Source organism: Hyla sarda, unplaced genomic scaffold, assembly GCF_029499605.1.
Source record: "Hyla sarda isolate aHylSar1 unplaced genomic scaffold, aHylSar1.hap1 scaffold_1784, whole genome shotgun sequence".
In the NCBI taxonomy this organism is placed as follows: Eukaryota; Metazoa; Chordata; class Amphibia; order Anura; family Hylidae; genus Hyla; species Hyla sarda.
Window position 1 is genome coordinate 1 of NW_026608429.1, and position 69,514 is coordinate 69,514.

A 69,514-nucleotide genomic window follows, 5' to 3' on the forward strand; every position below is an offset into this window, starting at 1 on the left:
TCTATACATTATCTGTACTCAGAGAGTTATCACTGTTATCTGTGGTGTTACATAGGACTGCAGGTCACATCTATACATTATCTGTACTCAGAGAGTTATCACTGTTATCTGTGGTGTTACATAGGACTGCAGGTCACATCTATACATTATCTGTACTCAGAGAGATATCACTGTGTTATCTGTGGTGTTACATAGGACTGCAGGTCACATCTATACATTATCTGTACTCAGAGAGTTATCACTGTGTTATCTGTGGTGTTACATAGGACTGCAGGTCACATCTATACATTATCTGTACTCAGAGAGTTATCACTGTTATCTGTGGTGTTACATAGGACTGCAGGTCACATCTATACATTATCTGTACTCAGAGAGTTATCACTGTGTTATCTGTGGTGTTACATAGGACTGCAGGTCACATCTATACATTATCTGTACTCAGAGAGTTATCACTGTTATCTGTGGTGTTACATAGGACTGCAGGTCACATCTATACATTATCTGTACTCAGAGAGATATCACTGTTATCTGTGGTGTTACATAGGACTGCAGGTCACATCTATACATTATCTGTACTCAGAGAGTTATCACTGTGTTATCTGTGGTGTTACATAGGACTGCAGGTCACATCTATACATTATCTGTACTCAGAGAGTTATCACTGTTATCTGTGGTGTTACATAGGACTGCAGGTCACATCTATACATTATCTGTACTCATAGAGTTATCACTGTTATCTGTGGTGTTACATAGGACTGCAGGTCACATCTATACATTATCTGTACTCAGAGAGTTATCACTGTTATCTGTGGTGTTACATAGGACTGCAGGTCACATCTACTACATTATCTGTACTCAGAGAGTTATCACTGTTATCTGTGGTGTTACATAGGACTGCAGGTCACATCTATACATTATCTGTACTCAGAGAGTTATCACTGTTATCTGTGGTGTTACATAGGACTGCAGGTCACATCTATACATTATCTGTACTCAGAGAGTTATCACTGTTATCTGTGGTGTTACATAGGACTGCAGGTCACATCTATACATTATCTGTACTCAGAGAGTTATCACTGTTATCTGTGGTGTTACATAGGACTGCAGGTCACATCTACTACATTATCTGTACTCAGAGAGTAATCACTGTTATCTGTGGTGTTACATAGGACTGCAGGTCACATCTATACATTATCTGTACTCAGAGAGTTATCACTGTGTTATCTGTGGTGTTACATAGGACTGCAGGTCACATCTATACATTATCTGTACTCAGAGAGTTATCACTGTTATCTGTGGTGTTACATAGGACTGCAGGTCACATCTATACATTATCTGTACTCAGAGAGTTATCACTGTGTTATCTGTGGTGTTACATAGGACTGCAGGTCACATCTATACATTATCTGTACTCAGAGAGTTATCACTGTGTTATCTGTGGTGTTACATAGGACTGCAGGTCACATCTATACATTATCTGTACTCAGAGAGTTATCACTGTTATCTGTGGTGTTACATAGGACTGCAGGTCACATCTATACATTATCTGTACTCAGAGAGTTATCACTGTGTTATCTGTGGTGTTACATAGGACTGCAGGTCACATCTATACATTATCTGTACTCAGAGAGTTATCACTGTTATCTGTGGTGTTACATAGGACTGCAGGTCACATCTATACATTATCTGTACTCAGAGAGATATCACTGTTATCTGTGGTGTTACATAGGACTGCAGGTCACATCTATACATTATCTGTACTCAGAGAGTTATCACTGTGTTATCTGTGGTGTTACATAGGACTGCAGGTCACATCTATACATTATCTGTACTCAGAGAGATATCACTGTTATCTGTGGTGTTACATAGGACTGCAGGTCACATCTATACATTATCTGTACTCAGAGAGTTATCACTGTGTTATCTGTGGTGTTACATAGGACTGCAGGTCACATCTATACATTATCTGTACTCAGAGAGTTATCACTGTGTTATCTGTGGTGTTACATAGGACTGAAGGTCACATCTATACATTATCTGTACTCAGAGAGTTATCGCTGTGTTATCTGTGGTGTTACATAGGACTGCAGGTCACATCTATACATTATCTGTACTCAGAGAGTTATCACTGTTATCTGTGGTGTTACATAGGACTGCAGGTCACATCTACTACATTCTCTGTACTCAGAGAGTTATCACTGTTATCTGTGGTGTTACATAGGACTGCAGGTCACATCTATACATTATCTGTACTCAGAGAGTTATCACTGTTATCTGTAGTGTTACATAGGACTGCAGGTCACATCTATACATTATCTGTACTCAGAGAGTTATCACTGTTATCTGTGGTGTTACATAGGACTGCAGGTCACATCTATACATTATCTGTACTCAGAGAGTTATCACTGTGTTATCTGTGGTGTTACATAGGACTGCAGGTCACTTCTATACATTATCTGTACTCAGAGAGTTATCACTGTGTTATCTGTGGTGTTACATAGGACTGCAGGTCACATCTATACATTATCTGTACTCGGAGAGTTATCACTGTTATCTGTGGTGTTACATAGGACTGCAGGTCACATCTACTACATTATCTGTACTCAGAGAGTTATCACTGTGTTATCTGTGGTGTTACATAGGACTGCAGGTCACATCTATACATTATCTGTACTCAGAGAGTTATCACTGTGTTATCTGTGGTGTTACATAGGACTGCAGGTCACATCTATACATTATCTGTACTCAGAGAGTTATCACTGTTATCTGTGGTGTTACATAGGACTGCAGGTCACATCTACTACATTATCTGTACTCAGAGAGTTATCACTGTGTTATCTGTGGTGTTACATAGGACTGCAGGTCACATCTATACATTATCTGTACTCAGAGAGTTATCACTGTGTTATCTGTGGTGTTACATAGGACTGCAGGTCACATCTATACATTATCTGTACTCAGAGAGTTATCACTGTGTTATCTGTGGTGTTACATAGGACTGCAGGTCACATCTATACATTATCTGTACTCAGAGAGTTATCACTGTGTTATCTGTGGTGTTACATAGGACTGCAGGTCACATCTAATGCATTATCTGTACTCAGAGAGTTCTCACTGTTATCTGTGGTGTTACATAGGACTGCAGGTCACATCTATACATTATCTGTACTCAGAGAGTTATCACTGTGTTATCTGTGGTGTTACATAGGACTGCAGGTGACATCTATACATTATCTGTACTCAGAGTTATCACTGTTATCTGTGGTGTTACATAGGACTGCAGGTCACATCTATACATTATCTGTACTCAGAGAGTTATCACTGTTATCTGTGGTGTTACATAGGACTGCAGGTCACATCTACTACATTATCTATACTCAGAGAGTTATCACTGTGTTATCTGTGATGTTACATAGGACTGCAGGTCACATCTATACATTATCTGTACTCAGAGAGTTATCACTGTGTTATCTGTGGTGTTACATAGGACTGCAGGTCACATCTACTACATTATCTGTACTCAGAGAGTTATCACTGTTATCTGTGGTGTTACATAGGACTGCAGGTCACATCTATACATTATCTGTACTCAGAGAGTTATAACTGTTATCTGTGGTGTTACATAGGACTGCAGGTCACATCTATACATTATCTGTACTCAGAGAGTTATCACTGTTATCTGTGGTGTTACATAGGACTGCAGGTCACATCTATACATTATCTGTACTCAGAGAGTTATCACTGTTATCTGTGGTGTTACATAGGACTGCTGGTCACATCTACTACATTATCTGTACTCAGAGAGTTATCACTGTTATCTGTGGTGTTACATAGGACTGCAGGTCACATCTATACATTATCTGTACTCAGAGAGTTATCACTGTGTTATCTGTGGTGTTACATAGGACTGCAGGTCACATCTATACATTATCTGTACTCAGAGAGTTATCACTGTGTTATCTGTGGTGTTACATAGGACTGCAGGTCACGTCTATACATTATCTGTACTCAGGGAGTTATCACTGTTATCTGTGGTGTTACATAGGACTGCAGGTCACATCTATATATTATCTGTACTCAGAGAGTTATCACTGTTATCTGTGGTGTTACATAGGACTGCAGGTCACATCTATACATTATCTGTACTCAGAGAGTTATCACTGTTATCTGTGGTGTTACATAGGACTGCAGGTCACATCTATACATTATCTGTACTCAGAGAGATATCACTGTGTTATCTGTGGTGTTACATAGGACTGCAGGTCACATCTATACATTATCTGTACTCAGAGAGTTATCACTGTGTTATCTGTGGTGTTACATAGGACTGCAGGTCACATCTATACATTATCTGTACTCAGAGAGTTATCACTGTTATCTGTGGTGTTACATAGGACTGCAGGTCACATCTATACATTATCTGTACTCAGAGAGTTATCACTGTGTTATCTGTGGTGTTACATAGGACTGCAGGTCACATCTATACATTATCTGTACTCAGAGAGTTATCACTGTTATCTGTGGTGTTACATAGGACTGCAGGTCACATCTATACATTATCTGTACTCAGAGAGATATCACTGTTATCTGTGGTGTTACATAGGACTGCAGGTCACATCTATACATTATCTGTACTCAGAGAGTTATCACTGTGTTATCTGTGGTGTTACATAGGACTGCAGGTCACATCTATACATTATCTGTACTCAGAGAGATATCACTGTTATCTGTGGTGTTACATAGGACTGCAGGTCACATCTATACATTATCTGTACTCAGAGAGTTATCACTGTTATCTGTAGTGTTACATAGGACTGCAGGTCACATCTATACATTATCTGTACTCAGAGAGTTATCACTGTTATCTGTGGTGTTACATAGGACTGCAGGTCACATCTATACATTATCTGTACTCAGAGAGTTATCACTGTGTATCTGTGGTGTTACATAGGACTGCAGGTCACTTCTATACATTATCTGTACTCAGAGAGTTATCACTGTGTTATCTGTGGTGTTACATAGGACTGCAGGTCACATCTATACATTATCTGTACTCGGAGAGTTATCACTGTTATCTGTGGTGTTACATAGGACTGCAGGTCACATCTACTACATTATCTGTACTCAGAGAGTTATCACTGTTATCTGTGGTGTTACATAGGACTGCAGGTCACATCTATACATTATCTGTACTCAGAGAGTTATCACTGTGTTATCTGTGGTGTTACATAGGACTGCAGGTCACATCTATACATTATCTGTACTCAAAGAGTTATCACTGTGTTATCTGTGGTGTTACATAGGACTGCAGGTCACATCTATACATTATCTGTACTCAGAGAGTTATCACTGTTATCTGTGGTGTTACATAGGACTGCAGGTCACATCTACTACATTATCTGTACTCAGAGAGTTATCACTGTGTTATCTGTGGTGTTACATAGGACTGCAGGTCACATCTATACATTATCTGTACTCAGAGAGTTATCACTGTTATCTGTGGTGTTACATAGGACTGCAGGTCACATCTATACATTATCTGTACCCAGAGAGTTATCACTGTTATCTGTGGTGTTACATAGGACTGCAGGTCACATCTATACATTATCTGTACTCAGAGAGTTATCACTGTTATCTGTGGTGTTACATAGGACTGCAGGTCACATCTATACATTATCTGTACTCAGAGAGTTATCACTGCGTTACCTGTGGCGTTACATAGGACTGCAGGTCACATCACTACATTATCTGTACTCAGAGAGTTATCACTGTTATCTGTGGTGTTACATAGGACTGCAGATCTCATCTATACATTATCTGTACTCAGAGAGATATCACTGTTATCTGTGGTGTTACATAGGACTGCAGGTCACATCTATACATTATCTGTACTCAGAGAGTTATCACTGTGTTATCTGTGGTGTTACATAGGACTGCAGGTCACATCTATACATTATCTGTACTCAGAGAGTTATCACTTTGTTATCTGTGGTGTTACATAGGACTGCAGGTCACATCTATACATTATCTGTACTCAGAGAGTTATCACTGTGTTATCTGTGGTGTTACATAGGACTGCAGGTCACATCTATACATTATCTGTACTCAGAGAGTTATCACTGTGTTATCTGTGGTGTTACATAGGACTGCAGGTCACATCTATACATTATCTGTACTCAGAGAGTTATCACTGTTATCTGTGGTGTTACATAGGACTGCAGGTCACATCTATACATTATCTGTACTCAGAGAGTTATCACTGTGTTATCTGTGGTGTTACATAGGACTGCAGGTCACATCTATACATTATCTGTACTCAGAGAGTTATCACTGTTATCTGTGGTGTTACATAGGACTGCAGGTCACATCTATACATTATCTGTACTCAGAGAGTTATCACTGTTATCTGTGGTGTTACATAGGACTGCAGGTCACATCTATACATTATCTGTACTCAGAGAGTTATCACTGTTATCTGTGGTGTTACATAGGACTGCAGGTCACATCTATACATTATCTGTACTCAGAGAGTTATCACTGTGTTATCTGTGGTGTTACATAGGACTGCAGGTCACATCTATACATTATCTGTACCCAGAGAGTTATCACCGTGTTATCTGTGGTGTTACATAGGACTGCAGGTGACATCTATACATTATCTCTACTCAGAGAGTTATCATTGTGTTATCTGTGGTGTTACATAGGACTGCAGGTCACATCTATACATTATCTGTACTCAGAGAGTTATCACTGTTATCTGTGGTGTTACATAGGACTGCAGGTCACATCTACTACATTATCTGTACTCAGAGAGTTATCACTGTTATCTGTGGTGTTACATAGGACTGCAGGTCACATCTATACATTATCTGTACACAGAGAGTTATCACTGTTATCTGTGGTGTTACATAGGACTGCAGGTCACATCTATACATTATCTGTACACAGAGAGTTATCACTGTTATCTGTGGTGTTACATAGGACTGCAGCTCACATATATACATTATCTGTACTCAGAGAGTTATCACTGTTATCTGTGGTGTTACATAGGACTGCAGGTCACATCTATACATTATCTGTACTCAGAGAGATATCACTGTTATCTGTGGTGTTACATAGGACTGCAGGTCACATCTATACATTATCTGTACTCAGAGAGTTATCGCTGTGTTATCTGTGGTGTTACATAGGACTGCAGGTCATACCTATACATTATCTGTACACAGAGAGTTATCACTGTGTTATCTGTGGTGTTACATAGGACTGCAGGTCACATCTATACATTATCTGTACTCAGAGAGTTATCACTGTTATCTGTGGTGTTACATAGGACTGCAGGTCACATCTATACATTATCTGTACTCAGAGAGTTATCACTGTGTTATCTGTGGTGTTACATAGGACTGCAGGTCACATCTATACATTATCTGTACTCAGAGAGTTATCACTGTTATCTGTGGTGTTACATAGGACTGCAGGTCACATCTATACATTATCTGTACTCAGAGAGTTATCACTGTTATCTGTGGTGTTACATAGGACTGCAGGTCACATCTATACATTATCTGTACTCAGAGAGTTATCACTGTTATCTGTGGTGTTACATAGGACTGCAGGTCACATCTATACATTATCTGTACTCAGAGAGTTATCACTGTGTTATCTGTGGTGTTACATAGGACTGCAGGTGACATCTATACATTATCTCTACTCAGAGAGTTATCATTGTGTTATCTGTGGTGTTACATAGGACTGCAGGTCACATCTATACATTATCTGTACTCAGAGAGTTATCACTGTTATCTGTGGTGTTACATAGGACTGCAGGTCACATCTACTACATTATCTGTACACAGAGAGTTATCGCTGTTATCTGTGGTGTTACATAGGACTGCAGCTCACATATATACATTATCTGTACTCAGAGAGTTATCACTGTTATCTGTGGTGTTACATAGGACTGCAGGTCACATCTATACATTATCTGTACTCAGAGAGATATCACTGTTATCTGTGGTGTTACATAGGACTGCAGGTCACATCTATACATTATCTGTACTCAGAGAGTTATCACTGTTATCTGTGGTGTTACATAGGACTGCAGGTCACATCTATACATTATGTGTACTCAGAGAGTTATCACTGTGTTATCTGTGGTGTTACATAGGACTGCAGGTCACATCTATACATTATCTGTACTCAGAGAGTTATCGCTGTGTTATCTGTGGTGTTACATAGGACTGCAGGTCATATCTATACATTATCTGTACACAGAGAGTTATCACTGTGTTATCTGTGGTGTTACATAGGACTGCAGGTCACATCTATACATTATCTGTACTCAGAGAGTTATCACTGTTATCTGTGGTGTTACATAGGACTGCAGGTCACATCTACTACATTCTCTGTACTCAGAGAGTTATCACTGTTATCTGTGGTGTTACTTAGGACTGCAGGTCACATCTATACATTATCTGTACTCAGAGAGTTATCACTGTGTTATCTGTGGTGTTACATAGGACTGCAGGTCACATCTATACATTATCTGTACTCAGAGAGTTATCACTGTTATCTGTAGTGTTACATAGGACTGCAGGTCACATCTATACATTATCTGTACTCAGAGAGTTATCACTGTTATCTGTGGTGTTACATAGGACTGCAGGTCACATCTATACATTATCTGTACTCAGAGAGTTATCACTGTGTTATCTGTGGTGTTACATAGGACTGCAGGTCACTTCTATACATTATCTGTACTCAGAGAGTTATCACTGTGTTATCTGTGGTGTTACATAGGACTGCAGGTCACATCTATACATTATCTGTACTCGGAGAGTTATCACTGTTATCTGTGGTGTTACATAGGACTGCAGGTCACATCTACTACATTATCTGTACTCAGAGAGTTATCACTGTGTTATCTGTGGTGTTACATAGGACTGCAGGTCACATCTATACATTATCTGTTCTCAGAGAGTTATCACTGTGTTATCTGTGGTGTTACATAGGACTGCAGGTCACATCTACTACATTATCTGTACTCAGAGAGTTATCACTGTTATCTGTGGTGTTACATAGGACTGCAGGTCACATCTATACATTATCTGTACTCAGAGAGTTATCACTGTGTTATCTGTGGTGTTACATAGGACTGCAGGTCACATCTATACATTATCTGTACTCAGAGAGTTATCACTGTGTTATCTGTGGTGTTACATAGGACTGCAGGTCACATCTATACATTATCTGTACTCAGAGAGTTATCACTGTTATCTGTGGTGTTACATAGGACTGCAGGTCACATCTACTACATTATCTGTACTCAGAGAGTTATCACTGTGTTATCTGTGGTGTTACATAGGACTGCAGGTCACATCTATACATTATCTGTACTCAGAGAGTTATCACTGTGTTATCTGTGGTGTTACATAGGACTGCAGGTCACATCTATACATTATCTGTACTCAGAGAGTTATCACTGTGTTATCTGTGGTGTTACATAGGACTGCAGGTCACATCTAATGCATTATCTGTACTCAGAGAGTTATCACTGTTATCTGTGGTGTTACATAGGACTGCAGGTCACATCTATACATTATCTGTACTCAGAGAGTTATCACTGTGTTATCTGTGGTGTTACATAGGACTGCAGGTCACATCTATACATTATCTGTACTCAGAGAGTTATCACTGTTATCTGTGGTGTTACATAGGACTGCAGGTCACATCTATACATTATCTGTACCCAGAGAGTTATCACTGTTATCTGTGGTGTTACATAGGACTGCAGGTCACATCTATACATTATCTGTACTCAGAGAGTTATCACTGTTATCTGTGGTGTTACATAGGACTGCAGGTCACATCTATACATTATCTGTACTCAGAGAGTTATCACTGCGTTACCTGTGGCGTTACATAGGACTGCAGGTCACATCACTACATTATCTGTACTCAGAGAGTTATCACTGTTATCTGTGGTGTTACATAGGACTGCAGATCTCATCTATACATTATCTGTACTCAGAGAGATATCACTGTTATCTGTGGTGTTACATAGGACTGCAGGTCACATCTATACATTATCTGTACTCAGAGAGTTATCACTGTGTTATCTGTGGTGTTACATAGGACTGCAGGTCACATCTATACATTATCTGTACTCAGAGAGTTATCACTTTGTTATCTGTGGTGTTACATAGGACTGCAGGTCACATCTATACATTATCTGTACTCAGAGAGTTATCACTGTTATCTGTGGTGTTACATAGGACTGCAGATCTCATCTATACATTATCTGTACTCAGAGAGATATCACTGTTATCTGTGGTGTTACATAGGACTGCAGGTCACATCTATACATTATCTGTACTCAGAGAGTTATCACTGTGTTATCTGTGGTGTTACATAGGACTGCAGGTCACATCTATACATTATCTGTACTCAGAGAGTTATCACTGTTATCTGTGGTGTTACATAGGACTGCAGGTCACATCTATATATTATCTGTACTCAGAGAGTTATCACTGTGTTATCTGTGGTGTTACATAGGACTGCAGGTCACATCTCTACATTATCTGTACTCAGAGTTATCACTGTGTTATCTGTGGTGTTACATAGGACTGCCGGTCACATCTATACATTATCTGTACTCAGAGAGTTATCACTGTTATCTGTGGTGTTACATAGGACTGCAGGTCACATCTATACATTATCTGTACTCAGAGAGTTATCAATGTTATCTGTGGTGTTACATAGGACTGCAGGTCACATATATACATTATCTGTACTCAGAGAGTTATCACTGTGTTATCTGTGGTGTTACATAGGACTGCAGGTCACATCTACTACATTATCTGTACTCAGAGAGTTATCACTGTTATCTGTGGTGTTACATAGGACTGCAGGTCACATCTATACATTATCTGTACTCAGAGAGTTATCACTGTTATCTGTGGTGTTACATAGGACTGCAGGTCACATCTATACATTATCTATAGTCAGAGAGTTATCACTGTGTTATCTGTGGTGTTACATAGGACTGCAGGTCACATCTATACATTATCTGTAATCAGAGAGTTATCACTGTGTTATCTGTGGTGTTACATAGGACTGCAGGTCACATTTATACATTATCTGTACTCAGAGAGTTATCACTGTGTTATCTGTGGTGTTACATAGGACTGCAGGTCACATCTATACATTATCTGTACTCAGAGAGTTATCACTGTGTTATCTGTGGTGTTACATAGGACTGCAGGTCACATCTATACATTATCTGTACTCAGAGAGTTATCACTGTGTTATCTGTGGTGTTACATAGGACTGCAGGTCACATCTATACATTATCTGTACTCAGAGAGTTATCACTGTTATCTGTGGTGTTACATAGGACTGCAGGTCACATCTATACATTATCTGTACTCAGAGAGTTATCACTGTGTTATCTGTGGTGTTACATAGGACTGCAGGTAACATCTATACATTATCTGTACTCAGAGAGTTATCACTGTTATCTGTGGTGTTACATAGGACTGCAGGTCACATCTATACATTATCTGTACTCAGAGAGTTATCACTGTGTTATCTGTGGTGTTACATAGGACTGCAGGCCACATCTATACATTATCTGTACTCAGAGAGTTATCACTGTTATCTGTGGTGTTACATAGGACTGCAGGTCACATCTATACATTATCTGTACTCAGAGAGTGATCACTGTGTTATCTGTGGTGTTACATAGGACTGCAGGTCACATCTATACATTATCTGTACTCAGAGAGTGATCACTGTGTTATCTGTGGTGTTACATAGGACTGCAGGTCACATCTATACATTATCTGTACTCAGAGAGTTATCACTGTTATCTGTGGTGTTACATAGGACTGCAGGTCACATCTATACATTATCTGTACTCAGAGAGTTATCACTGTGTTATCTGTGGTGTTACATAGGACTGCAGGTCACATCTATACATTATCTGTACTCAGAGAGTTATCACTGTGTTATCTGTGGTGTTACATAGGACTGCAGGTCACATCTATACATTATCTGTACTCAGAGAGTTATCACTGTTATCTGTGGTGTTACATAGGACTGCAGGTCACATCTACTACATTCTCTGTACTCAGAGAGTTATCACTGTTATCTGTGGTGTTACATAGGACTGCAGGTCACATCTATACATTATCTGTACTCAGAGAGTTATCACTGTTATCTGTAGTGTTACATAGGACTGCAGGTCACATCTATACATTATCTGTACTCAGAGAGTTATCACTGTTATCTGTGGTGTTACATAGGACTGCAGGTCACATCTATACATTATCTGTACTCAGAGAGTTATCACTGTGTTATCTGTGGTGTTACATAGGACTGCAGGTCACATCTATACATTATCTGTACTCAGAGAGTTATCACTGTGTTATCTGTGGTGTTACATAGGACTGCAGGTCACATCTACTACATTATCTGTACTCAGAAATTTATCACTGTTATCTGTGGTGTTACATAGGACTGCAGGTCACATCTATACATTATCTGTACTCAGAGAGTTATCACTGTTATCTGTGGTGTTACATAGGACTGCAGGTCACATCTACTACATTATCTGTACTCAGAGAGTTATCACTGTGCTATCTGTGGTGTTACATAGGACTGCAGGTCACATCTATACATTATCTGTACTCAGAGAGTTATCACTGTTATCTGTGGTGTTACATAGGACTGCAGGTCACATCTATACATTATCTGTACTCAGAGAGTTATCACTGTTATCTGTGGTGTTACATAGGACTGCAGGTCACATCTATACATTATCTGTACTCAGAGAGTTATCACTGTTATCTGTGGTGTTACATAGGACTGCAGGTCACATCTATACATTATCTGTACTCAGAGAGTTATCACTGTGTTATCTGTGGTGTTACATAGGACTGCAGGTGACATCTATACATTATCTCTACTCAGAGAGTTATCATTGTGTTATCTGTGGTGTTACATAGGACTGCAGGTCACATCTATACATTATCTGTACTCAGAGAGTTATCACTGTGTTATCTGTGGTGTTACATAGGACTGCAGGTCACATCTACTACATTATCTGTACACAGAGAGTTATCGCTGTTATCTGTGGTGTTACATAGGACTGCAGCTCACATATATACATTATCTGTACTCAGAGAGTTATCACTGTTATCTGTGGTGTTACATAGGACTGCAGGTCACATCTATACATTATCTGTACTCAGAGAGTTATCACTGTGTTATCTGTGGTGTTACATAGGACTGCAGGTCACATCTATACATTATCTGTACTCAGAGAGTTATCACTGTTATCTGTGGTGTTACATAGGACTGCAGGTCACATCTATACATTATCTGTACTCAGAGAGTTATCACTGTGTTATCTGTGGTGTTACATAGGACTGCAGGTCACATCTATACATTATCTGTACTCAGAGAGTTATCACTGTTATCTGTGGTGTTACATAGGACTGCAGGTCACATCTATACATTATCTGTACTCAGAGAGTTATCACTGTGTTATCTGTGGTGTTACATAGGACTGCAGGTCACATCTACTACATTATCTGTACACAGAGAGTTATCGCTGTTATCTGTGGTGTTACATAGGACTGCAGCTCACATATATACATTATCTGTACTCAGAGAGTTATCACTGTTATCTGTGGTGTTACATAGGACTGCAGGTCACATCTATACATTATCTGTACTCAGAGAGTTATCACTGTGTTATCTGTGGTGTTACATAGGACTGCAGGTCACATCTATACATTATCTGTACTCAGAGAGTTATCACTGTTATCTGTGGTGTTACATAGGACTGCAGGTCACATCTATACATTATCTGTACTCAGAGAGTTATCACTGTTATCTGTGGTGTTACATAGGACTGCAGGTCACATCTACATTATCTGTACTCAGAGAGTTATCACTGTGTTATCTGTGGTGTTACATAGGACTGCAGGTCACATCTACTACATTATCTGTACTCAGAGAGTTATCACTGTTATCTGTGGTGTTACATAGGACTGCAGGTCACATCTATACATTATCTGTACTCAGAGAGTTATCACTGTTATCTGTTGTGTTACATAGGACTGCAGGTCACATCTACTACATTATCTGTACTCAGAGAGTTATCACTGTGTTATCTGTGGTGTTACATAGGACTGCAGGTCACATCTACTACATTATTTGTACTCAGAGAGTTATCACTGTGTTATCTGTGGTGTTACATAGGACTGCAGGTCACATCTATACATTATCTGTACTCAGAGAGTTATCACTGTTATCTGTTGTGTTACATAGGACTGCAGGTCACATCTACTACATTATCTGTACTCAGAGAGTTATCACTGTGTTATCTGTGGTGTTACATAGGACTGCAGGTCACATCTACTACATTATTTGTACTCAGAGAGTTATCACTGTGTTATCTGTGGTGTTACATAGGACTGCAGGTCACATCTATACATTATCTGTACTCAGAGAGTTATCACTGTGTTATCTGTGGTGTTACATAGGACTGCAGGTCACATCTATACATTATCTGTACTCAGAGAGTTATCACTGTGTTATCTGTGGTGTTACATAGGACTGCAGGTCACATCTATACATTATCTGTACTCAGAGAGTTATCACTGTGTTATCTGTGGTGTTACATAGGACTGCAGGTCACATCTATACATTATCTGTACTCAGAGAGATATCACTGTGTTATCTGTGGTGTTACATAGGACTGCAGGTCACATCTATACATTATCTGTACTCAGAGAGATATCACTGTTATCTGTGGTGTTACATAGGACTGCAGGTCACATCTATACATTATCTGTACTCAGAAAGTTATCACTGTGTTATCTGTGGTGTTACATAGGACTGCAGGTCACATCTATACATTATCTGTACTCAGAGAGTTATCACTGTTATCTGTGGTGTTACATAGGACTGCAGGTCACGTCTATACATTATCTGTACTCAGAGAGTTATCACTGTGTTATCTGTGGTGTTACATAGGACTGCAGGTCACATCTATACATTATCTGTACTCAGAGAGTTATCACTATGTTATCTGTGTTGTTACATAGGACTGCAGGTCACATCTATACATTATCTGTACTCAGAGAGTTATCACTGTGTTATCTGTGGTGTTACATAGGACTGCAGGTCACATCTATACATTATCTGTACTCAGAGAGTTATCACTGTTATCTGTGGTGTTACATAGGACTGCAGGTCACATCTATACATTATCTGTACTCAGAGAGAAATCACTGTGTTATCTGTGGTGTTACATAGGACTGCAGGTCACATCTATACACTATCTGTACTCAGAGAGTTATCACTGTTATCTGTGGTGTTACATAGGACTGCAGGTCACATCTATACATTATCTGTACTCAGAGAGTTATCACTGTGTTATCTGTGGTGTTACATAGGACTGCAGGTCACATCTATACATTATCTGTACTCAGAGAGTTATCACTGTGTTATCTGTGGTGTTACATAGGACTGCAGGTCACATCTATACATTATCTGTACTCAGAGAGTTATCACTGTTATCTGTGGTGTTACATAGGACTGCAGGTCACATCTATACATTATCTGTACTCAGAGAGTTATCACTGTTATCTGTAGTGTTACATAGGACTGCAGGTCACATCTATACATTATCTGTACTCAGAGAGTTATCACTGTGTTATCTGTGGTGTTACATAGGACTTCAGGTCACATCTATACATTATCTGTACTCAGAGAGTTATCACTGTGTTATCTGTGGTGTTACATAGGACTGCAGGTCACATCTACATTATCTGTACTCAGAGAGTTATCACTGTGTTATCTGTGGTGTTACATAGGACTGCAGGTCACATCTACTACATTATCTGTACTCAGAGAGTTATCACTGTTATCTGTGGTGTTACATAGGACTGCAGGTCACATCTATACATTATCTGTACTCAGGGAGTTATCACTGTTATCTGTGGTGTTACATAGGACTGCAGGTCACATCTATACATTATCTGTACCCAGAGAGTTATCACTGTTATCTGTGGTGTTACATAGGACTGCAGGTCACATCTATACATTATCTGTACTCAGAGAGTTATCACTGTTATCTGTGGTGTTACATAGGACTGCAGGTCACATCTACTACATTATCTGTACTCAGAGAGTTATCACTGTGTTATCTGTGGTGTTACATAGGACTGCAGGTCACATCTATACATTATCTGTACTCAGAGAGTTATCACTGTGTTATCTGTGGTGTTACATAGGACTGCAGGTCACATTTATACATTATCTGTACTCAGAGAGTTATCACTGTTATCTGTGGTGTTACATAGGACTGCAGGTCACATCTATACATTATCTGTACTCAGAGAGTTATCACTGTTATCTGTGGTGTTACATAGGACTGCAGGTCACATCTATACATTATCTATACTCAGAGAGTTATCACTGTTATCTGTGGTGTTACATAGGACTGCAAGTCACATCTATACATTATCTGTACTCAGAGAGTTATCACTGTGTTATCTGTGGTGTTACATAGGACTGCAGGTCACATCTATACATTATCTGTACTCAGAGAGTTATCACTGTGTTATCTGTGGTGTTACATAGGACTGCAGGTCACATCTATACATTATCTGTACTCAGAGAGTTATCACTGTGTTATCTGTGGTGTTACATAGGACTGCAGGTCACATCTATACATTATCTGTACTCAGAGAGTTATCACTGTGTTATCTGTGGTGTTACATAGGACTGCAGGTCACATCTATACATTATCTGTACTCAGAGAGTTATCACTGTTATCTGTGGTGTTACATAGGACTGCAGGTCACATCTATACATTATCATTACTCAGAGAGTTATCACTGTGTTATCTGTGGTGTTACATAGGACTGCAGGTCACATCTATACATTATCTGTACTCAGAGAGTTATCACTGTGTTATCTGTGGTGTTACATAGGACTGCAGGTCACATCTATACATTATCTGTACTCAGAGAGTTATCACTGTTATCTGTGGTGTTACATAGGACTGCAGGTCACATCTATACATTATCTGTACTCAGAGAGTTATCACTGTGTTATCTGTGGTGTTACATAGGACTGCAGGTCACATCTATACATTATCTGTACTCAGAGAGTTATCACTGTTATCTGTGGTGTTACATAGGACTGCAGGTCACATCTATACATTATCTGTACTCAGAGAGTTATCACTGTTATCTGTGGTGTTACATAGGACTGCAGGTGACATCTATACATTATCTGTACCCAGAGAGTTATCACTGTTATCTGTGGTGTTACATAGGACTGCAGGTCACATCTATACATTATCTGTACTCAGAGAGTTATCACTGTGTTATCTGTGGTGTTACATAGGACTGCAGGTCACATCTATACATTATCTGTACTCAGAGAGTTATCACTGTATTATCGGTGGTGTTACATAGGACTGCAGGTCACATCTACTACATTATCTGTACTCAGAAAGTTATCACTGTGCTATCTGTGGTGTTACATAGGACTGCAGGTCACATCTATACATTATCTGTACTCAGAGAGTTATCACTGTTATCTGTGGTGTTACATAGGACTGCAGGTCACATCTATACATTATCTGTACTCAGAGAGTTATCACTGTGTTATCTGTGGTGTTACATAGGACTGCAGGTCACATCTATACATTATCTGTACTCAGAGAGTTATCACTGTGTTATCTGTGGTGTTACATAGGACTGCAGGTCACATCTATACATTATCTGTACTCAGAGAGTTATCACTGTTATCTGTGGTGTTACATAGGACTGCAGGTCACATCTATACATTATCTGTACTCACAGAGTTATCACTGTGTTATCTGTGGTGTTACATAGGACTGCAGGTCACATCTATACATTATCTGTACTCAGAGAGTTATCACTGTATTATCGGTGGTGTTACATAGGACTGCAGGTCACATCTATACATTATCTGTACTCAGAGAGTTATCACTGTTATCTGTGGTGTTACATAGGACTGCAGGTCACATCTACTACATTATCTGTACTCAGAGAGTTATCACTGTTATCTGTGGTGTTACATAGGACTGCAGGTCACATCTACTACATTATCTGTACTCAGAGAGTTATCACTGTTATCTGTGGTGTTACATAGGACTGCAGGTCACATCTATACATTATCTGTACTCAGAGAGTTATCACTGTTATATGTGGTGTTACATAGGACTGCAGGTCACATCTACTACATTATCTGTACTCATAGAGTTATCACTGTTATCTGTGGTGTTACATAGGACTGCAGGGGACATCTATGCATTATCTGTACTCAGAGAGTTATCACTGTTATATGTGGTGTTACATAGGACTGCAGGTCACATCTATACATTATCTGTACTCAGAGAGTTATCACTGTTATCTGTGGTGTTACATAGGACTGCAGGTCACATCTATACATTATCTGTACTCAGAGAGATATCACTGTTATCTGTGGTGTTACATAGGACTGCAGGTCACATCTATACATTATCTGTACTCAGAGAGTTATCACTGTGTTATCTGTGGTGTTACATAGGACTGCAGGTCACATCTACTACATTATCTGTACTCAGAGAGTTATCACTGTTATCTGTGGTGTTACATAGGACTGCAGGTCACATCTATACATTATCTGTACTCAGAGAGTTATCACTGTGTTATCTGTGGTGTTACATAGGACTGCGGGTCACATCTATACATTATCTGTACTCAGAGAGTTATCACTGTGTTATCTGTGGTGTTACATAGGACTGCAGGTCACATCTACTACATTATCTGTACTCAGAGAGTTATCACTGTTATCTGTGGTGTTACATAGGACTGCAGGTCACATCTATACATTATCTGTACTCAGAGAGTTATCACTGTGTTATCTGTGGTGTTACATAGGACTGCGGGTCACATCTATACATTATCTGTACTCAGAGAGTTATCACTGTTATCTGTGGTGTTACATAGGACTGCAGGTCACATCTATACATTATCTGTACTCAGAGAGTTATCACTGTTATCTGTGGTGTTACATAGGACTGCAGGTCACATCTATACATTATCTGTACTCAGAGAGTTATCACTGTTATCTGTGGTGTTACATAGGACTGCAGGTGACATCTATACATTATCTGTACTCAGAGAGTTATCACTGTGTTATCTGTGGTGTTACATAGGACTGCAGGTCACATCTATACATTATCTGTACTCAGAGAGTTATCACTGTGTTATCTGTGGTGTTACATAGGACTGTAGGTCACATCTATACATTATCTGTACTCAGAGAGTTATCACTCTGTTATCTGTGGTGTTACATAGGACTGCAGGTCACATCTACTACATTATCTGTACTCAGAGAGTTATCACTGTGTTATCTGTGGTGTTACATAGGACTGCAGGTCACATCTATACATTATCTGTACTCAGAGAGTTATCACTGTTATCTGTGGTGTTACATAGGACTGCAGGTCACATCTATACATTATCTGTACTCAGAGAGTTATCACTGTGTTATCTGTGGTGTTACATAGGACTGCAGGTCACATCTATACATTATCTGTACTCAGAGAGTTATCACTGTTATCTGTTGTGTTACATAGGACTGCAGGTCACATCTACTACATTATCTGTACTCAGAGAGTTATCACTGTGTTATCTGTGGTGTTACATAGGACTGCAGGTCACATCTACTACATTATTTGTACTCAGAGAGTTATCACTGTGTTATCTGTGGTGTTACATAGGACTGCAGGTCACATCTATACATTATCTGTACTCAGAGAGTTATCACTGTGTTATCTGTGGTGTTACATAGGACTGCAGGTCACATCTATACATTATCTGTACTCAGAGAGTTATCACTGTGTTATCTGTGGTGTTACATAGGACTGCAGGTCACATCTATACATTATCTGTACTCAGAGAGTTATCACTGTGTTATCTGTGGTGTTACATAGGACTGCAGGTCACATCTATACATTATCTGTACTCAGAGAGATATCACTGTGTTATCTGTGGTGTTACATAGGACTGCAGGTCACATCTATACATTATCTGTACTCAGAGAGATATCACTGTTATCTGTGGTGTTACATAGGACTGCAGGTCACATCTATACATTATCTGTACTCAGAGAGTTATCACTGTTATCTGTGGTGTTACATAGGACTGCAGGTCACGTCTATACATTATCTGTACTCAGAGAGTTATCACTGTGTTATCTGTGGTGTTACATAGGACTGCAGGTCACATCTATACATTATCTGTACTCAGAGAGTTATCACTATGTTATCTGTGTTGTTACATAGGACTGCAGGTCACATCTATACATTATCTGTACTCAGAGAGTTATCACTGTGTTATCTGTGGTGTTACATAGGACTGCAGGTCACATCTATACATTATCTGTACTCAGAGAGTTATCACTGTTATCTGTGGTGTTACATAGGACTGCAGGTCACATCTATACATTATCTGTACTCAGAGAGAAATCACTGTGTTATCTGTGGTGTTACATAGGACTGCAGGTCACATCTATACATTATCTATACTCAGAGAGTTATCACTGTTATCTGTGGTGTTACATAGGACTGCAGGTCACATCTATACACTATCTGTACTCAGAGAGTTATCACTGTTATCTGTGGTGTTACATAGGACTGCAGGTCACATCTATACATTATCTGTACTCAGAGAGTTATCACTGTGTTATCTGTGGTGTTACATAGGACTGCAGGTCACATCTATACATTATCTGTACTCAGAGAGTTATCACTGTGTTATCTGTGGTGTTACATAGGACTGCAGGTCACATCTATACATTATCTGTACTCAGAGAGTTATCACTGTTATCTGTGGTGTTACATAGGACTGCAGGTCACATCTATACATTATCTGTACTCAGAGAGTTATCACTGTTATCTGTAGTGTTACATAGGACTGCAGGTCACATCTATACATTATCTGTACTCAGAGAGTTATCACTGTGTTATCTGTGGTGTTACATAGGACTTCAGGTCACATCTATACATTATCTGTACTCAGAGAGTTATCACTGTGTTATCTGTGGTGTTACATAGGACTGCAGGTCACATCTACATTATCTGTACTCAGAGAGTTATCACTGTGTTATCTGTGGTGTTACATAGGACTGCAGGTCACATCTACTACATTATCTGTACTCAGAGAGTTATCACTGTTATCTGTGGTGTTACATAGGACTGCAGGTCACATCTATACATTATCTGTACTCAGGGAGTTATCACTGTTATCTGTGGTGTTACATAGGACTGCAGGTCACATCTATACATTATCTGTACCCAGAGAGTTATCACTGTTATCTGTGGTGTTACATAGGACTGCAGGTCACATCTATACATTATCTGTACTCAGAGAGTTATCACTGTTATCTGTGGTGTTACATAGGACTGCAGGTCACATCTACTACATTATCTGTACTCAGAGAGTTATCACTGTGTTATCTGTGGTGTTACATAGGACTGCAGGTCACATCTATACATTATCTGTACTCAGAGAGTTATCACTGTGTTATCTGTGGTGTTACATAGGACTGCAGGTCACATTTATACATTATCTGTACTCAGAGAGTTATCACTGTTATCTGTGGTGTTACATAGGACTGCAGGTCACATCTATACATTATCTGTACTCAGAGAGTTATCACTGTTATCTGTGGTGTTACATAGGACTGCAGGTCACATCTATACATTATCTATACTCAGAGAGTTATCACTGTTATCTGTGGTGTTACATAGGACTGCAAGTCACATCTATACATTATCTGTACTCAGAGAGTTATCACTGTGTTATCTGTGGTGTTACATAGGACTGCAGGTCACATCTATACATTATCTGTACTCAGAGAGTTATCACTGTGTTATCTGTGGTGTTACATAGGACTGCAGGTCACATCTATACATTATCTGTACTCAGAGAGTTATCACTGTGTTATCTGTGGTGTTACATAGGACTGCAGGTCACATCTATACATTATCTGTACTCAGAGAGTTATCACTGTGTTATCTGTGGTGTTACATAGGACTGCAGGTCACATCTATACATTATCTGTACTCAGAGAGTTATCACTGTGTTATCTGTGGTGTTACATAGGACTGCAGGTCACATCTATACATTATCTGTACTCAGAGAGTTATCACTGTTATCTGTGGTGTTACATAGGACTGCAGGTCACATCTATACATTATCTGTACTCACAGAGTTATCACTGTGTTATCTGTGGTGTTACATAGGACTGCAGGTCACATCTATACATTATCTGTACTCAGAGAGTTATCACTGTATTATCGGTGGTGTTACATAGGACTGCAGGTCACATCTATACATTATCTGTACTCAGAGAGTTATCACTGTTATCTGTGGTGTTACATAGGACTGCAGGTCACATCTACTACATTATCTGTACTCAGAGAGTTATCACTGTTATCTGTGGTGTTACATAGGACTGCAGGTCACATCTACTACATTATCTGTACTCAGAGAGTTATCACTGTTATCTGTGGTGTTACATAGGACTGCAGGTCACATCTATACATTATCTGTACTCAGAGAGTTATCACTGTTATATGTGGTGTTACATAGGACTGCAGGTCACATCTACTACATTATCTGTACTCATAGAGTTATCACTGTTATCTGTGGTGTTACATAGGACTGCAGGGGACATCTATGCATTATCTGTACTCAGAGAGTTATCACTGTTATATGTGGTGTTACATAGGACTGCAGGTCACATCTATACATTATCTGTACTCAGAGAGTTATCACTGTTATCTGTGGTGTTACATAGGACTGCAGGTCACATCTATACATTATCTGTACTCAGAGAGATATCACTGTTATCTGTGGTGTTACATAGGACTGCAGGTCACATCTATACATTATCTGTACTCAGAGAGTTATCACTGTGTTATCTGTGGTGTTACATAGGACTGCAGGTCACATCTACTACATTATCTGTACTCAGAGAGTTATCACTGTTATCTGTGGTGTTACATAGGACTGCAGGTCACATCTATACATTATCTGTACTCAGAGAGTTATCACTGTGTTATCTGTGGTGTTACATAGGACTGCGGGTCACATCTATACATTATCTGTACTCAGAGAGTTATCACTGTGTTATCTGTGGTGTTACACAGGACTGCAGGTCACATCTACTACATTATCTGTACTCAGAGAGTTATCACTGTTATCTGTGGTGTTACATAGGACTGCAGGTCACATCTATACATTATCTGTACTCAGAGAGTTATCACTGTGTTACCTGTGGTGTTACATAGGACTGCAGGTCACATTTATACATTATCTGTACCCAGAGAGTTATCACTGTGTTATCTGTGGTGTTACATAGGACTGCAGGTCACATCTATACATTATCTGTACTCAGAGAGTTATCACTGTGTTATCTGTGGTGTTACATAGGACTGCGGGTCACATCTATACATTATCTGTACTCAGAGAGTTATCACTGTTATCTGTGGTGTTACATAGGACTGCAGGTCACATCTATACATTATCTGTACTCAGAGAGTTATCACTGTTATCTGTGGTGTTACATAGGACTGCAGGTCACATCTATACATTATCTGTACTCAGAGAGTTATCACTGTTATCTGTGGTGTTACATAGGACTGCAGGTGACATCTATACATTATCTGTACTCAGAGAGTTATCACTGTGTTATCTGTGGTGTTACATAGGACTGCAGGTCACATCTATACATTATCTGTACTCAGAGAGTTATCACTGTGTTATCTGTGGTGTTACATAGGACTGTAGGTCACATCTATACATTATCTGTACTCAGAGAGTTATCACTCTGTTATCTGTGGTGTTACATAGGACTGCAGGTCACATCTACTACATTATCTGTACTCAGAGAGTTATCACTGTGTTATCTGTGGTGTTACATAGGACTGCAGGTCACATCTATACATCATCTGTACTCAGAGAGTTATCACTGTGTTATCTGTGGTGTTACATAGGACTGCAGGTCACATCTATACATTATCTGTACTCAGAGAGTTATCACTGTGTTATCTGTGGTGTTACATAGGACTGCAGGTCACATCTATACATTATCTGTACTCAGAGAGTTATCACTGTTATCTGTGGTGTTACATAGGACTGCAGGTCACATCTATACATTATCTGTACTCAGAGAGTTATCACTGTTATCTGTGGTGTTACATAGGACTGCAGGTCACATCTATACATTATCTGTACTCAGAGAGTTATCACTGTTATCTGTGGTGTTACATAGGACTGCAGGTCACATCTATACATTATCTGTACTCAGAGAGTTATCACTGTTATCTGTGGTGTTACATAGGACTGCAGGTCACATCTATACATTATCTGTAATCAGAGAGTTATCACTGTGTTATCTGTGGTGTTACATAGGACTGCAGGTCACATCTATACATTATCTGTACTCAGAGAGTTATCACTGTGTTATCTGTGGTGTTACATAGGACTGCAGGTCACATCTATACATTATCTGTACTCAGAGAGTTATCACTGTTATCTGTGGTGTTACATAGGACTGCAGGTCACATCTATACATTATCTGTACTCAGAGAGTTATCACTGTTATCTGTGGTGTTACATAGGACTGCAGGTCACATCTATACATTATCTGTACTCAGAGAGATATCACTGTTATCTGTAGTGTTACATAGGACTGCAGGTCACATCTATACATTATCTGTACTCAGAGAGTTATCACTGTGTTATCTGTGGTGTTACATAGGACTGCAGGTCACATCTATACATTATCTGTACTCAGAGAGTTATCACTGTGTTATCTGTGGTGTTACATAGGACTGCAGGTCACATCTATACACTATCTGTACTCAGTTATCACTGTTATCTGTGGTGTTACATAGGACTGCAGGTCACATCTATACATTATCTGTACTCAGAGAGTTATCACTGTGTTATCTGTGGTGTTACATAGGACTGCAGGTCACATCTATACATTATCTGTACTCAGAGAGTTATCACTGTGTTATCTGTGGTGTTACATAGGACTGCAGGTCACATCTATACATTATCTGTACTCAGAGAGTTATCACTGTTATCTGTGGTGTTACATAGGACTGCAGGTCACATCTATACATTATCTGTACTCAGAGAGTTATCACTGTTATCTGTGGTGTTACATAGGACTGCAGGTCACATCTATACATTATCTGTACTCAGAGAGATATCACTGTTATCTGTGGTGTTACATAGGACTGCAGGTCACATCTATACATTATCTGTACTCAGAGAGTTATCACTGTTATCTGTGGTGTTACATAGGACTGCAGGTCACATCTATACATTATCTGTACTCAGAGAGTTATCACTGTTATCTGTGGTGTTACATAGGACTGCAGGTCACATCTATACATTATCTGTACTCAGAGAGTTATCACTGTTATCTGTGGTGTTACATAGGACTGCAGGTCACATCTATACACTATCTGTACTCAGTTATCACTGTTATCTGTGGTGTTACATAGGACTGCAGGTCACATCTATACATTATCTGTACTCAGAGAGTTATCACTGTGTTATCTGTGGTGTTACATAGGACTGCAGGTCACATCTATACATTATCTGTACTCAGAGAGTTATCACTGTGTTATCTGTGGTGTTACATAGGACTGCAGGTCACATCTATACACTATCTGTACTCAGTTATCACTGTTATCTGTGGTGTTACATAGGACTGCAGGTCACATCTATACATTATCTGTACTCAGAGAGTTATCACTGTGTTATCTGTGGTGTTACATAGGACTGCAGGTCACATCTATACATTATCTGTACTCAGAGAGTTATCACTGTGTTATCTGTGGTGTTACATAGGACTGCAGGTCACATCTATACACTATCTGTACTCAGTTATCACTGTGTTATCTGTGGTGTTACATAGGACTGCAGGTCACATATATACATTATCTGTACTCAGAGAGTTATCACTGTGTTATCTGTGGTGTTACATAGGACTGCAGGTCACATCTATACATTATCTGTACTCAGAGAGTTATCACTGTTATCTTTGGTGTTACATAGGACTGCAGGTCACATCTTGTGAGTTCTCTCTATAAATCCCAGTTAACAATAGGGTTTCCTGTCGCACCCAGCTTTGCTATGCCCCTAATAATAAATGCCTTTCTCTCTTTTCTGCTCTCCAGATGGGGCTGAGTGTTAAGGATCTGTTCAGACTGGTAGAAGATTTCATAGACGCCATTGGATTCCGGATGAAGGATTTTAAGGATTCGTACCAAGTGACGGACAATCTGGGTAGGTGTGTGATGTTGTGCAGAGTGCGCCTCCCCTCAGACACCACTAGGCGGCGCTGGTCGCTCACCGGCAGCTGCTTATGTATTCAGCGCATTCTCTGCTCTGCAGTTCAGCTGCAGCAGACACCACTGCATTCAGAGAGCGCGTGCTGCGGGGATAGGCTCAGGGTGTGTGGTCAGACATGTGCAGTGTGAACAGCGTCATCCGTGTCAGCAACAATAAGTGCCGCATCCTGTATCCTACATTGTGATTACCCTCTACAGCTCTGGTCTATAACCTAGTGTTTCCCAACCAGGGTGCCTCCAGCTGTTGCAAAGCTACAACTCCCAGCATGCCCGGACAGCCAATGGCTGTCCGGACATGCTGGGAGCTGTAGTTTTGCAACAGCTGGAGGGACACAGTTTGGAGACCACTAGTCTAATGCAACTTACAGTTCTCCAGCTGTTGCAAAACTACAACTCCCAGCATGCCCGGACAGCCGTTAGCTGTCCGGGCATGCTGGGAGTTGTGGTTTTGCAACAGCTGGAGGCACTCTGGTTGGGAAACACTGCAAAACTACAGCTCCTGACATTCATCAGAAACCAATGCTGGGAGTTGTAGCTTTGCAATAGCAGGAGGGCCACAGTTCGGAGACCACTAATCTGATGCAACCTACAGTTCTCCAGCTGTTGCAAAACTACAACTCCCAGCATGCATGGACAGCCGTTTTCTGTCCGGGCATGCTGGGAGTTGTAGTTTTGCAAAAGCTGGAGATACACAGTTTGGAGACCACTAGTCTAATGCAACTTACAGTTCTCCAGCTGTTGCAGAACTACAACTCCCAGCATGCCCGGACAACAGTTTAGTTTTGCAACAGCTGGAGGCACCCTGATTGGGAATCACTGCAAAACTACAGCTCCTGACATTCATCAGAAACCAATGCTGGGAGTTGTAGTTTTGCAATAGCAGGAGGGCCACAGTTTGGAGACCACTAGTCTAATGCAACCGACAGTTCTCCAGCTGTTGCAAAACTACAACTCCCAGCATGCATGGACAGCCGTTTTCTGTCCGGGCATGCTGGGAGTTGTAGTTTTGCAAGAGCTGGAGATACACAGTTTGGAGACCACTAGTCTAATGCAACTTACAGTTCTCCAGCTGTTGCAGAACTACAACTCCCAGCATGCCCGGACAACAGTTTAGTTTTGCAACAGCTGGAGGCACCCTGATTGGGAATCACTGCAAAACTACAGCTCCTGACATTCATCAGAAACCAATGCTGGGAGTTGTAGTTTTGCAATAGCAGGAGGGCCACAGTTTGGAGACCACTAGTCTAATGCAACCTACAGTTCTCCAGCTGTTGCAAAACTACAACTCCCAGCATGTGTGGACAGACGTTTTCTGTCTGGGCATGCTGGGAGTTGTAGTTTTGCAATAGCAGGAGGGCCACAGTTTGGAGACCACTAGCCTACAGTTCTCCAGCTGTTGCCAAACTACAACTCCAAGCATACACGGACAGCCGTTTTCTGTCCGGGCATGCTGGCAGGTGTAGTTTTGCAAGAGCTGGAGATACACAGTTTGGAGACCACTAGTCTAATGCAACTTACAGTTCTCCAGCTGTTGCAAAACTACAACTCCCAGCATGCCCGGACAACAGTTCAGTTTTGCAACAGCTGGAGATACACAGTTTGGAGACCACTAGTCTAATGCAACTTACAGTTCTCCAGCTGTTGCAAAACTACAACTCCCAGCATGCCCGGACAGCCAACGGCTGTCCGGGCATGCTGGGAGTTGTAGTTTTGCAACAGCTGGAGGCACCCTGGTTGGGAAATACTTCAAAACTACCGCTCCTGACATGCATGGGCAACCAATGATGGTAGCTGTAGTTTTGCACCTGCAGGAGCACAACTTAGGGTATATTTGGGCCCCCAAAGCAGTGTGTTCCAACCCTGTCGCTGGCACGCCCCATTTAGGTAGGACCTGCATGTAGGTAGGTTTCCTTCTGTAGGTCGCTTGCCCCCTATAGGTTGCCTGCCTCCTTGTAAGTAGGACCCCCTGTAGGTATGTCGCCCTGTAGGTAGGACTGCAATGCGTTACACTGCACAGGCGCAGTGGAGGAGGCAGAATGACGTGTATGGTCACATGATCCCCCTATAGGTCGCCATGAGGAGAAAGAAATGATCAAACTATCATTTTTTTTTTTTTTTTTTTGAACAGTGAGAGACAGAATGACAAAATAAATCCTGAACAACACGTCACATAGGTTATGATTACATTTGTATTTTGCGCAGTGAAATCAGTATTTGGAATCCGATTGATTGATTCTGTGGACAGGTGCCTTTTATACAGGTAACAAGCTGAGATTAGGAGCACTCTCTTAAAGGTGTACTCAACTGGTGCAAGAAAGATAAACAGATTTGAAAATTACTTCTGTTTAAAAATCTTTATCCTTCCAGTACTTATTAGCTGCTTTATACTACAGAGGAAGTTCTTTTCTTTTTGGGTTTCTTTTATTTGTCTGACCACAGTGCTCTCCGCTGACGCCTCTGTCCATGTCAGGAACTGTCCAGAGCAGGAGAGGTTTGCTATGGAGATAAGCTTCTAATCTGGACAGTTCTTAAAATGGACAGAAGTGTCAGCAGAGAGCACTGTGGACGGGAAAAAAAAGGAATCCAAAAAGAAAGGAACTTTGTCTGTAGTATAAAGCAGCTAATAAGTACCGGAAGGATAAAGATTTTTAAATAGAAATAGTTTACAAATCTGTTTAACTTTCTAGCACCAGTTGATTAAAAAAAAAAATATATATATATATATATATATATATATATATATATATAAAATTACAGACCGATCATTTCTTTGTCAGCGCAAATGTACAAAATTATCAGTTGATCGGATACTTTTTCCCTTCGCCATAGTGTTTAGGGAGGGTGTTACAGGTAGGTTACCCATGTAAATGGACCTTCACAGGACACTTCTCCCATTAAAATTGTACAACTCCCGATGATGGACAAGTAATTAAAGGGGTATTCCAGGCAAAAACTTTTTTTTATATATATGAACTGGCTCCGGAAAGTTAAACAGATTTGTAAATTGCTTCTATAAAAAAATCTTAATCCTTCCAGAACTTTTTAGCTGCTGAATACTACATAGCAAATTATTTTCTTTTTGGAACACAGAGCTCTCTGCTGACATCATGACCACAGTGCTCTCTGCTGACATCTTTGTCCATTTTAGTAACTGTCCAGATCAGCATATGTTTTCTATGGGGATTTTCTCCTACTCTGGACAGTTCTTAAAATGGACAGAGACGTCAGCAGAGAGCACTGTGGTCATGATGTCAGCAGAGAGCTCTGTGTTCCAAAAAGAAAAGAATTTCCTCTGTAGTATTCAGCAGCTAATAAGTACTGGAAGGATTAAGATTTTTTTAATAGAAGTAATTTACAAATCTGTTTAACTTTCTGGCACCAGTTGATTAAAAAAATAAATAAATAAAGTTTTCCAAGGGAGTACCCCTTTAAGTTACAGCTTGTTTGTTAGCTTTCGGTAGGGGCGGGGGAGCAGTGTATCCCAGGATGGTCCAGGTCTGGCGCTCTGCAGTTGTTGATTGGGCGTTTTAAATTAAAAAAAATCTATAATAATAATAATAATAATAATAATAATAATAATAAAATGTGTCTGTTATGTTTAAGTTTATGGGAAAAAAGGGGGGTATAGGGGTTGAGCTTTTGTTTACAGCAGGGTGCTTTCTACCATCAGCATTTTGTGTTTGCATAATTTATAAAAAAAAAATAATAATAATATTAAAATAAAATTATATATATATATATTTGGTAGTTATTTTAGGTTTCGGTTTCGTGCGGGTTTGCAGCGGGTCGTAAGTTGTTTTGCTAATATGTTTTATCACAGTTATTTGTCAGGCGTTTGCTATATTCACTCCGTTAGCGAACGTTTACAGCTTGTTCTTGGCTCAGGTGGGTCAGGTTGTGGTTTCGAGCTACCCCCCCCCCCCCCCATCTTACTTCCATGTTATCACTCACGTATGGGGTACACCTGTTCTGGGGGTGTCGGCTTACCTGGCACGGGTTGCAGATGTCCCAATTCCTCACTTGCATGTTTTTCTCCGTTTCACTTTCACTTAGTGGGGCACACTGACATTCACTTCCTATTTCAGCAATACCTAGTTTCGGGCCTGCCTCGCCAGGTTTCAGGTGTTGGGCACGTTTGTTTTTATATTTCGTTCGTTTTCATATTTTGACTGTGTATTTCTGTATTGCCAGTCACGTTTTCAGGTTGTGGGTACACTGTGTTGCTGTTACTGACACGTCATCAGAGCAACACACATAGGTAGTTTATACCTCTCTTAATCTGTCACGGTCAGGATTTGAGGATATACTATGTTCTATTGTTCCTCTCCCGTTTCTCAAGACAATAGTTTATTAGCACATAGGACGGCGTATACCTGTTTTGTCAGTCACGTCTACAGGCTTGGGGTACACAGTCGCTTATTGTTCCTGACTCATCTTCAGAGCAGCATGTTGCATACCCGTTATATCTGTCTCGTCTTTCAGCTGGGATGCAATGCAGTTGTTGTTTCTGACACGCCTTTCAGTTACAATGACAATCAGTTAGTTGGGTGGCGGTGTGTTTCTGGTTGAAAGCTTTGTCTGGTTTGGGGGAGATGCTCGAGTGCTTGACTCACAGTTAGGTTCCGGTTCTCCCTCCACGCATGTTTCCATCTGGCCTGTCCTTTGGGGCCTTCCGTTAAAGGGGTACTCCGTTGCTCAGGGTTTGGAACATACTTTTCCGAATGCTGGAGCTGGCGCCGGGAGCTTGTGACTTCATAGCCCAGCCCCCTCACAACGTCACACCCCGCCCCCTCAATGCAAGCCTAAGGGAGGGAACGTGATAGCTGTCATGCCCCCTCCCATAGACATGCATTGAGGGGGCGGTGTGATATCATAAGGGGGCGGGGCTTTGACGTCACAAGCTCCCGCCGGCTCCAGCAGGCTCCAGAACAGTTTGTTCCAAACGCTGAGCAGCGGAGTACCCATTTAATCGCAGCCTGTTTCTGTTTAGGTCGAGCTTGTGGTGGATTCGCTTTGCTTTCCATTTCTGCAGTTACTGGTCAGGTCAGTATTTCTGCTGGTTCGTATTTGTCACGTTTCTGTCATTGGGTCGCTCATGGCCTCCAGTTTTAATTCTTACAGGTCTGCTTCTATATTACTATGTCACACGGGTCGGGCATTGAAAAAGCTCTTTCCATCCCTGAGACTCACTCCAGGGTTTCTGGGGATGCGTCTTCTTACCGCTTCTGGACTATCTCGTGACTAATGGAGGAGCTTCACGACCGAGGGACTCCCTTTCCTGCTACTGCCAAAAAGGCGGAACTTTACAGGTTATTGATGGCTTAGCCCGAAGCATGGAGAAGAATGGTCCCCAGGGGTCGGCTGTACCTATTGTCGTACCTGTAATTCCTTCCCAAGTGTCTGGGGCAGGTAGGGTTCCGGGTTCCCAAGATGTTGCCCCAGCTTACTATGTCTTCTATCTGTAAGGATATCTTAGATGGGAAGGATGTAAATTTAGCGTCACTTCTGATCGCTTCTCATGATGTTACTGACTCCAAGACAGTTACATGCGGAGAAGTCTCGGTAGTCTTCAAAAGAAAAGACACCAGGCTCAATCGTAACCTCACCAGTCAGGAATTTGTCCTTAGTATGTACAGGGATGGGGTTTGCTCTGTTAATCCGGAGAGAATGGAGGAGATGGATTTATACTTGTTCAAGGTGTCGGAGTTGGCATATAAGTACGGTGGGACGGCTTTTTACGACTACCACAAATCGTTCTCGGCCATGGAGGCTGCCGCACTTACTCAGTTTAACCTAGTTACTAATTGGGCGATTCTTGACACGAGCTGTTTTGTCGCCATTTTGCAGGCTTGAAAGCACCTACCTGTACAACCTGCCGGTCTATCTCCCATACAGCTCTTTGGTGCAATTACGGGGGTTTTCATGGTGATACTTCCGGTAAGAGCGGTGGCAGTAAAGTGCCAGCTACAGTGGATAGGTTAGGGCGCCCTGTCCATTATTTAGGTAAAAGCCAGTTGGGTAACAACTACAACCGAGCCTCATGTTATTACAGCCAGTGCCGGCTCCTCCATGTCTGCTTGGGATGTTTCCGAGCTCACCCCCGCACGGCTTGTCCACAGAAATCCACGGCCACGTGACTAGACCCATTTAATGTCCAATTGTTGGCCATAGTACTGTCTCTCTCTATATTAGACGTCTCTGCTCACCTGTCTCTCTCTCTCTCTATATTAAAAATGTTTTTGCCCGGAATACCCCTTTAAGTTACTGCTGGTTAAAAAAGATCTGTGGAAGTTGTATGGGGTCAAATGGCTGTGACAGTATTATTTTGCTAATAAGTTAACGTTCGGGTCCAAGAGCAGCCCGCGGTTGTTTGACCAGCCTGCCAGCGCTCTGCACCGGGCTTTGCAGCATGAGTCGGGTTGTTATTTTTTTCTTCATTATTTAGATGATTTTTTACTCTTAGAACCTCCTCATGTAGTCCCTTCAAATCTAGTTGCCTTGTAGAAACTGTTTGCTCAGTTAGGGGTTCCTGTGTCACTGCCGTCACGCCCCCTCGCATAGACTTGCATGGAGGAGGCGGGGTGTGACATCATGAGGGGGTGGGGCAATGACGTCACAAGCTCCCGATGCCAGCTCCAGTGTTCGGAACAGTTAGCAGCGGAGTACCCCTTTAAGTGGCAGCGCAACCATTTTCTTTAATCCAATACGAAAAGACAGGGGTTCCATCTCCACCAAAAAATTGTTAAAAATAGGTAACTTTAATTCATATCATACTAAAAAAATGATGAAAGGAAAACACACATAACAAAAAAGTGCTCTAGTGAATTAAAAACCCATGTCCACAGACGCGTTTCGAACAAATATGTTCTTAATCATGGCATATGCCATGATTAAGAACATATTTGTTCAAAACGCGTCGGTGGAAGTGGGTTTTTAACTCACTAGAGCACTTTTTTGTTATGTGTGTTTTCCTTTCATCATTTTTTTAATATGATATGAATTAAAGTTACCTATTTTTAACTATTTTTTGGTGGAGCTGGAACCCCTGTCTTTTTGTATTGGATTGTATGAACCAAGGATATGGCTTGGCTCTTGTTTCCTGTTCTCCCTGCAAATGGACATCTTCTCCTTTTTATATTCTGGCAAATGGTGAGCTGAAAGTACGAACCTTTTTTTTTCTTTTTCGTAACATTTTATTTAATGTTTAACGTCCACTAAAACTTCCAAGTCAGGTGCCGAGATGAAGTGATGCCCGGTCACCGTTCTGAATTCTTTACTGCAATTTATTGGTAATTCAACCGTTGATAGCCTGTTGCTGCCTTTCCCTGTGGCTACATTGACTACTAGTTATTTTGTTAAATGGGTACTCCGATGGAAAACTTTTTTTTTAAATAAACTGGTGCCAGAAAGTTAAACAGATTTGTAAATTACTTCTGTTAAAAAATCTTAATCCTTCCAGCACTTATTAGCTGCTGAATACTATAGAGGAAATTATTTTCTTTTTGGAACACAGAGCTCTCTGCTGACATCATAAGCAGAGTGCTCTCTGCTGACACCTCTGCTTCCTTTCCAATGATGAGTGGCAGCGGCCATATTCGAATTCGCGATATTTCGCAAATATATTGGCAATTATTTGTCCTATGTTCACGAAATTCGCATATTCTCTATGTTCGTTCACTTTTTTTTTTGCATAAAAATTTGCATGTGAAAAAAACCTGAATATTCGTCATTATGAATATACAGCACTATATTCTAAATATTCACAAAATCGTAAAGTGCCGATATTCGCGATATAAAATTTTCATTACAAATATTCGTGCTCAACACTATGCTTTCCTACTGTGGTGTATTTGATGCCGTCTACAGGTGTGCTCCCATGCACGGCTTATGGCACACATCAAGCCACTGGTTTGTATGGTGTTTTGTTGTTGTTTACCGGTATGTATCCATTATGATAGCCATGACCACAAACCGCTATTTTTAATCTAACATCTCCGACGTGTTTTGAATCTGACTTGACTTCTTCAGGGATTCATAATGATCATGCAGTATTTTTACACTGGACATAAGGATTGTAAAAATAAAAGAGTTTAACCCAGAATCGCCATCTCATCTGTGCCCAGGGTCTGGAGTACCTAGAATTTTCTATTTTCTCCCTTGGTGGAATAAATCTCCCAGAAATGTATTTATTCAAGCGATCTCACGTCTGACGCTAAAAATGAATACAAATAGTTTACTTATCTGCTTAATGCTTTATTCCAGAAGCTGCATAATGCAGTAAGTTGGTTTGGCCAAAGTTCACTTAGCTGAATGGGGAAACAGGGATAAGCCACTGCCAGACACCTCTGGGGGCAGCTTATCCTTCTGAGGATAGAAATATAAAATGTTGACCAAACTGTGCACCGAACTGCGGACCTCCAGCTGTTGCAACGCTACAACTACCAGCATGCCCAGAGAGGAGTCGGGGAAGAGTTAGGAGGACCCTATATATATTAGACCAGTGGTCTTCAAACTGTGGACCTCCAGCTGTTGCAAAACCACAACTCCCAGCATCCCAGGATAGCCAACTCTGATGACCTGATGCATACTTTTGCTTTTCCCTTTCTTTCTTTGTATTGGTAGGTGCGGGAAGTGTTGATCATGGTTGTCCAAAAGCCTTTCCCTATAACAGTGTTTTCCTATTGGTGTGTAATGTAATTCAAATTTGTGATATTTTGCGAATATATGGATGAATATTCGTAATATGTTCGTGAAATTCGCATATTCGCTATGTTCGTTCCCTTTTATTTTCATGCAAAAATTTGTAATGAAATTATATATTTCATATAAAAGAAGGGAGGGATCAGTGTCCCCTGGAAGTGACAATTTTTGTTTATATTTGCATATTCGCATATACAAAATATTCGTGCTCCACACCATCATTACGTAGATATATCGGTATATTCAAATTTTTCGCGAAATCGCAAAGTGCCAATATTTGCGGTAAAAATTTCCATTTTGAATATTCAACACTATTGTTGTGCATCCAGCTGTTGCAAAACTACAACACCCAGCATGCCCGGACAGCTAAAGAATATTTGTGGTAAAAATTAGCATTTCAAATATTTGCGCTCAACACTATTGATATGCATCCAACTGTTGCAAAACTAAAACACCCAGTATGCCCGGACAGCCAAAGGCTGTCCGGGCATGCTGAGAGTTGTAGTTTTGCAACAGCTGGAGACACATTGGTTGAGAAACACTGTTCTATATGAATGATGACCTCTTGACTCTCTGTTGACTTTGGATGTCAGAGGAGAGACAGGTTGGGCAAGTGTCCCTCTGCAGAATACATGTACGAGTATATGCTGATATGCTGTCCGGGCATGCTGGGAATTGTATTTTTGCAACAACTGGAGGCACATTGGTTGGGAAACACTGCTCTATATGAATGATGACCTCTCAACTCTTTGTTGAACATGGATGTCAGAGGAGAGAAAGGTTGGGCAAGTGTCCCTCTGCGGAATACATGTACGAGAATATGCTGATATGCTGTCCGGGCATGCTGGGAATTGTATTTTTGCAACAACTGGAGGCACATTGGTTGGGAAACACTGGTCTATATGTATGATGGCCTCTCAACTCTTTGTTGAACGTCGATGTCAGAGGAGAGAAAGGTTGGGCAAGTGTCCCTCTGCAGAATACATGTACAAGTATGCGCTGTCTGGGCATGCTGGTCGTTTTTGAACAGCTGGAGGTCCACAAATTGAAGACCACTGTATTACATGGTACATATGCAAATTAGTATACTACTTATTTTTTTCCATGAAAATAAATAAATAAATCTCCGAAAATTAAGGACATTATACGAAAAATTCAGCAATGCCCGAGGACAGTTAGGAGAGTCACGGCTAATGAAAATTGGAGGGAGATGCAAGATGGTACAGAATATAATTTATTCATTTAATCAAAATGGAGCTGAAGGCGGGTGCGGGCTGAATAACAGTCTACCCGAAATGTGGTAAACAAGATGGAGATGTATTATACTGTCCGGGGAATGTTATTATACTCCAGTATTATGGACGGACAGAAAGGGTCTCATTAGGGACATTTGTAAATTGGACGTTCCCCCCCCCCCCCCACCCCCCCACTATTCTTCTTCTTCTTTTGTCAATAAGAGCCGAGATTTATTGGTCATCAGGAGGTGCAGAGCGGGATGAACGCCGTCACTTAGTCATCCTAGCAACAAACAAGGCTTCGCCTAATCACCAGGTGTCCAGGAACGGCTGCTCGTCGCCTCCGTAAAGGACATTTTTGGGTTTTAATGAGATTCGCAACATTAAGATAAATTAAGGGAGGAAAGAGCAAAACATAAGTTACTTTTACTGCAGTTCTGTTCTGGAAGGAAGAGGTGGGTGAGAAGTGAGAGGTGGCTTTTTATTTTGCAAATTTATAAAAGATGGCGACCAAACCTATCGAAGTGTTTAGAGCTGGTACAGAGGGAGGTGGGGGAGGGGGGGTGAAAATGGAGACAATTTGTTTCAGTAAAAATACTCAGGATACAAGCATGGATGGATACGGGGATGGAGACAGGGACAGGGACAGAGACAGGGACAGGGACAGAGACAGGGACAGGGACAGAGACAGGGACAGAGAAATGGACAGAGACAGGGACAGAGACAGGGACAGAGACAGGGACAAAGACAGAGACGGACAAAGACAGGGACAGGAACAGGGACAGAGACAGGAACAGGGACAGAGACAGGGATAGGAACAGGGACAGAGACAGGAAAAGGGACAGAGACAGGGATAGGAACAGGGACAGAGACAGGAAAAGGGACAGAGACAGGGACAGGGACAGAGACAGGGACAAAGACAGGGACAGAGACAGGAACAGAGACAGGAACAGAGACAGGGACAGGGACAGAGACAGGGACAGAGAAAGGAACAGGGACAAAGACAGGAACAGGGACAGGAACAGGGACAGGAACAGGGACAAAGACAGGGACAGAGACAGGGATTGATACGGGGACAGAGACAGGGATTGATACAGGGACTGATACGGGGACAGATAAAAGGAAAAATACAGGGCTGGACACAGGATCAGATATGGGGACAAATAAAAGGAAAAATACAGTGCTGGATACAGGGTCAGATACAGGGACAGATATGGGGACAAATACAGTGCTGGATACAGGGTTAGATACGCTGAGGTCCTATACAGAAACAGCTTTAGGGGCAGATGCAGGGACAGATATAGGGTCACATACAGGGACAGATATAGATTAAAGTACAGGGACAGATATAGGGAGAGATACAGGGACAGTCTTATGTTAGATAATGCCCTATGTAGTATGCTCTTTTAGCACACTTTTTTATTGTGTTAACAGGATTGTAAGAATTAAGACCTTCACATGCGGTGGCTGTTTTATAGGGGCCCATAGTCTAGATCTAGTAGACAACCCATCCAGGGAGTGTCTAGAATTTATATTCTCTTCTTCGTCAGACATTCTTCTTTGTCATGTGTACGATGGCCTCTTGACTCTTTGTTGACTGCGATAGAGGAGAGGCCATGTCAGAGGAGAGAAGGGTTGGGCAAGTGTCCCCCTGCGGAATACATGTAGGAGTATATGCTGTCCGGGCATGCTGGGAGCTGTAGTTTTGCAACAGCTGGAGGCACATTGGTTGGGAAACAATGCTCTATGTGTACGATGACCTCTTAATTCTTTGTTGACTCTGGATGTCAGAGGAGAGAACGGTTGGGCAAGTGTCTTCCTGCAGAATACATATACGAGTATATGCTGTCTGGGCATGCTGGGTGTTGTAGTTTTGCATGAGTGATTGTTACATTTGGTGTCAGCTTCCTGGTTGACTGTTTTATTTTCTTTTTTTTAGCTGAAGATAATCTTGTACACTTCCCAGTTATTAAGGCAAAAATAACTTTATTCACCATAAATTGGTTTCTGGCCAAACTGGCCCCAGAACTGAGATTTCTCCAAGTCCCCGAGAACACGAGTGAATGATATCACCGGTCCCTTCATTTAGTCGCTCGGCCCACATTTGTTGTTGTAGCAGAGACGTGTTTGCAATGATCCCTTGATAAATCTTTCTTACTTTGCTCCACCACTCGGCACTTTATATACATTGCTCTCATACATCATTCATGTAGAACATTAGACACATATTATATTTCTCCCGTATACACCCTGACAGTGAATAGCGCCCTCCGTATCCAGAAAGCAACATAAACAAGTCCATTTAAATAAATCATGAGACTCTACGCCACATCTCTCCTCTCTCCTATTCCACTTTAGCGTTCGCCGTAAACAACAATTAATGGCGGACTGAGGAAACAAAGGATTTACGAAACATCCCTGGTAGGTGTTCTTGGGTTTGGGACATAATCTGTACGCTCCCTGATGACGTCCCAAAGATCTGTTCCCACACGGGTTACTTAACTTATTAGGTTCCATATTTACACCCTAAGATGGTTTTAATACATCTGTTCTTATTTACTGCCTTCAGCTGTTGCAAAACTAAAACTCCCAGCATTCCCGGACAGCATCTACATGTATTCTGCAGAGGGACACTTGCCCAACACTTCTCTCCTCTGACATCCAGAGTTAACAAAGAGTCAAGAGGCCATCATACACATAGAACAGTGTTTTCCAACAATGTGCCTCCAGCTGTTGAAAAACTTCAACTCCCAGCATGCCCAGACAGCAAATACTCGTACATTAATTCTGCAGGGGGACACTTGCCCAACCCTTCTCTTCTCTCACATCCAGATTCAACAAAGAGTTGAGATTACATTGTGTACATTGTACAGTGTTTCCCAACCAATGGGCCTCCAGCTGTTGCAAGACTACAACTTCCAGTATACCCAGAAAACATATATACATGTATTTCGTAGGGGGACACTTGTCCAACTTTTCTCTCCTCTGACATCCAGAGTCAACAAAGAATTGAGAGGCCATTGTACACATGGAACAGTTTTTCCCAATCAATGTGCCTCCAACTGTTGCAAAACTACAACTTCCAGCATGCCCAGAAAGCATATACATACATTCTGCAGGGGGGCACTTGCCCAACCAGTCTTTCCTCTGACATCCAGGGTCAACACACAGTCGAGAGGTTATTGTACACATAGAACAGTGTTTCCCAACCAATGTGCCTCCAGCTGTTGCAAAACTACAACTCACAGCATATACTCGTACATGTTTTCTTCAGGGGGACATATGTCCAACCTCTTCTCTTTTCTGACATCCAGACTCAACAATGAGTCGAAAGGTCATCATACACATAGAACAGTGTTTGCCAACCAATGTACCTCCAGCTGTTGCAAAACTTCAACTTCCAGCATGCCTGGACAGCATATACATGTATTCTGCAGAAAGGCTTTTGCCTAACCGGTCTCTCCTCTGACATCTGCAGTCAACACAAAGTCAAGAGGTTATTGTACACATAGAACATACAAAACCACAATTCCCAGCATGACCAGACAGTATATACTTAAACATGTGTTATGCAGGGAGACACTTGCCCAACCCGTCTCTTCTCTGGCATCCGTAGTCAACAAAGAGTCAAGAGGCCATCGTACAAAAAGAAACATTTTTCCTAACCAATATGCCTTCAGCTGTTATCAAACAACAACTCCCAGCATTCCCGGACAGCATATACTCGTACATGTATTCTGCAGGGGGACACTTTTCCAACCCTTCTCCTCTCTGACATCCTGAGTCAACAAAAATTTGAGAGGTCATCATACACATAGAAAAGTGTTTCCCAACCAATGTGCCTCCAGCTGTTATAAAACTGCAATTCCCAGCATTCCCAGACAGCACATACTCGTACATGTTTTCTGCAGGGGGACACTTGCCCAACCCTTCTCCTCTCTGACATCCAGAGTCAACAAAAATTTGAGAGGTCATCATACACATAGAAAAGTGTTTCCCAACCAATGTGCCTTCAGCTGTTGCAAAACTACAACTCCCAGCATGCCCGGACAGCCAAAGGCTGTCCGGGCATGCTGGAAGTTATAGTTTTGCAACAACCATAACTTTTAGACAAACTTTTAATATAAAGTCCCTCATGGACTTCCTTAATATTCCTCTCTGAAGACCTATATAGGACATTTCACAATCCTCTGATCTCGTACCTGCAGAACCGGATCTGATGAGTTCTTTCATTTTCTTTCCAGTTTTGAGCATCTACAAGCGTCCAGGAAACAACCCCACGGACATCAGTTTCCCCATGAAGGGCTGGAGAGGAATGGTGGAATGGGCACGGAACTCTGAAGATAAAGTCTCAGTCTCTAAAAGCCTCCTCTCCTCAGAAGACTCAGGTAAAGTGACACCAGAAGCCTAACCCTGATATGGCCAGACACATTATATAATTGTCAGGTTAACCCAATGATATTAACGAAACTGAGCAAGTATCAAGTGTATATGGAGGTCTCCCAGTCCTTTTGTTTTAAGTCAGATAAGCTGCAGCTACCGGTGTCTGGCAGCAGCCAACCTTTACTTTTACTGAAAACATCTGCATGGTTGGCCAAGCGACATGTTAATGGGGGAAAGGAGGTTTGGTTAGATAGCTACAAGCTAAACTGTAGGGGAAATGGATTATTCAACTACTTTGAACATATATATATATATATATATATATATATATATATATATATAGTATAAATGTATATTTTATACTTCAGACATTTGTCTCAGTACTTCAATCCTTCCACAATTTTTTTAATAATATATAAAAGATAATATAACTACTATAATACTGCTCCTATATACAATAATATAACTACTATAATACTGCTCCTATATACAATAATATAACTACTATAATACTGCTCCTATATACAAGAATATAACTACTATAATACTGCTCCTATATACAAGAATATAACTACTATAATACTGCTCCTATATACAATAATATAACTACTATAATACTGCTCCTATATACAATAATATAACTACTATAATACTGACTCCTATATACAAGAATATAACTACTATAATACTGCTCCTATATACAAGAATATAACTACTATAATACTGCCCCCTATATACAAGAATATAACTACTATAATACTGCTCCTATATACAATAATATAACTACTATAATACTGCTCCTATATACAATAATATAACTACTATAATACTGACTCCTATATACAAGAATATAACTACTATAATACTGCTCCTATATACAAGAATATAACTACTATAATACTGCTCCTATATACAAGAATATAACTACTATAATACTGATCCTATATACAAGAATATAACTACTATAATACTGCTCCTATATACAAGAATATAACTACTATAATACTGTCCCTATATACAAGAATATAACTACTATAATACTGCTCCTATATACAAGAATATAACTACTATAATACTGCTCCTATATACAAGAATATAACTACTATAATACTGCTCCTATATACAAGAATATAACTACTATAATACTGCCCCCTATGTACAAGAATATAACTACTATAATACTGATCCTATATACAAGAATATGACTACTATAATACTGATCCTATATACAAGAATATAACTACTATAATACTGCTCCTATATACAAGAATATAACTACTATAATACTGCTCCTATATACAAGAATATAACTACTATAATACTGTCCCTATATACAAGAATATAACTACTATAATAATGCTCCTATATACAAGAATATAACTACTATAATACTGCCTCCTATATACAAGAATATAACTACTATAATACTGCTCCTATATACAAGAATATAACTACTATAATACTGCTCCTATATACAAGAATATAACTACTATAATACTGCCTCCTATATACAAGAATATAACTACTATAATACTGATCCTATATACAAGAATATAACTACTATAATACTGATCCTATATACAAGAATATAACTACTATAATGCTGTCCCCTATATACAAGAATATAACTACTACAATACTGCCTCCTATATACAAGAATATAACTACTATAATACTGATCCTATATACAAGAATATGACTACTATAATACTGATCCTATATACAAGAATATGACTACTATAATACTGAACCTATATACAAGAATATAACTACTATAATACTGCTCCTATATACAAGAATATAACTACTATAATACTGCCCCCTATATACAAGAATATAACTACTATAATACTGATCCTATATACAAGAATATGACTACTATAATACTGATCCTATATACAAGAATATAACTACTATAATACTGCCCCTTATATACAAGAATATAACTACTATAATACTGATCCTATATACAAGAATATGACTACTATAATACTGATCCTATATACAAGAATATAACTACTATAATACTGCCTCCTATATACAAGAATATAACTACTATAATACTGCTCCTATAAACAAGAATATAACTACTATAATACTGCTCCTATATACAAGAATATAACTACTATAATACTGCTCCTATATACAAGAATATAACTACTATAATACTGCTCCTATATACAAGAATATAACTACTATAATACTGTTCCAATATACAAGAATATAATTACTATAATGCTGCTCCTATATACAAGAATATAATTACTATAATACTGCTCCTATATACAAGAATATAACTACTATAATACTGCTCCTATATACAAGAATATAACTACTATAATACTGCTCCTATATACAGGAATATACCTACTATAATATTGCTCCTATATACAAGAATATAACTACTATAATACTGCTCCTATATACAAGAATATGACTACTATAATACTGCTCCTATATACAAGAATATAACTACTATAATACTGCTCCTATATACAAGAATATGACTACTATAATACTGCTCCTATATACAAGAATATGACTACTATAATACTGCTCCTATATACAAGAATATAACTACTATAATACTGCTCCTATATACAAGAATATAACTACTATAATACTGCTCCCTATATACAAGAATATATCTTCTATAATACTGCTCCTATATACAAGAATATATCTACTATAATACTGCCTCCTATATACAAGAATATAACTACTATAATACTGCTCCTATATACAAGAATATAACTACTATAATACTGCTCCCTATATACAAGAATATATCTACTATAATACTGCTCCTATATACAAGAATATATCTACTATAATACTGCTCCTATAAACAAGAATATAACTACTATAATACTGCTCCTATATACAAGAATATAATTACTATAATACTGCTCCTATATACAAGAATATAACTACTATAATACTGCTCCTCTATACAAGAATATAACTACTATAATACTGCTCCTATATACAAGAATATACCTACTATAATACTGCTCCTATATACAAGAATATAACTACTATAATACTGCTCCTATATACAAGAATATAACTACTATAATACTGCTCCTATATACAAGAATATAACTACTATAATACTGCTCCTATATACAAGAATATAACTACTATAATACTGCTCCTATATATAAGAATATAACTACTATAATACTGCTCCCTATATACAAGAATATAACTACTACAATACTGCCTCCTATATACAAGAATATAACTACTATAATACTGCTCCTATAAACAAGAATATAACTACTATAATACTGCTCCTATATACAAGAATATAACTACTATAATACTGCCTCCTATATACAAGAATATAACTACTATAATACTGCAGTATATGAACATAATTCTGAAGTCTTACAGAAATCCCTGTGAAGGTTTTAGATACTCTCTGTAGGTTTTTCTCCCCGTTCTGTTCTGTTCTATATATAAACTGTGAAATGTTGTTTACAATGAACATATGTTACAGATTTTCTTGAGAAAACAGAAAAACATTACAGTATTCTCTGTGCCTGTGTACATTGTATCTATTATAAGATGTATATTGCTTCTGTACATCACACAATGTTATAAATATATCATACACCCCAGGAATCTCCTGCAGTCAGTGTTTGTCAGGTGACCTCTGCTCCGTGTCACTATTGACATGGATGGGTCCCGTGGAGAGACCTCTGTAGGATCCCGTGGAGAAACCTCTTTAGGGTCCCGTGGAGAGACCTCTGTAGGGTCCCGTGGAGAGACCTCTGTAGGGTCCCTTGGAGAGACCTCTGTAGGGTCCCGTGGAGAGACCTCTGTAGGGTCCCGTGGAGAGACCTCTGTAGGGTCCTGTGGAGAGACCTCTGTAGGGTCCCGTGGAGAGACCTCTGTAGGGTTCTGTGGAGAGACCTCTGTAAGGTCCTGTGGAGAAACCTCTGTAGGGTCCTTTGGAGAGACCTCTGTAGGGTCCCGTGGAGAGACCTCTGTAGGGTCCGTCCATCTCCATAATTTTCTGGGATCTCAGTCAGGGAATGTCTTGAGCCAGAAGATTTCAGGTGGGCATTGACCTTCTCATCTGTTCCCCTCTGATCTGTTAGTTCAACCATATCAAGACATGCAAAGGTGAAGATGGTTCCGGCGCATTTCACACTGCTCCTGGGCACTTCTGGCAGATTGCATTCACAACGTGCGCTTCATGTTCTAACCTTTTCCAATGAATTATTCATACCCCCCAAAATCTATTTCAGCCAAGTAAAAGCTTGTTATGCCATGGATGAGCTGGTGGCCTGCGCCTTGTGATGTTCCGGCAGTGTGCGTCTCTTTGCTTTTGTCTCATTTAATGGGTTTTCTCTTTTTTCTTTTTTCTTTTATGTTTAGATACTGATGATTCTTCCATGTTTGTTGTCGGGACCGTGCTCTACAGGAACCTGGGCGGCATTCTCAACCTACAACGGTAATTCATAGACTTCTCAACTTTCTGTATTATGGGTCAAGTGGTTCCTGATGAGCAAATAGGGAGAACCATTCAACAAAATTAAAATTTTAAGGGGTACTCCTCCCCTAGATATCTCATCGCTTATCCAAAGGATAGGGTGCAGCACCGGAGGTTTGTGAGGTCACAGTCACACCCCGCTTGTGATGTCCCTCCCATAGACTTGCACTGAGGGAGCTTGGCGGTGACGTCACGAGCCTCCACCCCACATCACCAATCATCCGACATGGAGAAAAGTTAATTCCGTGCACCGGATGTCTGGGGTGCCGCAGCAGAGATCGCGGGGATCCCCAGCGGCAGGACCCCCGCGACCAGACATATTATCCCCTATCCTTTGGATAGGGGATAACATGTCTAGGGGCGGAGTACCTCTTTAAGCAGTCTTGGTGTGATCCACAAGACCAAATGATAGATTAACCAGGGAGCACCATAACTGGGATAAAACCATAGCAAATGTGACCCTTTTGCTGCCCCATCACTTTATCATTCAGGATGACCTCCAGGACCAGATTAGGAGAGGAGCCTTGAGGTTGTGCCCCATATTTTATTTGCACTTGCCACAATGCTTGATGTAAGGAGGAGCCCCAAACTGGTTTCTATCCCCCATGAGAAGAAGAATCGAACCCCTTTCCACCAATGTGATGTCTTAATACCATGCATACAATCCTACATAGTTCATTCCTTCATACAGCTCATATACGGAATGCATTTCCAAGTCCATGGACTTGTTTGGTATTCAAAAAGTTTTCTGTATAGAGGCTTAGTGTGGAAAAAAAAAAAGATATAAAAGATATTCCCCTGTAGGATCCTCTGATGATGCCCAATCCTTGCTGGTTGGGACTTCCTGGTTCACATCTGGGCACACAGGAAGTGGCTGCGCGGCCAATCACTGGTTGCACTGATCAGCATTTCCTTGTGTCAAGATATCAGTATAAACCTCCAAACAGTGGGAATCAATACCATCCGGACGATTGGAAACCATGACGATCCCTTTAGAAAAAATAAATAAATAGTATCTAGCACCTGATATCCCCTTGAAGTCCACAGCATGTCCATGTCCCTGCGGGTTTCACCTCTTTATATAGAGGTCTGGAATCTTCTGAAAATCGCGAGTGAATTCTGCATGTTACATATAGAAGCGGGTTCACCTACCCTTAATAACACTTTGTCTATTTTAGAAAATAAAATTAACTTAAAAAAAGTTTAATAAATAAAAAATGTAAAGTAAATAAAAATAAAAACGTTTCTATTTGCTAATTATCCAGTAAGAGTTCACATAACAGAAACACAGTTTGCTTTTTGTTGTTTTTTATGACTGCGTCTCCTCCTGTAGATGAGCGTGTAATTCTGCCATCTATCCAGTCGATGGGGCCCCTGAGTACGTGTTTTATGCTTCCTGTGATGCCTCGCCGGATGCTGCCCGTGACATGTTTTCTATTCAGAAGTCGAGGCGTATAATGCGTTTTCATCTCAGTTCGGACCAAATGGACCTTGAAATAAGATGACCACTCTTATGTTTACTCTGTGTCTCCGTGAAAAATTATCTTATCCCCGGACCCTTCTCCGGCCGCGGGCTACGGCGCTTATTCTGCGCTTATGTCTTCTGATTGTGACAGAAATGGTTAATCCGAGGGAAATTGGCACCATTTTCTCTGCAGATCTGCAGCAATTGACCATTATCTTCCGAATAGCCAAAGGGGCCGACAAGAACCCCCCCACCCCCTCTCGCTCCCATCACGGGCTCATGAAGAGTGAAGGCTCTCAGATTATGGCAGTATAGATGCTTTATAGAGGACACGTATGGCTGTGAGCTCTGTCGAGGGCAAAAAAGCTTTTCCCCTCACTTGTAGGTGGGCACTGAGGCGGGACGTGAAGCGTCCGGGGGCTCCTTCCTGAATCTGTTCTGCACTGATTACTAGAACATCTCTGCTCAATGCCGCTCTATTTTCTTCCAAGGCGTTTATTTTAAATACATGGACTCCTTCCCTCCTCCTCCACAAAGTCTAATTAGCAAAGAGAATGGAAGTGAGACGCATCGAGTGCAAATAAAACCGTCTCTTCGTGTCATAGGTTTCCATGCGCTCTATGTGGCGATCGGATTCCACGAGACACAAAATCTAACAATTATTTGATTACTGATACAAAAAGTAAGAAAAATCACTGGTAAAAAATGAGGAGAAAGTTCTTGTGCCAAAGGAAATCTTATAGACCCCAATGGATCCATTAAATGGTCAAAAATCAAACCTAATATTCGAGCTATTTCAGTATTTAGCCTAAATGCACCCTTGAAGGGGTTTTCATTGTTACCCTATGTTTACAAATTCATATACGCAATTTGACTCTTCACTGGATGGTGACTAAGCTGCAATACCAGGTAGAGCCACTACCAAATGTGCGGCGCTGTGCACTCCCATAAGCGCCACAGCCCCCTCAATAAACGGATCCACAGGAATGGGGGGAATCGGACCCTCACCATCTGAATCTGATGACTTATCCTAGGAGCAGATCCCTAACATAAGAGTCTAACCTACTTTTTTTTTGGTATATATCACTAACATAAAAGTCCTGGAAAAACCCTTAAAGGGGAACTCCTCCTGTAGCTCTATCCAAAGGATAAGATGTCTGATCGCGGGGGTCAGGCTGCTGGGACCCCCGCAATCTCTGGCATGTCACCCCAGTCATCCAGTGCACAGAGCGAACTCCATGCCGGATGATGAGCAACCACAGCCGTCACCCCCCCTCCCGTAGACATGAATGGAGGGGTTGTAGTGTGATGTCACAAACACAGAAGCTCCAAGCTTCCATATTCAGAATGACCAGCGGCCGAACCCCCCGAGATCAGACATCTTATCCCCTATACTTTGGATAAGGAATAAGATGTCTAGGGGTGAAGCCACCATGTAGCCCTATTCTAATTTTGAATTTAGGGCTGGCCTTAGGTTGCATACAGTCCAAATTGGTCTCTCCATTGCTTCACCCTCTCCCCACATTTAGCATATTGCTGTTGGCAGTGTTTACTCCTGTACACCCATCAGTGACCAAATCCTCCTATGTACTGTACTCCAGACATAATGCTGCCCCCACCATACTTCACTTTAGGGATTGTATTGGGCAGGTAATGGGCAGTGCCTGGTTTCCTCTATACATGATGCTGCCCCCACCATGATCACTGTAGGGATGGTATTGGGCAGGTGATGGGCAGTGCCTGGTTTCCTCCAGACATGATTCTGCCCCCACCATTATCACTGTAGGGATGGTATTGGGCAGGTGATGGGCAGTACCTGGTTTCCTCCAGACATGATTCTGCCCCCACCATTATCACTGTAGGGATGGTATTGGGCAGGTGATGGGCAGTGCCTGGTTTCCTCCAGACATGATGCTACCCCCACCATGATCACTGTAGTGATGGTATGGGGCAGGTGATGGGCAGTGCCTGGTTTCCTCCAGACATGATGCTGCCCCCACCATGATCACTGTAGGGATGGTATTGGGCAGGTGATGGGTAGTACCTGGTTCCCCCAGACATGATGCTGCCCCCACCATGATCACTGTAGGGATGGTATTGGGCAGGTGATGGGCAGTGCCTGGTTTCCTCCAGACATGATGCTGCCCCCACCATGATCACTGTAGGGATGGTATTGGGCAGGTCATGAGCAGTACCTGGTTTCCTCTAGACATGATGCTGTCCCCACCGTGATCACTGTAGGGATGGTATTGGACAGGTGATGGGCAGTACCTGGTTTCCCCCAGACATAATGCTGCCCCCACCATGATCACTGTAGGGATGGTATTGGGCAGGTGATGGGCAATGCCTGGTTTCCCCCAGACATGATGCTGCCCCCACCATGATCACTGTAGGGATGGTATTGGCAGGTGATGGGCAGTGCCTAGTTTCCCCTAGACAGGATGCTGCCCCCACCATGATCACTGTAGGGATGGTATTTGGCAGGTGATGGGCAGTGTCTGGATTCCTCCAGACATGATGCTGCCCCCACCATGATCACTGTAGGGATGGTATTGGGCAGGTGATGGGCAGTGCCTGGTTTCCCCCAGACATGATGCTGCCCCCACCATGATCACTGTAGAGATGGTATTGGGCAGGTGATGGGCAATGTCTGGTTTCCTCCAGACATGATGCTGCCCCCACCATGATCACTGTAGGGATGGAATTGGGCAGGTGATGGGCAGTACCTGGTTTCCTCCAGACATGATGCTGCCCCCACTATGATCACTGTAGGGATGGTATTGGGCAGGTGATGGGCAGTGTCTGGTTTCCTCCAGATATGATGCTGCTCCCACCATGATCACTGTAGGGATGGTATTGGGCAGTGTCTGGTTTCCTCCAGACATGATGCTGCCCCCACCATGATCACTGTAGGGATGGTATTGGGCAGGTGATGGGCAGTGCCTGGTTTCCTCCAGACATGATGCTGCCCCCACCATGATCACTGTAGGGATGGTATTGGGCAGGTGATGGGCAGTGCCTGGTTTCCTCCAGACATGATGCTGCCCCCACCATGATCACTGTAGGGATGGTATTGGGCAGGTGATGGGCAGTACCTGGTCTCCCCCAGACATGATGCTGCCCCCACCATGATCACTGTAGGGATGGTATTGGGCAGGTGATGGGCAGTACCTGGTCTCCCCCAGACATGATGCTGCCCCCACCATGATCACTGTAGGGATGGTATTGGGCAGGTGATGGGCAGTACCTGGTTTCCCCCAGACATGATGCTGCCCCCACCATGATCACTGTAGGGATGGTATTGGGCAGGTGATGGGCAGTGCCTGGTTTCCCCCAGACATGATGCTGCCCCCACCATGATCACTGTAGAGATGGTATTGGGCAGGTGATGGGCAATGCCTGGTTTCCTCCAGACATGATGCTGCCCCCACCATGATCACTGTAGGGATGGTATTGGGCAGGTGATGGGCAGTACCTGGTTTCCTCCAGACATGATGCTGTCCCCACTATGATCACTGTAGGGATGGTATTGGGCAGGTGATGGGCAGTGTCTGGTTTCCTCCAGATATGATGCTGCTCCCATCATGATCACTGTAGGGATGGTATTGGGCAGGTGATGGGCAGTGTCTGGTTTCCTCCAGACATGATGCTGCCCCCACCATGATCACTGTAGGGATGGTATTGGGCAGGTGATGGGCAGTGCCTGGTTTCCTCCAGACATGATGCTGCCCCCACCATGATCACTGTAGGGATGGTATTGGGCAGGTGATGGGCAGTGTCTGGTTTCCTCCAGACATGATGCTGCCCCCACCATGATCACTGTAGGGATGGTATTGGGCAGGTGATGGGCAGTACCTGGTCTCCCCCAGACATGATGCTGCCCCCACCATGATCACTGTAGGGATGGAATTGGGCAGGTGATGGGCAGTGCCTGGTTTCCTCCAGACATGAGTTAAATAGAAAGAAATCCCTGCGCTCACGATTTATTCTTGAATCTCCTCGGTGTTTATTCACATGCAGTATTTCAACTTTGGAATAATTGCATATGTGAATAAACACTGAGAAGATTCAAAATTAAATTATGAGTGCTGGGATTTCTCTCTATTTACCTCTATCTATCTACGAGCACCACGTGTGTGCTGGTGCCGACCCTATTCCTCCACATTATCCTCCATACAAGATGCTGCCCCCAATGGAGTTAAATAACAATCTTAGCTCTGCTGCATCTGTGTTCATTCTTTTCTGGACCCTCACCCCAGTTTCCTCACGCTCCATCCAGCTTTGATAAACTGGAAATTTGGAAATGGTTAAAAAAAATTAAATGAATAATAACTCCATGAACCTGCGTCTACGCCAGTCGTTGGACTTTTTTTTTTTTTTCATAGCATTTCCCCTCGTCTTGTCAAAATCATCAGATCTGCATCAATTTAACGCGGTTCAGGCCCACAGGCTTGTTGTTAGAGTCGTATCTTTCTGCGCAACCATCTGGCTGATATTACGAACCAGTGGATGATGTTTGATTAAGTGAAAAGAAGTCAAGTGAGGCCGGTTCGCCTCCAGATTCATCGCCGCGGCCGCAGATCGCCGCACGTTCCCTGCGCCCAGGTGCTGCCAGGCTGCCCGCGTTTCATCATGCCATCCTGTGCCGGCCTCAATTGACTTTATCCAGAACGCCGCAGATTGGCTGGTCGGCTTCCACGTCCACCCAGGCATGTAGCGCACACGGAGCAGCGTGCCACCATGAATTATTCGTCACATTCACTTACATTGCAGCCAATGTGCCCGGTCAGACAGTGAATTAAGGGTGCGCATCCTCCTCCCCTGCGCCTCCTCCCCTGCACCGCACAGCACTTATAGCCGGGCACCATTAACCAATACCGCGCCAGCCCTGCTCCCATTATATCACTTCACGCTTATTTCAAGACAGTGGCGAATAAAAATGACTTATATATAAAATATAAAGAAAACATAAAATAATAATTTAATAATTTGAACAGGAGAAATTTTCCTTCCATTACACATTCAGGCAGCAGAAATAGCAAAATTGCAGGGATAATATTTAAGCTAAAAATTACAGTCATCTTCATGGTGGTTTATCCGAATATTCAGCAGAATTAGATAGTGTGGGGCGGCTTGTCCTCCGAGTAATGTGACTGCGAATGTAAAGGGATGGAAATCGCCATCGGCCTCATTACCGGCCCGGTCGGGAGTCCGATTTCTTACTTCAGATTGTGCAAAGGCTTTCAACATGCTTTAAATGGGTACACCACCCCTAGACATCTTATCCCCTATCAAAAGGATAGGGGATAAGATGTCTGATTGGGGAGGGGGCGGCCGCTGGCACCCTCGTGATCTCCCCACCGGCCTCCAAACCTTCTGAACTTTATATTCAAAACGCTGGCTTCGGGCATCCGTGGTCGTGATGTTACGCCATGTCCCCTCCATTCATGTCTATGGGAGGGGGCGTGACAGCAGTCACGCCCCCTCCTATAGACTTGAATGGAGGGGGTGTGGTGTGACGTCATGACCATGGCCGCCCAAAGCCAGAACGCCGGGTGCTGGCCTGGAGATCGTGGGGAGTCCTAGCGGCCGGAGACCCCGCGATCAGGCGTCTTATCCCCCATCCTTTGGATAGGGGATAAGATGTCTAGGGGCGGGGTACCCCTTTAAGTCAAATAGATTTAACCTTCCAGCCTCCTCCACTCTCTGCAGTATAGGTTGGGCAGTCCAGTTGGTCCCCAGTCAATACAAATGTATCAAGGATCACAGTATTGCTAAATAAATCTGCAAAGGTTCGGTGCCATAACCATATCTTATATACATAAATGAATGCAGAAGAAACATTCTATCATGCCCATAGCAGGGTTAGGGTTGGCATTACATCTGGGCATGTGTCATGTTTTCCGGCCATACACTGCAGATGGCTGATGGTGGAATGATTGTTTGGCCAGCAAATGTCTCTCCTGATCCCTCTATTTTAGTATATTGGTATTCTGGTGCTCTGAGAGAGTAAGGCACACAGTAAGTCATTACTTTGATATAGTAAGTCAGTGCTCTTATATAGTAAGTCAGGACATTGATATAGTAAGTCAGTGCTCTGATATAGTAAGTCAGGACATTGATATAGTAAGTCAGTGCTCTGATATAGTAAGTCAGGACATTCATATAGTAAATCAGTGCTCTGATGTAGTAAGTCAGTGCATTGTTATAGTAAGTCAGTGCTCAGAGAGTAAGGCATACAGTAAGTCAGTGCTCTGATACAGTAAGTCATTACTTTGATAAGGTAAATCTGTGCTTTGACAGAGTAAGAGAAACAATAAGTCCTTACTTTGATATAGTAAGTCACTGCTCAATGTAGGCCAGTACATTGAAACGATAAGTCATTGTTATGATACAGCAACTCAGTGCTCTCATATAGTAAGTCAGTACATTGATGTAATAAATCAGTGCTCTGATATAGTAATTCAGTGATGTGATGTGATACAGTATGTCACTGCTCTCATACAGTAAATCAGTGTTTTGAGGTAGTTACTGCTCTGACACAGTAATTCAATAAAATGATATATTAAGTCAGTGCTCTGATATGTCAGTGCTCTGACAGAGTAATTGATGTGATACAGTAAGCCATTACTTGGATATAGCAAGTCAGTGGTCAGATATAGTAAGTCATGAATTCTTGACATAACAAGTTAATGTTCTGATATAATATTATAGTGGTCACATAGAGTGAATCAGTGTTGTGAGATACTATGTCAGTGCTCTACTACAGTACATTACGTTTAAATAATAAGTCAGTGCTCTGATATAATAAGTCAGTGCTCTGATATAATAAGTCAGTGTTCTGATATAATAAGTCAGTGCTCTGATATAATAAGTCAGTGTTCTGATATAATAAGTCAGTGCTCTGATATAATAAGTCAGTGCTCTGATATAATAAGTCAGTGCTCTGATATAATAAGTCAGTGCTCTGATATAATAAGTCGGTGCTCTGATATAATAAGTCGGTGTTCTGATATAATAAGTCAGTGCTCTGATATAATAAGTCAGTGCTCTGATAGAGTATGCTGCTTTCTAAGTCTACATGCTAAAATAATAATTCCTTTCTCTGTGATTATATCACAGTCTCATAGAAAGTCACCGATAAGTCTGATTTTATTTTGTGGTCCTGTTCCTGATATTCTCTGATTCTCTCCTGAGGGTCACGACCTTGTCCGTCTTATTCATAAGGGAATATTCTAGAATAATCTTTTTCCCTCTGTTCTTTTATTCAGGAACACCACAGTCTTGAACTCTAAGATCGTCTCGGTGACGGTGAAGCCTCCTCCTCGGGCCGTGTCGGTCCCCCTGGACATTGAATTCTCCCATCTGTACAATGTGAGTAGATTCCTTGGCTGATCTCTATGATGAGTTACTTCCTGTTCCCCTTTAGTGGTCCCCATGGCCCCCCTGGGTTTTCTTACTTTACACTCCAAATTGACTAATCTATGGACCACCACAAGTCAAGAGGCCTCATCGCCAGCATACTGTACACTGGGTCAATGGCAAAAACTGCTCTACACTGTGCTGGTCCTCTGGCGCCATCTTTGACTAAACATAATCTACCATGATTCTGATCTTACCTGTATTACTTGAAGTGGGAGAAATGGGGTTTTTCAGCCATACTGATTGCAATTCTATCACTGAAATTTCCTCATGTGGCCTACATTTCCATGAATCATCTAGTTTTGCAGAGAGAGGGGGTCGGGTCTCATTACTGCAACTGGAATAAGCTGCTGGTGCTGGGAGTCAGCAGGAGGTGTCGGATAGGTGATGCTGTCATACTGTAGTTCATAGGAAGTCAGCTAGTACACAGCCATCATGTCTCCTCCTATAAACATTAATGGAGGGGGCGTGGTGGCTGTGGTCGCCAGCCATCTGGCACGTAGCGGAGTTCTCTCCAGTTGACTGGGGTGCTGCGGTGGAGATTGCGGGGGTCCCCAGCGCCCGGATACTTTGGATAGGGGATAACGTGTCTAGGGGCACAGTACCCCTTTAAACACTGTGATTTTCTGTGTGTTAGCTTGGTGATCACATGACCCAGTTACCGTAATGAAACGCATGAATGCAGCTTTTCTGGAATAAAACTGATGGAGTTCTATAAATAGTGATGGTGAGTGTAAATGATATAGAAAAAATAAAATAAAAATGGAGTGCTGCTTTAAGCATAAACTACAGCCCAACCTCCTTAAATTCAAATTTTTACCACCATGAGCCTCACCATGTGTAGTGCAGTTTGAAAAAGGATAGCAAAAAAAAAAAGATAAGGTAGCCACAAGCTGCCCATAGACAATAGATGAGAGAGGCGTAGGCAGGTATGAAATCCAATGAGTCAATAGATAAGAGAGACGGCACTCACCAAAAGGGTCTTCTTTATGCAAATTCTGCAGAACATACAGACAAGGGCAGGAAGAAGCCAGAGGGCAGGGGCGTACGCCCCTGTTCTCTCGCTTCTACCTGCCCTTGTCTGTATGCCCCGCAGAATTTGCATAAAGAAGACCCTTATGGTGAGTGCCGTCTCTCTTAACTATCGTCTCATAATAATGAGCTGCAATCTGATGCTCACCAATGCATTAAAGGGGTACTCCGGTGGAAAACTTTTTATTTTTTTATTTTTTTTAATCAACTGGTGCCAGAAAGTTAAACAGACTTGTAAATTACTTCTATTAAAAAATCTTAATCCTTCCAGTACTTATTAGCTGCTGAACACTACAAAGGGAATTATTTTTCTTTTTGGAACACAGAGCTCTCTGCTGACATCACAAGAGTAGAATAAAATCCCTATAGCAAACATATGCTGCTCTGGACAGTTCCTAAAATGGACAGAGATGTCAGCAGAGAGCACTGTGCTTGTGATGTCAGCAGAGAGCACTGTGTTCCAAAAAGAAAATAATTTCCTCTGTAGTATTCATCAACTAATAAGTACTGGAAGGATTAAACATTTTTTAAAGAAGTAATTTACAAATCTGTTTAACTTTCTGGCACTAGTTGATAAAAAAAAAAAAAAAAAAAAGTTTTTCCACCGGAGTACCCCTTTAAGACCAATGTAATCAAACAGATCAGGAGAAATGCTGTTTCACTGCTGCTAAACTCGGGGTAGTTATTAGAGTGGTACTTTAATGGTCTACTTCACACGTACAGTATTCTGCGCAGATTTGATGCGCAGGATTTTCTGCTGCAGATTTCAATGTAAACTGAATGACTGAACACAACTTGAAATTCTGCACATCAAATCTGCGCAGAATACTGTACGTGTGAATAGACTCTAAAGAAGATAATATGTGGTGCTCAGTCCATATAGTCCAAACTTCAAAGATACAAATGAAAAGACGACACTCACCGGATCTTCTTTTTTCCCTTCTTTATTGGAGATATATGTTAACATCACTTCAGGGGGGAGACATACAGGGGGGTTCACTAAGTGGAGGCCACAGCAGCCATTTGGCATGGTCTCGTGCTTCGTCAGGCCTCTCACTAAGTAACAGTCAGTAGTACATAAAAAAAAGGGTGTTAAACATAAAAGGAACCAATCAGCATTCATTCCACCACACCACAAGGCACAAGAATAGGAGAGCTAGAATCGAAATGGATTATAAAGACCCTATGTCCATTAGGGTTAAATGCCAGGTGCGATGAGTTCTTTTGTTTAGATTAAAACAAAAGAACTAATTGTACCTGGCATTTAACCCTAATGGACATAGGGTCTTTATAATCCATTTAGATTCTTGATGAAAGAGTATTATATGTCTTTGTACTCCTGGTTCAGGATTAACTCTTTCCAGTCCTATGAATCTGAGAATTTCTGCATCTCCATTATGGGCTTCTATAACGTGGTCGATCAGACGAGGGACACCTTTTTTTTTATTCCTATTGAATAAAAATGTTCTCTAATTCTTGTGAATAACTATTTGACCATCTTCCTCACGTAATAGAACCCGCAAGGGCAGAGTATAGCCTACACAATATATTTAGAAAGGATTAATTAAATGGTGCCAAAAGGAAATTTAAAGGGGTACGCCGGTGGAAAACTTTTTTTTTTTTTTAAATCAACTGGTGCCAGAAAGTTAAACAGGTTATAAATGACTTCTATTAAAAATGCTTTACCCTTCCAGTACTTTTTAGCAGCTGTATGCTACAGAGGGAATTCTTTTCTTTTTGAATTTTTTTTTTGTCTTGTCCACAGTGCTCTCTGCTGACACCTCTGTCCATGTCAGGAACTGTCCAGAGCAGAATAGGTTTGCAATGGGGATTTTCTCCTGCTCTGGTCAGTTCCTGATACGGACAGAGGTGTCAGCAGAGAGCACTGTGGACAAGACAAAAAAATAAATTAAAAAAGAAAAGAATTTCCTCTGTAGCATACAGCTGCTAAAAAGTCATTTACAAATCTGTTTAACTTTCTGGCACCAGTTGATTTAGAAAAAAAAACATAAAGAATCCCACCGGAGTACCCCTTTAAAATGCTAAAACGGCACTTTTTGTAGCTAAAACATATGTAGCAAATTAGTCAAAATAGGAGGCATTGAACATACTGTCCACCAGTTTATCACATGTCGTTCCAATTATATTGTGTACGCTATACTGTATTCTGCCCTCGCGGGGATGGCAATTGGTTCCTTTATGTTTCATGCCCTTATATAATGTACTAGAGACAGTTACTTAGTGAGAGGCCTGATGAAGTAAATCGACTGCTGTGGCCTCACCTTACTGTACCCCCTGTATGTCTTCCCCCTTAAGTGATGTGAATATGTATATCTCCAATAAAGAAGAATAAAAAGGAGATCCAGTGAGTGCCATCTTTTCATTTCTATCTTTCATATTAATGGGGTACTCCGGTGTGGGGGGGGGGGGGGGGAAACTATTTTTAAATCAACTGGGTCAAGAAAGTTAAACAAATTTGTAAATTACTTCTATATAAAAAATCTTAATCCTTCCAGTACTTATCAACTGCTGTATGCTCCAGAGGAAGTTGTGTAGTTCTTTTCCATCCTGACCACAGTGCTCTCTGCTGACACCTTTGTCCTTGTCAGGAACTGTCCAGAGTAGGAGAAAATCCCCATAGGAAACCTCTCCTGCTCTGGACAGTTCCTGACATGGACAGAGGTGTCAGCAGAGAGCACTGTGATCAGACTGGAAATAACTACACAACTCCCTCTGGAGCATACAGCAGCTGATAAGTACTGAAAGGATTAATATTTTTTTAAATAGATGTCATTTACAAATCTTTTCAACTTTCTGGCACCAGTTGATTAAAAAATAAATAAATGTTTTCCTCCAGAGTACCCCTTTAAGACTACTGTATTTGCAGAGGTCAAAGCATGAGATTTGCTTTCTGCAACCACTCAGTGACATCATCGCTGCCTCAATGATGTCACTGCCTATGAATGGACAGTAATCTCTTCTGGGCAAAACATAAGGTAATTTGTTTTTGAAAAAATAAATAAATAAAAATGGATACAAATTCTCTCTGTAAATGACAGCAGATCCGGAGAGTCCAAGGTCAGAGCTTTGGCCGCCGTCATTGTCATAGTAAAAATCAATGTGTGTCATTAACAGTAGAAGTGTGCGCGGATTATCACCTTCCCCCGGGCCAGCAATATGTGTTAAGTGGAAAAGTAATGGAACCGTAATGTGATGTTTGCACAGAATACAAAGTTCCCAACACAGTCCGCAGTGTTGTAGTGGTGGAGCGTCCGGTGCAAGATCAAACTGGGAGGAAAACGTTCCAATATTACTCAAATTGAAATAAAACAAGTTTTTTTTTTTTTCCAATTTTTCAGGGAACTATCAACCACACGTGTATCATCTGGGATGAAACTGATACGTAAGTCTTGATTCCTTAATTCTTCCTCAAATTCCTATTTTATTTTTGCATGTTTTGTTTATTGTTGTCCTTCAAATGAGAAGACATTTTCAGAAATTGGTTTTCCCAAACTCTAGAATTCAGCTGAGTATGCCCCCCCCTCCCATTATTTAGGTTAGAGAGGAATTTATATACAGTAGAATCTCCCAATAGTGGAGACTCACGGGGAATAAAAAAGTCTCCACTATTGAGTGATGTCCCTCATTGGGAAAAAAGGCTCAAAAACCTTTCTAAATGTCTGAATCCTGTCCTGTCCTCACTCCACAGTGTAATCACCTATAAAACATGATTGGAAGCAATAATACAGTACAATCTCCTAGTGCCGTTTGATGCCCCTATCATTTCATCCACCCTTTATACCCTGTGCCACCTTATGCCTTGTGCCAAATTACCCCCCCCTTACCCACTGTGTCACATCATTTCCCCTTGATCCCCCTGTCCCATTTCATTCCCCCATTATTACCCTCTATGTAAATTCATCACCCCACCCCCCATCTTTATGAAGTGACACAGGGGGATAAAGGGGGAATGAAACAGCACAGGGGGGATCAAGAGGAAATGATAGGGCATGGGGGGGGGGTAATAAGGGGGAGTTTGATACAGGGGGAATGAAGTGGCATGGGGGGGGGGGGATCAGGGAAGGACGGGTGAATGATGTAGCCGGCAGATGTACAGAAGCATGAGGCCACTGAGACCACTGAGGTCTTCTGCTTCTGTGCTGGGGCTGCAGTGGGGCCTGGGCCTCCTGGGAGTTTGGGCCTCTTACTGGGATATTGGCTGTACCCCCTGACGGTGACCCTGTGTGCAAGGTAGGGCCGACACATACAGTAAGCCTGGTTGTCCCCTATTGGGATTGTTTTGTCCCTTATTGTTCCCTATTGGGATTGTTTTGTCCCCTATTGTTCCCTATTGGGAGTGTTTTGTCCCCTATTGTCCCCTATTGGGAGTGTTTTGTCCCTTATTGTTCCCTATTGGGAGTGTTTTGTCCCCTATTGTTCCCTATTGGGAGTGTTTTGTCCCCTATTGTTCCCTATTGGGAGTGTTTTGTCCCCAGTTGTCCCCTATTGTGCGTGTCCTAGTCCACTGTTGAGAGTGTCCCCTATTTGGAGGGTGCAAATACATTAAACCTTATGGGACTCTGCCGGGGAATTAAAAACTGTCCACTATTGGGAGGTGTCCACTAAGGGAGATTTCAATGTACCTGTATTGTATGTTTTACATCTAAGTTAACAAAAATAAATAAATAAAAATTGTAAGAAATTATAATAATAATAAGTAAAATAAAAAAAATAATTACTGGTATGTAGGTATGTGAATGCTTCTTTATAATGTATATTGCAAAAATAATTCTGAATCACATCCTTGAGTTTTTGTTGTGTTTTCTTGTTTCAAAGTGTAAAGTTTACAAAAAAAAAGGAAAAATAGAATTAATTTTTTCTTACAATTTTTATAAATGTTTTGCATATATTCACACTTATTATTATAATTATTATAATTATTATTATTATTATTATTTATTTTCTTTTTCTGTTCATACTTTTTTACTTTTATTGTATTAAAGGGGTATTCCAGGAAAAAAAGTTTTTATATATATATATATATATATATATATATATATATATATATATATATATATATCAACTGGATCCGGAAAGTTAAGCAGATTTGTAAATTACTTCTATTAAAAAATCTTAATCCTTCCAGTACTTATGAGCTTCTGAAGTAAAGGTTGTTCTTTTCTGTCTAAATCCTCTCTGATGACATGTGTCTCGGGAAACACCCAGTTTAGAAGCAAATCCCCATAGCAAACCTCTTCTAAACTGGGCGTTTCCCGAGACAGGTGTCATCAGAGATGATTTAGACAGAAAAGAACAACCTTAACTTCAGAAGCTCATAAGTACTGAAAGGATTAAGATTTTTTAATAGAAGTAATTTACAAATCTGTTTAACTTTCTGGAGCCAGTTGATATATATATATATATATATATATATATATATATATATATATATATATAAAGTTTTTTCCTGGAATACCCCTTTAATATATTTTGTGGTAATTCATTAGTAAGATTCCGTCTTATAAGCAATTGCTTGTTCCATACAAGAGAAACAAAACCATATCTGGGGCCAATAACTGCAGTAACATTTTTACATGATTTGCAATTAATTCTATAAGGAATAGGTGAGATATTGTTCAAGGCTCAGTGCCCCCCAAAAAAGTAAGAACCACAGTTCCCTCATAACCGTTACCTAGAGATAGTTGTCTTAGGGATTTCCCCAAATCGGCCATCCCATAGACACAGCTACAGGGAGAAGTTGAAGTGTTAGACCAGTGGGCTTCAACCTGCGGACCTCCAGATGTTGCAAAACTACAACTCCCAGCATGCCCGGACAGCCGTTGGCTGTCCGGGCATGCTGGGAGTTGTAGTTTTGCAACATCTGGAGGTCCGCAGGTTGGAGACCACTGGTTTAGACAATGTTCTCATTTCGATGACATAAGAGAAGTCTTGGAATCTACCCCTGGATTCTCTTGTTTATTGTGTAGGCGGAACATTCTACAATCTACGTCTATGGAGCCCCCAGAGTAAGATTGTGTTTTTGCTGGAAAAATATGTTCGAAATATTTCCAAACTCTATTGCAGATCCGCACTCTCCAAGATCTTCTCTAATTAAAGGGGTACTCCGGTGAAAACCTTTTTTCTTTTAAATCAACTGGTGGCAGAAAGTATAAACATATTTGTAAATTACAGTACTTCTATTAAAAATCTTAATCCTTCCAGTACTTATTAGCTGCTCAATGCTACAGAGGAAATTCCTTTCTTTTTGGAACACTGATGACATCGCGAACACAGTGCTCTCTGCTGACATCTCTGTCCATTTTAGCAACCATGCATAGCAGATGTATGCTAAGGGCAGCATGGTGGCTCAGTGGTTAGCACTGCTGCCTTGCAGTGCTGGGGACTTGGGTTCAAATCACACTAAGGACAACAATAAATAAAGCATTATTATTATTATAATAACGTCAGCAGAGAGAACTGTGGTCGTGATGTCATCAGTGAGCATTCCAAAAAGAAAAGAATTTCCTCTGTAGTATTCAGCAGCTAATAAGTACAGGATGGATTAAGATTTTTTAATAGAAGTAATTTACAAATATGTTTAACTTTCTGCCACCAGTTGATTAAAAAAAAAAAAAAGGTTTTCACCGGAGTACCCCTTTAAATAGAATGCGATAGAATGGCGTGGAAGAATGATTTACTTTCACAGCTTTATGGTCTGCATATACAGTAGTATGAAAATGTAAAAAGGGAAAAAATAAAAAATAAATGAAAAATGTAAAAAAAAAATTTAAATTAAATTAACATAGTAAAATAAAATAAAAACATTTAATATAAAAATGTAAATATAACATTTAATACAAAATGTTATATAAAAAATAAGAAATGAAAAATGCAAAGAAAAGAACGGAAATTAAACAAAACTTTTGAATAGAAAAATTTAAATAAATACGAAAATTACTATAGAAATTTAAAAATGAAGATTAAAAAAAAAGTGTAAATTCTAAAATAAAATGAAGATTAAAAAAAAAAGGAAAAGAAAAAAAAGAAGGTAAAAAAAAATGATATATCTATTTATATCCTGTGAAGCCCCATCCTTTGTGCATTGTCTTTCTTCATGGTAGCTCCTTCTTCTTTCCTACTCTTCTATAACTTCTAGTTATATAAAGAGGTTCTGCAGTAGCTAAAATTAAAACTATAAAATTCTCATAATGCAAGGACAAGTTTGTCATTCCTGACCTCCATAAACTAATGCATGTGCAGAAGTTGAATATTCCAGTGAAGTTGATGGGTGCCATGTAATGCTTCATTTCACCTGTGGTGGCGCTGCTGGAAATATAAATGCTTACTGCCGTGTTTCCTAGACAATTGCAGTTAGAATTCACTGTAAATCGCTTTTTTTCAAGGTGTCCAAAGTGGACGTCCACTTTAATAATATTAGAAGCCTCTAGTAACTTGCATGACCTTTAAAAGCCCCTCAGCCAAAAGACCATATTCTATATTATAGACCCTGACTAGGCTCACACTACAAGACCATGAATATATATACAGTAAGTTATCCCACATATATTAAAGGGGTCATCCACCATAAGGTGACTTTATTACGTAATGGACATGCTTAGGAAGGATCTGTGTTGGTGTTGGGGCTAAATGGCTGTGTTGTGAGTCCACCATAATGCTGCTGCTATCTTTTTTTTTGAAAAATCTCCTGTTAAAGTTCCCTCCTTCCAACTACAAGTCACAGAATCCCTTGTTTGTAAGGGTGAGGTTACTTTTCTTCCTCTCACACATCAGCCACCCCACAAATTGAACTCCAGGTGTTCTGGCTGCCATGTTGTGCTGTAATCAATAGACCAGAATGATCTCCTTCCTACCCAGCGGTCGTTCCCCCTATTAAAGCACACAGGCTCCTTTGAACACCTGACTAGTGATGTAATGTCTCGGGCTGCACTGCAACCTGGGAAAACCTGAGATGACACACATTTTGTATGCTGCTAAAAATAAACATCTGGGCAAAGATAGCATAAGAATTGTGAGACCAGCATGAAACACAGGTACAGACACTATATTATGAAGTACGATAACTTTACAGCCCATGTAGCATAGTCAAATAAAAACAAATCCTGGAATACCCCTTAATGACCAGAGCTAGAACTCCACATTCTATAATATAGACCCCCACCAGAAGATCAAATTCTATAATATATATTATCACCACAAGATCACATTCCATAATATATATCATCACCAGAAGATCACATCCAATATTATAGATCATCACCACAAGATCACATTCTATAATATATATTATCACCGCAAGATCACATTCTATAATATATATTATCACCACAAGATCACATTCTATAATATATATTATCACCAGAAGATCACATTCTATAATATATAACATCACCAGAAGATCACATTCTATAATATATATTATCACCAGAAGATCACATTCTATAATATATAACATCACCAGAAGATCACATTCTATAGTATAGACCAACACCACAAGATCACATTCTATAATATAGATAATCACCACAAGATCATCTTCAATAATATAGATCATCACCAGAAGATCACATTCTATAATATAGATCATCACCAGAAGATCACCTTCTATAATATATATCATCACCACAAGATCACATTCTATAATATATATCATCACCAGAAGATCACATTATATTATATATATCATCACCACAAGATCACCTTCTATAATATATATCAACAACAGTAGATCACATTCTATAATATATATCATCACCAGAAGATCACATTCTATAATATATATCATCACCAGAAGATCACATTCTATAATATATAACATCACCAGAAGATCACATTCTATAATATATAACATCACCAGAAGATCACATTCTATAATATATAACATCACCAGAAGATCACATTCTATAGTATAGACCAACACCACAAGATCACATTCTATAATATATAACATCACCAGAAGATCACATTCTATAGTATAGACCAACACCAGAAGATCACATTCTATAATATATAACATCACCAGAAGATCACATTCTATAGTATAGACCAACACCACAAGATCACATTCTATAATATATATTATCACCACAAGATCACATTCTATAATATATATCATCACCACAAGATCACATTCTATAATATATATCATCACCAGAAGATCACATTCTATAATATATATCATCACTGGAAGATCACATTCTATAATATATATCATCACCACAAGATCACCTTCTATAATATATATCATCACCAGAAGATCACATTCTATAATATAGATCATCACCACAAGATCACCTTCTATAATATATATCATCACCACAAGATCACATTCTATAATATAGATCATCACCACAAGATCACATTCTATAATATAGACCCCCACCAGAAGATCATATTCTATAATATATATCATCACTGGAAGATCACATTCTATAATATATATCATCACCAGTAGATCACCTTCTATAATATATATCAACAACAGTAGATCACATTCTATAATATATATCATCACCAGAAGATCACATTCTATAATATATATCATCACCAGAAGATCACATTCTATAATATATAACATCACCAGAAGATCACATTCTATAATATATAACATCACCAGAAGATCACATTCTATAGTATAGACCAACACCACAAGATCACATTCTATAATATATATTATTACCACAAGATCACATTCTATAATATATATCATCACCACAAGATCACATTCTATAATATATATCATCACCAGAAGATCACATTCTATAATATATAACATCACCAGAAGATCACATTCTATAATATATAACATCACCAGAAGATCACATTCTATAGTATAGACCAACACCACAAGATCACATTCTATAATATATATTATTACCACAAGATCACATTCTATAATATATATCATCACCACAAGATCACATTCTATAATATATATCATCACCAGAAGATCACATTCTATAATATAGATCATCACCACAAGATCACCTTCTATAATATATATCATCACCACAAGATCACATTCTATAATATAGATCATCACCACAGATCACATTCTATAATATAGACCCCCACCAGAAGATCATATTCTATAATATATATCATCACTGGAAGATCACATTCTATAATATATATCATCACCAGTAGATCACATTCTATAATATATATCATCACCAGTAGATCACATTCTATAATATATATCATCACCAGTAGATCACATTCTATAATATAGATCATCACCAGTAGATCACATTCTATTATATAGATTCCCACCAGAAGATCACATTCTATAATATAGATCATCACCAGTAGATCACATTCTATTATATAGATTCCCACCAGAAGATCACATTCTATAATATAGATCATCACCAGTAGATCACATTCTATTATATAGATTCCCACCAGAAGATCACATTCTATAATATAGATCATCACCAGTAGATCACATTCTATTATATAGATTCCCACCAGAAGATCACATTCTATTATATAGATTCCCACCAGAAGATCACATTCTATAATATAGATCATCACCAGTAGATCACATTCTATTATATAGATTCCCACCAGAAGATCACATTCTATAATATAGATCATCACCAGTAGATCACATTCTATTATATAGATTACCACCAGAAGATCACATTCTATAATATAGATCATCACCAGTAGATCACATTCTATTATATAGATTCCCACCAGAAGATCACATTCTATAATATAGATCATCACCACAAGATCACATTCTATAATATATATCATCATCACAAGATCACATCCTACAATGTATATCATCACCAGTAGATCCCATTCTACAATATAAAACATCAAGCTCACATGTCCATCACCTAAAAATTGACATAAAAACATAATGCAACATTTTTTGTTTCATATTTCTTCCTCCTACAAATTCCATAAGAAGAAACAACACCAAATTGCTCCAGCATCTGTTTCCACCCATTACACCCACCCAGCATCTGTTTCCACCCATTACACCCACCCACCAACCAGCATCTGTTTCCACCCATTCCACCCTTTCTCCAGCATTCATGTTTCCACCCATTACACCCACCCACCCACCCAGCATCTGTTTCCACCCATTACACCCACCCGCCCAGCATCTGTTTCCACCCATTCCTGCCACCCACCCACCCAGCATCTGTTTCCACCCATTCCACCCTTTCTCCAGTATTCATGTTTCCACCCATTCACTACCTAGTGCTGAAGGCCTTGGGGATGGCTCCCTAGTGAACCACCCGTCCATTCCTTGTAGATGAAAAGCACAGTTGGAAACCTCCAAGCTTGAATGAAACTGAGGAGCTAACAAACACTGACTCTGCTCTTCACTTAGGAGTCCTGTGTTAGGGCTTACCACCAGGGTGGACTTGTATGGACCGGAGTTGCCTGAGGCTTTCTCTCCCATGTCCTGTTCTTTGGCGAATGGGGTCCGTGGGCTCACTTGGCTCCACTCCCCACTTCGGACTTGGGTCTAAACATAAATGGACAGACTGATTGATAAAGCACCTAGATACCTTAGGCCTGACCTGATATGGTGAGGTACAGGTCCACAGCTGAGTTCTGGGGTAGACCTCCACCCAAGACTTGTGGGAGCAGAAGCCCTGATTGGCTGAATGAGTCATGTGAACCCCTAGCATCCTCATACACAGACAAATTAACTCTTAAGGGCACAAAAATACATGTGACAATTCACTAAGGTAGAGTATATAGTGGCTACAGCACCTCTCTGACCCTGTGTATGGGACCGGTTGAATGCAATCAAATGCAGTATGAATCTCCAATATAGCAGTCCCGTTATGAACTGGTAGGCAGGTGATAAGATGAAAACGGAGCACTGAACGGCAGTACATTTCTATCTTACGACTGCAAAATATATATTACAGTACAATACATAACACATACAAGTGGGTTGGAGCAAACACATTAGGTGAAATCCACCTGACAGTTCAGGAAGACAGGTATGTTCTGCACCGGGATACCACAAAATAGCTTCACAATGGGGTCAGTTATGCCCTTTGTATTGGCTTTGTTTTGTGTATGACATCATAGATCTGAGACGTGTTGCTCTTCTTTCTGGTCCACCCCCTAAGTATTTTGCACCCAAGGCACTTACCCCTTAGGTTCCATGCCACCACTCCATACCAGTGCAGACCAGGGACCAGGGCATTGACAGGAGTTGGAGTTGTTAGAGAGCCGGGCCGGGACTGACAGGGCACCTGGAGTTTCCCGTATATCGTGTCACATGTATCCAGGAGTTTGTGCTAATTTTTATTTCACTGCTTTATATGTATCTTACTCTATGTGTTCAGCAGCAAAACAGATCAGCAATAGACAAAGAAAAGCGGCAGCAGCAAGAGGTTTGTTAATCTAAACGCTTATCAATATTTAAGAGCCTCAGATGAATAATTCATTAGAGAATTTACTTTACTGAACGCTCATTAAACATTACAGAACACTGCAACAGAACCGCTGCTGTATGTAAGCAGAGTGTGCAACACTAATATAGGAATAACAATGGTTCCCGATTATACCAGCATGGTCCATATCCCTATATACGGGAGATATATAACTTATACCAGCTGTACATATATATTATATACAGTATATACCAGGTTATACCAGCATGGTCCATATCACTATATACAGGAGATATATAACGTATACCAGCTGTACATATATATTATATACAGTATATACCCAGGTTATACCAGCATGGTCCATATCATTATATACAGGAGATATATAACTTATACCAGCTGTACATATATATTATATACAGTATATACCAGGTTATACCAGCATGGTCCATATCACTATATACAGGAGATATATAACTTATACCAGCTGTACATATATATTATATATAACTTATACCAGCTGTACATATATAATTATATACAGTATATACCCAGGTTATACCAGCATGGTCCATATCACTATATACAGGAGATATATAACTTATACCAGCTGTACATATATATTATATACAGTATATACCAGGTTATACCAGCATGGTCCATATCACTATATATAGGAGATATATAACTTATACCAGCAGTACATATATAATTATATACAGTATATACCCAGGTTATACCAGCATGGTCCATATCACTATATACAGGAGATATATAACTTATACCAGCTGTACATATATATTATATACAGTATATACCAGGTTATACCAGCATGGTCCATATCACTATATACAGGAGATATATAACTTATACCAGCTGTACATATATAATTATATACAGTATATACCCAGGTTATACCAGCATGGTCCATATCACTATATACAGTAGATATATAACTTATACCAGCTGTACATATATATTATATACAGTATATACCCAGGTTATACCAGCATGGTCCATATCACTATATACAGGAGATATATAACTTATACCAGCTATACATATATAATTATATACAGTATATACCCAGGTTACACCAGCATGGTCCATATCCCTATATACGGGAGATATATAACTTATACCAGCTGTACATATATATTATATACAGTATATACCCAGGTTATACCAGCATGGTCCATATCACTATATACAGGAGATATATAACTTATACCAGCTGTACATATATATTATATACAGTATATACCCAGGTTATACCAGCATGGTCCATATCACTATATACAGGAGATATATAACTTATACCAGCTGTACATATATATTATATACAGTATATACCCAGGTTATACCAGCATGGTCCATATCACTATATACAGGAGATATATAACTTATACCAGCTGTACATATATAATTATATACAGTATATACCAGGTTATACCAGCATGGTCCATATCACTATATACAGGAGATATATAACTTATACCAGCTGTACATATATATTATATACAGTATATACCAGGTTAATACCAGCATGGTCCATATCACTATATACAGGAGATATATAACTTATACCAGCTGTGCATATATATTATATACAGTATATACCAGGTTATACCAGCATGGTCCATATCACTATATACAGGAGATATATAACTTATACCAGCTGTACATATATATTATATACAGTATATAACCAGGTTATACCAGCATGGTCCATATCACTATATACAGGAGATATATAACTTATACCAGCTGTACATATATATTATATACAGTATATACCAGGTTATACCAGCATGGTCCATATCACAATATACAGGAGATATATAACTTATACCAGCTGTACATATATATTATATACAGTATATACCCAGGTTATACCAGCATGGT

The 69,514-nt window shown here is 40.3% G+C and overlaps 1 protein-coding gene across 1 annotated transcript; it reads left to right on the forward strand.

The window, feature by feature from the left end:
* Nucleotides 1-26,299: 26,299 nt before the first annotated feature.
* LOC130313823 (adhesion G protein-coupled receptor B1-like) lies at nt 26,300-58,617 on the forward strand (the record flags this gene model as incomplete). The annotated part of the gene is made up of 5 exons (XM_056552668.1): nt 26,300-26,408; nt 40,653-40,796; nt 45,181-45,256; nt 54,032-54,134; nt 58,574-58,617. Coding segments are annotated over 5 exons (476 nt in total), but the record flags the coding sequence as incomplete, so codon positions are not given.
* Between the last annotated feature and the right edge of the window lie 10,897 nt (nt 58,618-69,514).